Source organism: Ranitomeya imitator, chromosome 1 (assembly GCF_032444005.1).
Source record: "Ranitomeya imitator isolate aRanImi1 chromosome 1, aRanImi1.pri, whole genome shotgun sequence".
NCBI classification, from domain to species: domain Eukaryota; kingdom Metazoa; phylum Chordata; class Amphibia; order Anura; family Dendrobatidae; genus Ranitomeya; species Ranitomeya imitator.
In genome coordinates, this window is record NC_091282.1 from 225651354 (window position 1) to 225723442 (window position 72089).

Here is a 72089-nt window from a genome sequence, read left to right on the forward strand (position 1 = left end):
TATAATCTGGGCCCTGGCTAGCACTCTTTGCCAGAGCAGCTCATGCTGCATGTTTAGGAGATGGTGGTTTGTGGTTGTTGTTTGAGAAGGCGTTTGGTGGATTTATCTGAGACTGCTGCTAGGTTTTGAGTGTGTGATAATTTCCCTCCTCCTACTTTGGTTTTACTCCGTCCTCCACTACCCAGTGTTTACCTCTGTTGTTTATGTGAGTATAGTTGTAGTGCAATATACTACGTGGACATGCATATTCTAGAATACCCGATGCATTAGAATCGGGCCACCATCTAGTCATACCAATAAGAATCAACAAAACTGCCCCCCACAATACGATACCCAAACAGTGAATTCCTACACGGCACCCTCCAGATGCACAGTATGATGACCAAAGTATGTTGAACCCAACACAGCCCTCCACAGAATATGATGGCCCCCCCACCTCCACACTGTATAATGGCTCCCTCTTAGCCCTCCAAACAGTATAATGGCCCCGACACAGCCCTCCAAACAGAATAATGGTCCCCACATATCCTTCCAAATAGTATAGTGGCCCCACATAGCCTTCCATATAATAGCCCTCCATATATATTACCCCACATTGCCTTCCATATAATTAAATGACCCCACATTGCCTTCAATATAATGTAATTACCCTACATTGACTTCCATATAATATAATGGCCCCACGTAGCCTTCCATATAAAATAATGGCCCCACATAGCCTTCTATATGATGTAATGGCCCCGCATTGCCTTCCATATAATATAATGGCCCCATATTAGTTTCTTAGTACACTGCCATCTATGTATACTGTAGGACAATTGGAAAAAAAACTGTACAGATGTCCAAATAAAAAGGTTCCTGCATTTCCACTGTTTAGACATTCCTTGCTAGCTCAATGACTTATGAACAGCATTCTGGGAAGAGGTGTACGCGTTACACCCAGCACTACAGATACATCCCAGTGGTTTACAGAAGTTCAGCCGAGTTTGATGGCAAAGACTCTGTATGATGCTCTGGACTATAATTTATGCTGTAACTCAGGGTCAGTACATAATATGTCTTCGCAACGTCATTCATTTTCTTTATGTAGACGTACTAGTGTAATGTGCAGGTACGTAATGTAATGTGTACTAAATAAGTATATGGCAGTCCTGGTTAGTAGTTGAGGTGCTCAAGTAGGGTTCCAACCCGCAGTTAAGCAAGTAAGGAACTTGACACTCAAAATCGGTAACACTTTTCGGAACAAGAGAATACAGCATATGGCAATCAGATCTGATGAAGGTCCGACCCAAGAACCGAAACGTTAACACCTATTTGGATTGCCAATAAAATATTGTTTCAATGATTGTAATTTTGAGCTCCAAGTTCCTTACTTGTTTCAGAGATCACAGTCAGAACATAGAACACAGGGATTTCTTACGCATTACAGTATTTTCCAAACATGACATTATTTATTTAAAATTAGTTTGTAAGTATCTTGTTACATTAATTACAGTCGTATAAATAAAACTAACATGAGTAAACCCATGGCACTGCTATTTGGACACCATGCTGGGTGATGAGTATAACTAGACACTGCTATGTATGGCTTTTAGTGCACTACATGACAGTACATTATATGGTGGGAGGTGAGGCACTAACAGAAGGTAACACACAGAAACCATGCAGCGTAAGATCAGCCCTGTACAGAACTTGGATTGTGCAATGCTGTCATACAATCAGAGACACTGGTATGTGAAAGTAGAAAAGATTCCGACTTATGAGCCATAATGGAAATGCATTCACAATCTCCAGTTTGGCACTGACCAGGTAAATGTGTTGTAGAAAGATTTTTTTTTAATAAAGGCAACTTAAAATTGTTAAATCCATCAGTGATCGTTGCATTGTAAGGCTGCAATTATGATTTTGTGCTTCTGTGTGTATCATGTTCAACACTATATTCAAGAGATCCATTCTTAAACCCTCCAAACATTTTACAGCCATTTATGATCGTAGCAAAATGATTCAAATTCACAAAAAATCTGTTTTATAAAGCCTAGAAACCCTGAGTATTGTATCTGTGAAGAACAGTTCACCAAAGTGAACCTTCATTTGATATGTATTCCAAAAAATATGAGTTTAGGAATATTGATTTTAGGGTTATTTAGTGAAATCATTTAACACATAAAGAAAAAATCCCGAATATGCGAGAAATCTTGAGAAAAATAATAAATCAGTAGGTTTTTCTCGTGGTCTTCAATTTTTGAACTTTATGGTTCTGTAGCTTCAGAGTCGCAGGATGATTGTCTCGCCGTCCTCTGGCCTGTAATCAGCAATACCTAAAAAACAACACAGTTTGTAAGACTCAAAGGCCTCATTCACACGACTGAAAAATGGATCAAATCTTTATCAGTATTTGATCAGAGTGTCCGTTTTTATCATTAGTGTTTTTCTCCTATGCAAAAAAGGAGATTCCTTAAACCTCTGCTGGCACTAGTTAATGAAAATTGGAACCAGTAAGCCATGAATGTGCTGTCCGAAGTTTCAGCAGACCTGTAGAGTTACATTAGAGTTTGATCAGTGACACTAATCAAAAACGGACAATCTCCCATTGTTTTTGTGGACACTCAGATTGCAAAAAAACATGGACGTGAGAACAAACTTATGAAAAAATGTTCTTTTTAATGAAGAAATAAAAATAGGATTTTTTAATCTTTACTGTCACCTATATGCCATCCATATGACATCCGTTTTTCTACACCAATAATTAAAAAATGATAATCTCAATTTATCTGTTAAAAATGAATGCATACTGTTGGTGTCCATATTGTATCCGATTTTGCCGCGCACCCACTGAAATCTATAGGCGAGTCTCAGCCAAAAAATGAATTAGACAGGTGCATACAGTGAATTTTTTTTCCATTGTCCATTGGTCTGTGTTGGAAAACATTCATGTGAACTAATGTATTGATTAACAACGGTCTGTGTACTGTCTATTTGGGGTCCATTTTCCATCTGGGCAGCACTTGAACTGATAATACGTTTATGTGAATGTACCTACGTGAACAGCCACATAGACTAGAATCGGTTCCTCTTCTATCCATGAGAAATGAACATCTGGAACTCACCTCATTCATATGTCAGAATTTTGACATACGAGAAAAACGGATCAAGTATCATCAGTGATTTTCATCAGCGTGTCATCAGAGTTTGGTCAGAGTTTCATCAGTTTTTCACTGAGGAGAACATTTTTTTTCTCCAGCTTCTCCTATAAGGCTACGGTCACACTATGAGTATTGGGTCAGTATTTCACATCAGTATTTGTAAGCCAAAACCAGGAGAGGGTGATAAATGCAGAAGTGGTGACGTTTTTCTATTACTTTCCTCTGACTGTGCCACTCCTGGTTTTGGCTTACAAAAACTGATGTGGAATACTGACCAAATACTGCTAGTGTGACCATTGCCCAAGTCAGTGAAAAATGGGCGGAACATGAATAGCATAGAAGCTGCGGCAAAAACGCATGTTTTAGTGCATTTTTGTTGCGTTTTTTTTCAGAGTTTTTGGGGCTAACTTGGGTCTCTTTGTGCATGCTAAGGCTGAATTCACATTTGCGTTCAGGAGGGCTGCGGATGGCTGCGTACTTCCTCCCTTCTGCTTCCCTGAAGCTCCGCCTACTTCTATATGCGTCCTGCATTTCCCTGCGTACCTATCTTTAACATTGGGTACGCAGGGACATGTGTCATGATTCCAATGCAGGGAATCACAAAAGGACAAGCACCAACGAACTCTAGGGTGATGGAACCTGAGCTGACCGCGACCCTAAACCTGAACACACAAATAACAATAGCCGGGGAACGTGCCTACGTTGATCCTAGACGTCTCGCACCACCCAAAGATCTAACTTCCCCTATTAGAAGAAACACAGACCTCTCTTGCCTCCAGAGAAATACCCCACAGAAATAGCAGCCCCCCACATATAATGACGGTGAAATGAGAGGAAGGCACATACACAGTATGAAATCAGATTCAGCAAAATGAGGCCCGCTAAAACTAGATAGCAGAGGATACAAAAGTAAACTGCGCGGTCAGCAAAAAACCCTTCAAAAAACCATCCTGTAATTACTTGAACTCATGTTCCAACTCATGGAACATGAGGAGCAATTACAGCCCGCTAGAGCAACCAGCAGCAAAGAAACAATTATATGCAAGCTGGACAAGACAAAAATAAATCAAAACGTGGAACAAGAAAATCAAAAACTTAGCTTGTCCTGAAGATTACTGAAGCCAGAAGCTGAGGTAACAAAACACTCTGATAACCTTGATAGCCGGCGGGGAAATGACAAGAAAGCCCGGTTAAATAGGAAACTCCCAAATCCTAATAGAACAGGTGGACACCAGAGACAGCAGAACACAAATCACCCAGTACCATCAGTAACCACCAGAGGGAGCCCAAAAACAGAACTCACAACAGTACCCCCCCCTTGAGGAGGGGTCACCGAACCCTCACGAGAACCACCAGGGCGACCAGGATGAACCTTATGAAAAGCGCGGACCAAATCATCAGCATGAACATCAGAGGCAACCACCCAAGAATTATCCTCCTGACCATAACCCTTCCACTTGACCAAATATTGGAGTTTCCGTCTGGAAACACGAGAATCCAAGATCTTCTCCACAACATACTCCAATTCTCCCTCCACCAGCACCGGAGCAGGAGGCTCAGGCGAAGGAACAACAGGTACCTCATACCTCCGCAACAACGACCGATGGAACACATTATGAATAGCAAACGATGCCGGGAGATCCAAACGAAACGACACAGGGTTAAGAATTTCCAAGATCCTATAAGGACCGATGAACCGAGGCTTGAACTTAGGAGAAGAGACCTTCATAGGAACAAAACGAGAAGACAACCACACCAAGTCCCCAACACGAAGTCGAGGACCCACGCGGCGACGGCGATTAGCAAACTGCTGAGCCCTCTCCTGGGACAACTTCAAATTGTCCACCACATGACTCCAAATCCGATGCAACCTATCCACCACCATGTCCACTCCAGGACAATCAGAAGGCTCCACCTGACCAGAGGAAAAACGAGGATGAAACCCCGAATTACAAAAGAAAGGAGAAACCAAGGTAGCAGAACTAGCCCGATTATTAAGGGCAAACTCGGCCAGCGGCAAAAAGGTAACCCAGTCATCCTGATCAGCAGAAACAAAACACCTCAAATAAGTTTCCAAGGTCTGATTAGTTCGCTCCGTCTGGCCATTCGTCTGAGGGTGGAATGCAGACGAAAAGGACAAATCAATGCCCATCTTAGCACAGAACGTCCGCCAAAATCTAGACACAAACTGGGATCCCCTGTCAGAAACGATGTTCTCCGGAATCCCATGCAAACGAACCACGTTCTGGAAAAACAGAGGGACCAACTCAGAGGAGGAAGGCAACTTAGGCAAGGGTACAAGATGAACCATTTTAGAAAAGCGGTCACACACAACCCAGATGACGGACATTTTTTGAGAGACAGGGAGATCCGAAATAAAGTCCATGGAAATGTGCGTCCAAGGCCTCTTCGGGATAGGCAAAGGTGACAACAATCCACTGGCTCGAGAACAGCAAGGCTTAGCCCGAGCACAAACCTCACAAGACTGTACAAAAGAACGCACATCCCTAGACAAGGAAGGCCACCAAAAAGACCTGGCCACCAAGTCTCTAGTACCAAATATTCCAGGATGACCTGCCAACGCAGAAGAATGGACCTCAGAGATGACTCTACTGGTCCAGCTATCCGGAACAAACAGTCTCTCAGGCGGACAACGATCAGGTTTACCCGCCTGAAACTCCTGCAAAGCACGTCGCAAGTCTGGGAAGACGGCCGACAAAATCACCCCATCCCTAAGGATACCAGTGGGCTCAGAATTTCCAGGGGAGTCAGGCACAAAACTCCTAGAAAGAGCATCCGCCTTCACATTCTTTGAACCTGGCAGGTATGAAACCACAAAATTGAAACGAGAGAAAAACAGTGACCAACGAGCCTGTCTAGGATTCAGACGCCTGGCAGACTCAAGGTAAATCAGATTTTTGTGATCAGTCAAGACCACCACACGATGTCTAGCACCCTCCAGCCAATGACGCCACTCCTCAAATGCCCACTTCATGGCCAAAAGTTCCCGATTACCCACATCATAATTCCGCTCAGCGGGCGAAAATTTTCTAGAAAAGAACGCACATGGCTTCATCACCGAGCAATCGGAACTTCTCTGTGACAAAACCGCCCCCGCTCCAATCTCGGAAGCATCAACCTCAACTTGGAAAGGAAGCGAAACATCAGGCTGACGCAACACAGGAGCAGAAGAAAACCGGCGTTTAAGTTCCTGAAAGGCCTCCACAGCCGCAGGAGACCAATCAGCAACATCAGCACCCTTCTTAGTCAAATCCGTCAAAGGCTTAACAACACTAGAAAAATTAGTTATAAAACGACGATAGAAATTAGCAAAGCCCAAGAACTTCTGCAAACTCTTAAGAGATGCAGGCTGCGTCCAGTCACAAATAGCCCGAACCTTGACGGGATCCATCTCAATAGTAGAAGGGGAAAAAATATACCCCAAGAAAGAAATCTTCTGGACTCCAAAGAGACACTTTGAGCCCTTTACAAACAAGGAATTAGCCCGCAGGACCTGAAACACCTTCCTGACCTGCTGAACATGAGACTCCCAGTCATCAGAAAAAACCAAAATATCATCCAAATACACAATCATAAATTTATCCAGATATTCACGGAAAATATCGTGCATAAAGGACTGGAAGACTGAAGGAGCATTAGAAAGTCCAAAAGGCATTACCAAATACTCAAAATGGCCCTCAGGCGTATTAAATGCGGTTTTCCACTCATCACCTTGCTTTATTCGTATAAGATTATACGCACCCCGGAGATCAATCTTAGTGAACCATTTAGCCCCCTTAATGCGAGCAAACAAATCAGTCAACAAAGGCAAAGGATACTGATATTTTACGGTAATCTTATTCAAAAGACGATAATCTATACAAGGTCTCAAGGACCCATCTTTCTTGGCCACGAAAAAAAAACCTGCTCCCAAAGGGGACGAAGATGGACGGATATGTCCCTTTTCCAAGGACTCTTTAACATAATCCCGCATAGCAGTATGCTCTGGCACTGACAGATTGAACAAACGACCTTTAGGAAATTTACTACCAGGAATCAAATCTATAGCACAATCGCAATCCCTGTGAGGAGGAAGCGAACTGAGCTTAGGCTCCTCAAAAACATCCCGATAATCCGACAAAAATACAGGAACCTCAGAAGGAGTAGATGAAGCGATAGAAATCGGAGGTGCATCATCATGAACCCCCTGACATCCCCAGCTTAACACAGACATTGTTTTCCAGTCAAGGACTGGATTATGAGTTTGTAACCATGGCAGACCAAGTACTAGAACATCATGTAAATTATACAACACCAGGAAGCGAATCACCTCCTGATGAACGGGAGTCATACGCATGGTCACTTGTGTCCAGTACTGAGGTTTATTCATAGCTAAAGGTGTAGAGTCAATTCCCTTCAAAGGAATAGGGACTTCCAGAGGCTCAAGACTAAACCCACATCGCTTGGCAAATGACCAATCCATAAGACTCAGGGCAGCGCCTGAATCTACATAGGCATCGACGGAAATGGATGATAATGAGCAAATCAGAGTCACAGACAGAATGAACTTAGACTGCAATGTACTAATGGCAACAGACTTATCAACCTTTTTTGTGCGTTTAGAGCATGCTGATATAACATGAGCTGAATCACCACAATAAAAGCACAACCCATTTTTCCGCCTATAGTTTTGCCGTTCACTTCTAGACTGAACTCTATCACATTGCATTGTCTCAAGTGCCTGTTCAGAAGACACCGCCAAATGGTGCACAGGTTTGCGCTCCCGTAAACGCCGATCAATCTGAATAGCCATAGTCATAGACTCTTTCAGACCCGTAGGCGCAGGGAACCCCACCATAACATCTTTAATGGCCTCAGAAAGGCCATCTCTGAACTTTGCAGCCAGGGCGCACTCATTCCACTGAGTAAGCACTGACCATTTCCGAAATTTTTGACAATATATTTCTGCTTCATCTTGCCCCTGAGAGAGAGCTAATAAAGCTTTTTCAGCCTGAATCTCTTGGTTAGGTTCCTCATAGAGCAAACCCAATGCCAGAAAAAACGCATCCACATTAAGCAACGCAGGATCCCCTGGTGCCAATGCAAATGCCCAATTTTGAGGGTCACCCCGCAGGAAAGATATAATAATCTTAACCTGCTGAGCAGGGTCTCCAGAAGAGCGAGATTTCAAAGAAAGGAACAGCTTGCAATTGTTCCTAAAATTCAGAAAACTAGATCTATCTCCAGAAAAGAACTCTGGAATAGGAATTCTAGGTTCAGACATAGGAGCATGTACAACAAAATCTTGTATATTTTGAACCTTAGCAGCAAGATTATTCAAGCTGGAAGCTAAACTCTGGACGTCCATGATAAACAGCTAAGGTCAGAGCCATTCAAGGATTAAGAGGAGGAAAAAAAAAAAATCAGCCAGGCAGCAATTAGGGCTAGGCAGCAACCTCAGAGGAGAAAAAAAAAAAACTTCCTCAGACTACTTTTCCTCCTACTTCAGCCCAAACATTTTGGGCCGGCTATACTGTCATGATTCCAATGGCAGGGAATCACAAAAGGACAAGCACCAACGAACTCTAGGGTGATGGAACCTGAGCTGACCGCGACCCTAAACTTGAACACACAAATAACAATAGCCGGGGAACGTGCCTACGTTGATCCTAGACGTCTCGCACCAGCCGAAGATCTAACTTCCCCTATTAGAAGAAACACAGACCTCTCTTGCCTCCAGAGAAATACCCCACAGAAATAGCAGCCCCCCACATATAATGACGGTGAAATGAGAGGAAGGCACATACACAGTATGAAATCAGATTCAGCAAAATGAGGCCCGCTAAAACTAGATAGCAGAGGATACAAAAGTAAACTGCACGGTCAGCAAAAAACCCTTAAAAAAACCATCCTGTAATTACTTGAACTCATGTTCCAACTCATGGAACATGAGGAGCAATTACAGCCCGCTAGAGCAACCAGCAGCAAAGAAACAATTATATGCAAGCTGGACAAGACAAAAATAAATCAAAACGTGGAACAAGAAAATCAAAAACTTAGCTTGTCCTGAAGATTACTGAAGCCAGAAGCTGAGGTAACAAAACACTCTGATAACCTTGATAGCCGGCGGGGAAATGACAAGAAAGCCCGGTTAAATAGGAAACTCCCAAATCCTAATAGAACAGGTGGACACCAGAGACAGCAGAACACAAATCACCCAGTACCATCAGTAACCACCAGAGGGAGCCCAAAAACAGAACTCACAACAGACATGCCTTGTATGCGGATGCATCCGCATGCGGCAATTTGACGTGTACGGCAACCGCACGGAATGCGGATTACTGCGTGGGACACAATGACGGACAGGTATGGGTATATTGTTGGTTTGTTATTTTACTTTTAGTACAGGAAATCGAGGGCTTCGCTGGGATTTTGCATTTAAATAAAAATGGAAAACTGTGTTTAGTCTTCTTTCAAATAAAGGACTTTATTCTTGATGGTGTCTTTATTTACAAACATTACAACTATAGGATTAGTAATGGATAGGTGTCTTATAGACGCCTCTCCATTACTAATCTGTGGGCTTGATGTCACCTGCAAGGTGACATCAACCCCACAAATATTACCCCACTTGCCACCGCTACAGGGCAAGTGGGAAGAGCCGGGCAAAGCGCATCTAAGAGATATGCCTTTTCTGGGCAGATGCGGGCTGCTATTTTTAGGCTGGGGGGCCAATATCCATGGCCCCTTACCAGCCTGAGAATACCAGCCCCCAGCTGTGAGTTTTAGCAAGGCTAGATGTAAAAAATGGGGGGGAACCCACAACTTTTTTTTTAAATTATTTAGTTAAATAATTATAAAAAAGCGTGAGGACCCCTCTATTCTTGATAACTAACCTTGCTGAATCTGACAGCTGAGGGTTGCAGCCCCCAACTGTGAGTTTTGTCTAGCTGGTTGTAAAAAATAGGGGGGAACCCACACCGTTTTTAATTATTCATAGCGTGGGAGCGGCAGATGAATACTCCCATCCGCCGCTCCTGCTTTCACTGTAATTGGCGGTAGCAGGTGTCAGATGATGGGATCAGTAGTCCCATCAAGCTGACACCAGTGACCAGAGGTAAACTTTATACCTCCGATAACAGCTGAGCAGAAGTCGAGCACCTACTGTTTGTGTCATTTGTTTGTAAGGAGTCTAAATTACCGGAAAGTATTTCACATTTTCTAAGATTTTTTTTTGTAATATAAAGCACTTTTATTAATTTGTAAGTAAATATGATTATCAATTCAACAGAGCATTCATCAGGAGACTTACCTTCTAACAAGGAAATATTTGGTTCCTTCAGAAGTTGCCAGTAACCTGCCACATTATTCACTGTGGTTAGGAATAGTCCATACAATGTGTTTTTGGTTTCAAACCTAAGAGGAAAAATTTGGAATGATTGTTACAAGTGGTGGGAGAGAGGAGCTAAACATCTAAAACACAACAGGGAAACGTACTGCCGGATTTCTTTCTAAAATGGCCAATATGGACCGATGAAAAAACCTGATTTGGACCATTGTCTGCTAACTAATTTTTATTATCAGAAGCAGCAAGACAGAGGCCAAATACTGAGAAAGTAGCCCAAATACATACGCTGTACTGTATAATGGCTCTTATAGAGAAAAATCTGCATTCTGAATTTCAGACAGTGTTAGATAGGTTTCACATGTCCGATATTTACGGTCAGAGTATAGAATTCGATCTACGGACCGGCCATGGATTTCCTTACCAAAACTCAATAATCTCATACATCTGTACTCAGACATTGAATGTCAGACACTTCTCATGTTTACATTAATTAATGATTGATATAGTGTGAGACCCATTTAATTGTCCCTCAAGGGCCTGCTGCAGCTTTCAAATGAATGACCTTCACACTGTATCAATATCTACCATAAATTCCCTTTTACCGCCTTCTCGGTGGCCTTCGTTGTCATTCCTAACCTTGTTTATTTCTCTATGTTGTAAAAAAAAATATATATCACAGAAAAGGAAACAGCATTACCAACACTAGGTCAGAATACCAATACCCTGTCAGGATGCACGAGACCCTCATGATGAAGACTGGGCAGCACAGGTACAAAATACTGATGAAGCAACCACTCCCAAACCAACCAATTCATGGAGAGGGTGGCTGCCTAGTGTTCAAAATGCACACATATGAGACTTACATAGGGCCCCAGTCACACCGGTATGCATTTTGCATCAGTAATCTGACCTGGCGTTGGAAAGGTTTTTTATTTCTCTGTGAGATTTGTCTTGAATCCATGCCCTATGTGAGCCAATTTTCAATGTAGTGTAGGATGTCCCATGTATGAGGACCCTTGGCGTGGGTTGCGAGCTTGCGAATCTGGGGTAAAATTAGTTACCAATACCTCAAGTGGATGCAGCCAGGCCCTTTAGTATTGGGTGAATTGGGATATTTTTCCTTGTGGGTTGCACTTATATGGTGCTGGGAGGCCCATCTGATCTAATATTATGGACGCTGCCAATAGGCTGTAAGCCAGACACGGTGCATCACACGTATCTGTGTGACTGGCGTCCTATGCAGGCCTCATCTGTGTGCATTTGTAATGCTAGGCAACCTCCCCCTCCATGAATTGGTAGGTTTGCGAGTGGTTGCTCCATCAGTATTTTGCACCTGTGCTGTCACCACCTTTATCATGGGGTCTCCTGCACCTTGCTAGTGCTTTGGTAATCTGACACAGTGTTGGTAAGGCTGCTGCTTTTTTGTGAGATTTCTCTTGAATGTATGTCCTATGTGAACGCTACTATCTTGCACCACATACCTATGAGATGACAATAGAGTCTATACCAAAGTAACTGAGATAGGGTTAATATTCACTGGAACTTACGAAAACATAGAATTTTGGTCTTGAGCAGCCTTCAGAATATCTAGAAGGGAGGAATGTGATGGGACTTTAATCAGCTCATTGAAATTCTGGCCTTCTACCATCAGCCGGACGTGGATAAATTCATTACCAACAACGACATCATCGGTGGGTGACATGGGGATTAGCAAGGGATCGTCTAAACAGGAAAATAAGTAACACTGGTTAATAGCATCTGACTTCAGAAAATGGCTTTTTGAAGGTGTTCATGTATCTTCAATAGCTGTTGGCTGAGCGCTTGGTCACCAGACAGCCATTTCTCCCAACAATCCCCATACATAGGCATGCTCAGTTTCGTTGAGCATGCATGTGTTTTCAATGAGATGCGGGAACCAAGCTGCTGCCAAACACATCTGGAATATGCTTATCTCTAATGAGAACAGAAGAATCAGGCTTGAAATTCAACTTGCATTATCCTTATCTCCCCAACATCATCTTTCAAAAGAAGAGTTGGGAGGCCCCCATCCATTATAGTTGGCCAATTCCACTGAAGTTGGAGGGGTTTGCTAACTTTGCACTAATGTGTATTTGATCCTTAAAGGAGTTGTCAGAAGTTTCATAATTCTCATCTCCATTATTCCTCCCAATCCCCCTCTTCAACTTTGTAATGCACTTATGTTTATGTAAGTGTGTCCGCCTTGGTCATCTGGAGTGATCTGTGACCTAAACACCCATGTCATGATCTGGCTGTGATTACACCACATCACATGGGTCTCTAGCTTTCTTCAGCTTACAGGTCTATCCTGTCAGTGGAACATCATCAGATTCAGGGCTGGGGGATGGGCATACAGTCAATGTCTACATCACATGCAAAGACCAAGCAGTAGCTGCTTCTTCTAAGCATGCAGTCTGATGGATGAAACAGGAGATGGGAGGATGGCTCAATACTTCAATTAGTGCAGCCACACCTCTACCATACATTAAATAGTGAATCCACCTAGAGCAAAGGTATGATAAGTAAGTATTGTGTCTGGTTCAGCAGAGCTGACTGTGTTGTGTCTGGTGTAGTAAAGCTCACTATGTTGTATTGGGTCCGTTGTAGCAGAGCTTATCGTGTTGTGTCTGGTGTAGCAGTGATGAGTTTGTTGGGACTGGTATAGCAGCGCTTACTGGGTTAGGCCACGTTCACACGTTCAGTATTTGGTCAGTATTTTATCTCAGTATTTGTAAGCCAAAACCAGGAGTGGGTGATAAATACAGAAGTGGTGATTCTATTATGCTTTTCTTTCAAATGCTGAGGTAATATACTGACCAAATACTGAATGTGTGAATGCGGCCTTATGCTGTGTTTGGACTGGTGTGACAGGGCTGACTGTACTATGTCCTATGTAGCAGATCTGACTGTGTTGTGTCTGGTGTAGCAGATCTGACTGTGTTGTGTCTGGTGTAGCAGATCTGACTGTGTTGTGTCTGGTGTAGCAGATCTGACTGTGTTGTGTCTGGTGTAGCAGATCTGACTGTGTTGTGTCTGGTGTAGCAGATCTGACTGTGTTGTGTCTGGTGTAGCAGATCTGACTGTGTTGAGTTGGGTTTGGTGAAGCAGACTGTGCATGTAGATCTATCACACAACAGTAATCATTGCTAGAGTAGTAGTTCTAGCTAGGAGGAGAAAGAACAAACACCTAACAAGGAGAATCCTACTTGAATGAAGGGTGGGATAGAATATAAAATAGCATGTTACACATCATTTTGATACAAAAACGGAAAGAAAAAGATGATAAACCAGGAAGAAATGAGGGCGGAGAGGGAAGGGTTTGGGAGATGGAGGTGTGGATACTTAGTGCAGCCTGTAACTATTGTCACGCCCTGTCCCTGCTGCATTAGGATGTAAACAGGCACAGCTTGTTTATGGTTTGCAGACACTAAGTAACATAGGTGTCACGCTCACGCCCTGACTGATGGGCGTGAGCCAAGGGGGTTTGTGGCCCCACTGTGCCACAAACCAGACTACCCTGGATGGGGCGTGACTATGACAGCTGCCTTGATCTTCTTTGAAGCCTCTGATGGTGAGGTCAGACTTGTGCGGCAGGCAGCTGCCAGGTGCTACTCCAGGGTGGTGTCTGGCTGTGCCTGCTGATCCCACTTGGAGACCAGAACACTAGGACTGGTGCGGGCATCAGGCAGGACTAGCAGATGAGCACAGATGAAACTCAGACGAGTAGGCTGGCAGAGACACAGGGCTGGCAGGCATGGCAGAGACACAGGGCAGACAGGCACAGCTGAGACACAGGGCAGGTTGGTGTGGTGTATGAAGGAACAGGTTCACACAGGAGGTTCAGGTATGGATATGAAGTATGAAGCAACAGGTTGGGACCTGTTCACACAGGAGTTGCGGGTAAGGAAACAAGCAGGAAGGAATGAAGTACGAAGGAACAGGTTGGGATCTGCTCACACCGGAAGAGAACCGCAAGGCTGCGGATAGGAGCAGTAGAGCAGCAAGAGATAGAGCAGCAACAGAAGCTAAGCAGAGCAGAACCGCAAGGAATGCGGAGAGGAGCTGCAGCAAGAGATTTCTGGAGCAGAGCAGAGTAGAACGGAGCAGAACCGCAGGAGTGTGGAGCAGAGGTAAAGCTGCAAGAGAGCGGAGCACAGGCAACGCCACAAGAGCCGCAAGAGTGTGGCGCATAAGCAAACAGAGGACACAAGGAAAGACACAGCAAGGAAAGAAGCCACAGACAAGGAGACAGAGGTAGGACAAAGTTCAGACAAGGTAATGGAACAAGACAAGGTACAAGAACAAAAACACAGGGACCAGGTTATTCTGCCTCCTGGAGGGCGGACAACAAGAACAAGGCAAGGCTAGAACAGAAACACTGAGACCAGGATATACAGCCTCCTGGAGGGCAGACAGACAAGATCAAGGCAAAGCTAGGAGTAGAACCTCCAGAGAAGGAGAAACAAAGAGCAATGCTTGGCAGCTCAGAAGCTAAACACTAACTGAGTTTACATATTGCACAGGCCCAGTCCACAGGGTGGAGCTGTCCTAAATACTGGAGGCCTCTTGGTAATTGGTCAGGAACAGATTAGACAGGTGCACCCGATTCCTGTAAGAACCAGAGAGTTCTGACGCCGTCCCCTTATGCACACAGCCAGGAAGCATGCAGAGAGGAGAGGCACAGAATATGGAGCTGGCAACAGACAGAACACAACATGACATGGGGCAGTGAGTAAGATGGTGTGTGAGGGATGGGAGGCCATGTAGTGATGCCAGCAGAGTTGTTACAATAGGCAATAAAAAAATACTATTTTTCAACATTTTTACTGGAATGAAAAATCCCTTTAAGTTTTAAAACATCAAACAATACCCTGTTTACACTTGTCAGTCATATCGAGCACGTAGTGACTTACTTATGATGCTGTCACAATCCACATTAGCCACATCCAGATATGATTTCTGGAACAACACAGGCATCAGCTGGGAAATCATCATGGGGTTTGAGAACTTTCCTTTTTCCATTCCCTTCATCAGGGCTTTTATTGCTTTAGAGCAGGTATCTTTGTCTTTTCTTCCACCCAATGCTGAGAAAAACTAATGAAGAAGAGGCAGAGGAACATTTGTTTAATAGTGCACTGTAGTGTACTGCAGAGAGCGCAGCATCATTCACTAGCGGTGACATCGTCACCGGCTTTTTCCCACGGTCCAGAGGTCATCTCAGTTCAGGCCGGCCATGAAGATGTCACCGCTGGTGAATGATGCCGCGCTCTCTGCAGCTCATTCACCAGTGGTTTTCAGCCGGGACCGTCGCATATTGGCACCGTCCTGGTTGAAATCTATTTAGCCCCCAGACTTGGATTACAGCGTGGGACAGAACGACGAACAGGTATGGTATATTGTCGGTTTATTATTTTATTTTTATTACAGGAGATCAAGGGTGTCGCATTGATTAGGAAAAATAATAAAATGGCCAAACTGTGTTGTGTTTTATTTCATTAAAAGACTTTATTCTGGCCGTGTCTTTATTTAACATTACAGCTATAGGATTAGTAATGGATAGGTGTCTTATAGACGCCTCTCCATTACTAAGTGTCACGCACGCGCCCAGACTGGTTGGCACGGGCGTGCGGCCCCACTGGACCACAGACCAAACGTCCCTGGAAGGGGCATAGCTAAGTAGCTTCCTAGGTGTTCGCTGGAGCCTCTGATGGTGAGGTCAGACTTGTGCAATAGGAAGCTACCAGGTACCACTCCAGGGTGGTGTCTGGCTGTGGCTGCTGATCCCACCGGGGAACGGAACATAGACAGGCAAGCGGGCACGGCTGGCACTCTGGTAGCCAGGCGGGCACGGCTGGGACACAGACAGACAGGTACAACAGAGACACTTGCAGGCGGGCACGGCTGGCTCTCTGGTAGGCAGGCAGGTACGGCTGGCTCTCTGGCAGGACAGGCGGACAAGGCTGGTACACTGGAAGAACCGGTAGGGACCGGTCTGCAGACAGGTATGTAAAACAGGTAAGAACCTGTTCAGACAGGAGGACTTAAGAAAAGTTAGAGGAAGACCGCAAGAGCGGATGCAGAGCGAAAGCACAGGAGCTAGAACCAATAACAGAGATGCCGGAGGCGGAGCCAAAAGCAGGAGGCGGAGCCAAGCGCAGAAACGCAGGAGGCGGAGCCAAGAGCTGGAGGCAGAGCCAAGTGCAGAAACGCAGGAGGCAGAGCCAAGAGCTGGAGGCAGAGCCAAGTGCAGAAACGCAGGAGGTGGAGCCAAGAGCAGGAGAAGTAGAACCGCAAAGAGCAGAGCCAGGTAGAACCGCAAGGAGCGGAGCGAAGTAGAACCACAAGGAGCTGAGCCACAGAGCAAGAGCTGAGCCGCAAAGCAGAGCCGCAGAGCAAAGTGCAGAGCAAAGCTACAGAGAGCTGAGAGCAAAGCCACAGAGTGCAGAGCAAGGAGCAAAGCAAAACACAGAGAATGCACAGCAGGGAAAGGAAATCAAAACAGGGATATAAACGAACACAGGAACAGAACTAGACTAAGACAGAGTCAGGAACGAGACAAGGCACAGAGACATGGACACAAGCCAGGGTGCGACGCCCCTCTCAGTGGCGGACATAGGCCAGGGTACGAAGCCCCGCTGGGTGGCTACACAAGGACATAGGCCAGGGTACTATGCCTCACTGGGTGGCTACACAGGACACAGACCAGGGTACAACGCACCCCTGGGTGGCAGAACACAAGAGTCACAGAGACATGGCCTGGCACTTCAGCAGCTAAGAACTGACTGAAGGAGTAAGTTGCACAGGCCCCCACCAATGGGTGGGGATGTCTTAAATATAGGAAGCCTCATGGCGATTGGCCAGGGACACCTTAGCAAGGTGCACACAGTCTCTATAAGAAACAGGAGTTGCTGGCGCCACCCCCCTATGCACACAGACAGAGCATGCACAGAGCAGACAGCAGACATGAGGCACACAGCATGGAGCTGGCAGCAGAGAGAAGTCACCACAAGGCCCAGAGAAGTAAGTGAGTTTGAGTGTAATGCAGGTGGGGGATGGGAGGCCATGCAGTGATGCCAGCAGGGTTGTTACACTAAGCCGTGGGCTTGATGTCACCTGAAAGGTGACTTCAACCCCACAACTATTACCCCACTTGCCACTGCTACATGCGCCATTTCTGGGCAGCTGTAGGCTGCTGTTTTTAGGCTGGGGGGGGGGGCCTATATCAATGGCCCCTTACAAGTCTGAGAATACCAGCCCCCAGCTGTGAGCTTTAGCAAGGTTGGTTGTCAAAAATAGGGGAGACCCCACGCCTTTTTTTAAATTATTTAGTTAAATAATTTAAAAAAAACAGTGTGGGGACTCTATTCTTGATAACCAATTTGCTGAAGCTGACAGCTGGGGGTTGCAGCCGCCCCCAGCTGTGAGTTTTGTCCGGTTGATTAATAAAATAGGGGGGAACCCACGTCGGGTTTTTCATTCATTTTTTCCAAACCCCCATCCTCCGCACCTACTGTCACTGTTAATAGTGACAGCAGGTGTCAGATGATGGGGGTAACAGTCCCAAAAGCCACCACACCACCTGCTGGCATTCAGACTATAATTTTAAGCTCATCCTTGTCCTCTGCTCGCTGGCAGAGCAGGGGAGAATGATGACAGCCGACTTCAGCACAAACTGCCGGGGAACAGCGCTTACTGTAGCGCTTCTTCCCTGGCAGCTGTTCGTGTGGTACTGATGCGGAACACGGGTGGCACACGGTTGCCACACGTAGTACACACACTGACACGGATATCTCCGGTACCGTTTTTTCCAGTACCATCAGGACGTGTGAAACTGGCCTACTGCAGAGCTGTGGAGTTGGTAAGCCAAACCTCCAACTCTTCAATATCCCTGACTCCCGACTCCGACTCCACAGCACTGCCTCACTACTGAGCATGAGCATAAAGTGCAGCACAGATTCATCTCAACTAAAAGCCAAGGTCTTTAGATTATTAGACATTTATAGGACATTTCACACCTTTCCCAAACTCTTATGAAAAAATTTACAGCACATACTATATTGAACTACAGTACCCAATTTACTATTTATTTTAGAAGTTGGAGTAGGTTAATTTTATACCAATTCCACCAAAATGGACACTGACTTTGACACTATTTTGGCCAATACATACTCCCCTCCCACTCAGTATGATGGCCCCAACATAACCATGCGCTGCAGCCATTTTGATGGAGAAAATAAAAATGTTATGCAGTAAAATAGCGGCGGCGCATGCGCAGTAGCATCTATTGCTTGCCGATAGATGCTGCTGCGCAAGCGCCACCACTATTTTGCTGCAGCCAATTTTTTTTTCCTTCAACAAAATGCCACCGCCAGTGGCGCTTGCGCAGTAGTATCTATCGGTAAGAGATAGATGCAACTCTGGGAGCGCTGGCCCCATTTTTCAAAATGTAATTTTTTTTTTCTAAGCCTCACAATGGCCACAACATTATAGGTATTATCAACAATATTACATGTAAAGAATATTATCAATAGTAATATCAAAAATATTATATGCATTATCTAAAACAAGAGCCATACAGATGAATATGTAAGCGGAGCAGCACAAGAAGACCCCCCACAGGCCACTCCGGAGCACAAGAAGCTCAATATCTGAAAACTACAAATGAAGATTAAGCAACAACCACAAGACGGATTTCATCAACCCAGGTTTCATTGTAATCAGTATAATGATGCCCACCTGACACCATGTGTAGGTTACTGTGTACGATCCTGATGACAGGTTCCCTTTAAAAATAAATAAATATTCACCTCAACCCGTTCCCTCATTGCTCCGGTCTCTGCAGTGCGTCATCTGACCCTCTGCACTGCTTGGCACAGATTGCTCTGATGGCATCACCGCGCCCTCTGCGTGAGACATCATAGAGCTCAGATGCAGAGAGGAATGATGGGAGCGTCAGCTGTCGGCTCCCTCTCTCAATCATTGTTTTCAACTGTATCAGCATCCAGATACAGGATGCCGATATAGCAGACAGTACGATGTTGGGCGGGGGCACCCAAGGCCTGCGTTGGCACTGGGCCACCCCGTCTCACTGACCCCATAGGCGGTACCCCACTGGTCTCAATTGCTCTACTGTCTCAATAAAACTCAGATATCTATAAACTCACCTGCACAGCAAGGGGGGTGCTGTAAAGATTTCCTAGTTCCCCATCTTTGTTTTCTGATTCAACAATTTTGTCTTTTATGCTTTTAACAGAATTTTTTATATGCAGGACCAGCTCACGGGGATAGTTATTGAGTCTCTTTACACATAGCAATGCAATGCCAGCCATGGCTTCTGTGTCTGTAACAGCAAACATAGATTACACAGTATAGACACTATTCACATAAACTGTAAGGCCTACTTAAAGACATTAAATAAGCAATTCCACCATAAAATGAACAATAAGTTTTCCAACAGTGGAAAAAGCCATATTATTTTATTACTTTACAACTTTTCAGGCCTTACAAGGGACAGTTTATTTTTGACAACCCTGTGGGCAATACTAAATCGTGCCTGTGTTGGATTACCAGTACACCAAGTACATACAGGTGTTTCTCACAAAGTTAGAATATCAACATAAAGGTATGGTAATTTATTTCAGTTCTTGAATACAAAAAGTGAAACCCATATATAATATAGTCATTACAAAGTGATCTACTTCAAGTGTTTACTTCTGTTAATGTTGATGGTTATGGCTTAAAGCCAACAAAAACCCAAAAGTCATTATCTCAGTAAAACAGAATAATTAACAAAAAACACCTGCAAAGGTTTCATAAGCATTTAAAAAGGTCCCTTAGTCTGTTTCAGTAGGCTCCACAATCATGGGGAAGACTGCTGACGTGACAGATGTCCAGAAGGCAGTCATTGACACACTCCACAAGGACGGTAAGCCACAAAAGGTCATTGATAAAGAAGCTGGCTGTTCACAGAGTGCTGTATCCAAGCACATTAACGGAAAGTTGAGTGGAAGGAAAAAGTGTGGTAGAAAAAGTTGCACAAGCAACTGTATATCTGTATATGGGAAATGTCCTGCCCAGAATGCAGCTTCTGAATTTTTGCACTTTATAGAACTGAACAAATAATGCTATATATACGGTATATCTCTATTTGATAAGTTCATCCTCTCTACCTATTGATATTGTGTCTCCATATCCAAGTTTCTTTTGTTCTTCTGCAAGAACGAGCTTGTGGACCACATGCCTGTCGACTAACTTGCCATTGACGCACATCGCCAGAATACCAAGGCTGTACTGGAAGTAGTTAGAAAGTGGTTTGCCATTAAGTGCTATATAAAAAGAAAAACATCATAAAATTAGGCGTACAAATAGGTTGTTAAAAAATGTCACTATCTTAAAATCATTTGTAGTCATAATTACTATTAACCCTTCCCATTGGAGCCAATATTAATTGTTGAGCTTTTGAAAGCTTCTTTCCTCCCATTCTTCCAAGAACCATGACTTTTTCTTATTTTTTCCTTGACATAGTAGTATCAGGGCTTGTTTTTTTTGCAGGGCTCATATTGCCCATCAGGAGTCACCGTGTGCTCTGTCGGACATAGGACATAATTTTTGGTCTTATCCGCCTTTTTGAGGCAGACTCCAAGACAACAGTTGATTACCGTAATTAGGGTCTGAAAATTATGTTTGCCAGAGCACACACAGTGACCCTGCTGACATCATTACTGTCAGTGGCCCAGTAAACGCATGCAGTCCATTAACTTTACCATAAAATGTACTGAAAAACGAAAACAAGTGGGGTGAAATGATGTAAAACACACAATTCAGCCATTGTTTTTTAAATTTTGTTTTTATGTCAATCAATATGCTGTGAAAATTACCTGGCAACACGATTCTGCAGGTGAGTATACTTACGGCAATTCCTAACTCATTTTACTGGTTTTAAGTAATTCAGAACTTTTTGGAAAATTCTGACACATAACTTTTTTTCATTTTTCCATTGATTGAGCAGTATGGGGCTTGCTTTTATCGGTAACATTTTGGAATACATATGAATTTTTGCTTTTTATTGCATTTTTTCGGGATGTTTGGTGACTGAAAATTGCAATCCTGGCATTAAAGGGCAGCATTAATCAAAGTACAGAGCCCATCCACTGCACTTACATATCTCCTGCCACGCTCTACTCTCCACCCTCTGCCTTCCTTCTGTCTCCAGGTCACTCATGTTTCAGTGACCTATCAGTCAGAGACAGGAGGCAGGCGGCGGGTGGAGAATAGAGCGAGGCCGGAGATATGTAAGTACAGAGCTCACCCACTGCACTTACATATCTCCTGCCACGCTCTACTCTCCATCCTCTGCCTTTCTTCTGTCTCCAGGTCACTCATGTTTCAGTGACCTATCAGTCAGAGACAGGAGGCAGGCGGCGGGTGGAGAATAGAGCGAGGCCGGAGATATGTAAGTACAGAGCTCATCCATTGCACTTACATATCTCCTGCCACGCTCTACTCTCCACCCTCTGCCTTCCTTCTGTCTCCAGGTCACTCATGTTTCAGTGACCTATCAGTCAGAGACAGGAGGCAGGCGGCGGGTGGAGAATAGAGCGAGGCCAGAGATATGTAAGTACAGAGCTCACCCACTGCACTTACATATCTCCCTCCTCTCTCTCCATTCTCCAACCACTGCCTTCCTCCTGTTTCCAGGTGACTCATGTTTCAGTGACCCATCAGTCAGAGATAGGAGGCAGGCGGTGGGTGGAGAATAGAGCGAGGCCGGAGATATGTAAGTACAGAGCTCATCCATTGCACTTACATATCTCCTGCCACGCTCTACTCTCCACCCTCTGCCTTCCTTCTGTCTCCAGGTCACTCATGTTTCAGTGACCTATCAGTCAGAGACAGGAGGCAGGCGGCGGGTGGAGAATAGAGCGAGGCCAGAGATATGTAAGTACAGAGCTCACCCACTGCACTTACATATCTCCCTCCTCTCTCTCCATTCTCCAACCACTGCCTTCCTCCTGTTTCCAGGTGACTCATGTTTCAGTGACCCATCAATCAGAGATAGGAGGCAGGCGGTGGGTGGAGAATAGAGCGAGGCCGGAGATATGTAAGTACAGAGCTCATCCATTGTACTTACATATCTCCTGCCATGCTCTACTCTCCATCCTCTGCCTTCCTCCTGTTTCCAGGTGACTCATGTTTCAGTGACCTATCAGTCAGAGACAGGAGGCAGGCAGCGGGTGGAGAATAGAGCGAGGCCGGAGATATGTAAGTACAGAGCCCACCCACTGCACTTACATATCTCCCTCCTCTCTCTCCATTCTCCAACCACTGCCTTCCTCCTGTTTCCAGGTGACTCATGTTTCAGTGACCCATCAGTCAGAGATAGGAGGCAGGCGGTGGGTGGAGAATAGAGCGAGGCCGGAGATATGTAAGTACAGAGCTCATCCATTGCACTTACATATCTCCTGCCATGCTCTACTCTCCATCCTCTGCCTTCCTCCTGTTTCCAGGTGACTCATGTTTCAGTGACCTATCAGTCAAAGGCAGGAGGCAGGTGGAGAATAGAGCGAGGCCGGAGATATGTAAGTACAGGGCCCACCCACTGCACTTACATATCTCCCGCTTCTTTCTCCATTCTCCAAACACTGCCTTCCTTCTGTCTCCAGGTAACTCACGTTTCAGTGACCTATCAGTCAGAGATAGGAGGCAGGCGGCGGGTGGAGAATAGAGCGAGGCCGGAGATATGTAAGTACAGAGCTCATCCATTGCACTTACATATCTCCTGCCACGCTCTACTCTCCATCCTCTGCCTTTCTTCTGTCTCCAGGTAACTCACGTTTCAGTGACCTATCAGTCAGAGACAGGAGGCAGGTGGCGGGTGGAGGACAGAGTGAGGCTGGAGATATGTAAGTACAGAGCCCACCCACTGCACTTACATATCTCCCGCTTCTTTCTCCATTCTCCAAACATTGCCTTCCTTCTGTCTCTAGGTAACTCACGTTTCAGTGACCTATCAGTCAGAGACAGGAGGCAGGCGGCTGGTGGAGAATAGAGCGAGGCCGGAGATATGTAAGTGCATAGCTCAATCATTGCACTTGTGGCCTATAAGCAAACAATTTCAACTACGGTATGTATGTCTCTAAACCAGCAGCAAAACAGATTTCTACAAGAAATATAAGGATTTATTCAGCACTAATACCCCTTAAAATACATGCCTTTATTTTTAATATGGTGACAGGATCTCTTTAAAAAAATGTTAAATGTCTAACGGCTAATACTAACATATAGTATGAGTACAAATTTGTTGCTTTGCTCCTAACTGTAGTATGATTGATTGCTACATTTAGTGGGGCAGTTACTTTTTCACATTGCTGATCAGACTATAGGAAATGCATTTGTTCCTTTAAATAAATGCAGTAATCATGTGGGAAATTGTGATGTATCAACTCCTTTTCCCTTTGTGTTATTTTCATTTGTAATTGTTTTTGAACAATTAGATGCGATTAGTGTGACACATAAAAAATAACAGGGGTCATCGCACTCTATAATCGGCAATACCGAATGCTGCATTTATTGGTCACTCACTACTAATGATGACCGAGTATACTTGTTGCTCGGGTGATCTCCGAGTATTTTGTAGTGCTCGGACATTTAGTTTCATCGCCTAAGCTGCATGATTTACGGCTGCTGGACAGACTGAATACATGTGGGAATTCCCTAACAAACAGGCAACCCCCACATGTATTCAGCCTGGCTAGCAGCTGTAAATCATGCAGCTGAGGCAACGAAAACTAAATGTCCGAGCACTACAAAATACTCGGGAGGTCACCCGAGCGTGCTCAGGAAAACCCGAGCAACGAGTACACTCGCTCATCACTAGTCACTACCAGATATACAGGACTCAACCACGTCAGATAATTACCTATGTTTTCTTTTTCTTTGTGAAGGTGATATTTCAAATGTGTAAATAATCTGTTTCTTACAGATGAGTCTATGTTGTCACAAGACACCTTCTGTGCCATCAGCTGAAGGGCTAGCAGTCCTGTCTTGGGCTCACCTTCTTTGATTCCCAATCTACTATATTTGTGAATGACAAGATGTTTAGTGAGAAGAAAATCAACAGAACAATTCACAAGTCATGCAGAAGCAAAATATTGAGAGAAAATCTGGTTTCCTTTTGGTACTGAAGTGGTGACTCTTGCTAGTCCTCTATAAGGTCTGCCTACTGACATATTTCCTTTATTTTCCGTGTAACAATGCTCTGAATGGCATTAGTGTAACTCTTGTGTGGTTAATGGGGCTCCACACACGGAGATTAATTTTAAGGAAAAGGTAGAAGTAAAAGAGCTTTACATTCAAGAGGTATTGTCACTTCTCAGAAATATGTTATTTTTCACCTGATGTAAAAGCTGCTTCTTCAGAGTCTGGTGTTGTTTTTCTTTTGTGTCTGAGCCTCTCCATTTTTGGGATATGATTCTCTCTTCTTTTCATATTTTTATCCACGTGGGCATGATCCTCAATTCTCCTCTATGAGCGTATTCTTGATGATTAGGCCCAGTTGACTAAAAAGATTAGATTTATATACAAAGAAGAGGGGCCCATATCTCAGGAACAAAAAAGAAACCATGCCAGAATTAGGAGAACATCAGCTCAGGTAAAAATGTTAAATTACCAGTAAGTGACAGATCCTCTTTAAATACCAAATAATCTGTGATGATTAAATATAATGCAATTGCTGATATTACTTTGCATGAATACATTCTCATAGCCTTATTCTCCATTCACACCTCTGTTAGAGTCCCTATTGTCACACCAGGGTCTCTCACAACTTCTTAGCGCCTCCCTACTCACTGCGTTCGCCGCTCTGCTCCTCCCTGTGTCAAACCGCTGTGCTGAGTCCTTATCCAGCACTTCCATACTTTGCATATCTGCATATCCCTGCTGTCTGCACCTGGCTATAGGGAGGGACAGCCAGATCCTGCAGCAATTTAACCCTGTTGTGTCCTGCAGGGTCTTCCCCATCCAATCCCCTGCCAGGCAAGGTATACAGTTGTGCTCAAAAGTTTACATACCCTGGCAGAATTTTTGCCTTCTTGGCCTTTTTTAGAGAATATGATAACACCAAAAATTTTTCTCCACTTATGGTTAGTGGTTGGGTGAAGCCATTTATTGACAAACTAGTGTTTTCTGATCAAAAGTTTACATACCCTGGAGATTTTGGCCTGAGAACATGCACAGAAGTTGACACAAATGGGTTTGACTGGCTACTAAAGGTAACATCCTCACCTGTGACCTGTTTGATTGTAATCAGTGTGTGTGCATAAAATCTGAGTGAGTTTATGGGATCCAGACAGACTCTTGCATCTTTCCTCCAGCCACTGAAGTTTCTGGAATGTGAGTTATGGGAAAGCAAGAGAATGGTCAATGGATCTATGGGAAAAGGTAGTTGAACTGTATAAAACAGGAAAGGGATGCAAAAAGATATCCAAGGAATTAATAATGCCAGTCAGCAGCGTTCAAACTGTGATTAACAAATGGAAAATCAGGGGCTCTGTAGAAACAAAACCACGGTCAGGTAGACCAACAAAAATGTCATCCACAACTGCCAGGAAAATTGTTCGGGATGCAAAGAAAAACCCACGAATAACATCAGCTTAAGTACCAAACTCTCTGAAAACTAGTGTTGTGGATGTTTCAAGATGCACAATAAGGAGGCACTTGAAGAAAAATGTGCTGCATGGTCGAGTCGTAAGAAAGCCATTACTGTGCAAATGCCACAAAGTATCTTGCCTACAATACGCAAAACAACACAGAGACCAGCCTCAAAACTTATGGAACAAGGTAATTTGGAGTGATGAGACCAAAATTGAACTTTTTGGCCACAACCATAAACCTTACATTTGAGAGAGGTCAACAAGGTCTATGATGAAAGGAACAGCATTCCTACTGTAAAGCATGGAGGTGGATCGCTGATGTTTTCGGGATGTGTGAGATAGAAAGGCACAGGAAACTTAGTAAAAGTTGAAGGAAAGAGCAGCATGTTATCAGCTAATACTGGTGGCAAATTTGCACTCATCAGCCCGGAAGCTGTGCATGCGACGTGTTGGACGTTCCAACATGACAACAATCCAAAACACAAGGCCAAGTCGACCTGTCTTTGCCTACAGCAGAACAAAATGAAGGTTCTGGAGTGGCCATCTCAGTCTACTGACCTCAAAATCATTAAGCCACTTTGGGGAGATCTCGAGTGGGCAGCTTTACCATTTGAGAAAATAAAGAACTGCCACAAAAGACTTTAAGCTGTCAATGATGTTAGAGGGGGCAATACATGGTATTAAGAAATGCGGTATGTAAACTTTTGATCAGGGTCATTCGGATGTTTTGGGTTGTCAATAGGATTTAAAAAAAAGAAAACACAGTAGTTTGACAATAAATGGCTTCACCCAACCACTAACCATGAGTGGAGAAAAAGTTTTGATGTTATCATTCATATTCTCTGGAAAAAGGCCAAAAAAGCAAAAATTTTGCAGGGGTATGTAAACTTTGGAGCACAACTGTATATTAGTCAGCTACTCCCTCTTTACCTTTGCCTAAGTTTAGGTTTTATCTGCATTTGTCTCTAGCTTCCTGCCAAAGTGTACCTCAGTTTAGTCTCCTCTGAGATCGACCCGGCTCAGCTAGTCATATATTCTGATCTTTCCTCTCCTTACCCCACCTTGTATAGTGAACCCATGTTTCCTGTCCCGACCCTGGATCGTCTGACTATGCCTCTGTCTTGCCCTCCTGTACTCTGTATACCTGCACTGACCCGTGGGTCAGCTGCTGCAGATACAGAGACTGCCCTGGAGTGACACCTGGCGACTTCCTGCAGCCAAGCCTATCCTCACCACCAGAGGCTCTAGCGAAAACAAGGTAGTTGCTTAGTTTCGCCCCTTCAGGATAAGCCCAGCCTGTGGAGCAGTGGGTCCACACCCATCTGCATCACCCCTGTTAGGAGGCTCGGTCGTAGTTTCCATCATTATCATTAGGAGGGAAAAAAAGAGCAAACTGCTCAATATTTCCAATGAAATGATGGACCCTCTTAACAGAAACTGAACATTCTCCATTATAATAAATTGGGCCCATGGGGCATCGTTTGTGTCTGTGACAGATCCTGCATGAATTCTCATTCTCTATTCCTATAACAGGACATAAAATCCAGAATAAATGCATGTGTGAACTGAGCATTAAAATATAAAGTTCCAATCAGCCATGATTTAGTTTAACCATACCCCGCTTCATTAAAGGAAACCTGCCACATGGATCTGCCAATCTAAACTGCCAACGCCAACTCGTTATTCACAGGAACAGCCCGCCAAGATGACTACTCGCGGCTAATTAGCATACCGAGCATGGCAGATTTATAAAAGTTTCTTCCACTGTGCCTTATATAAAAGCAGGCCTGTAATCTTGTAAAAGACAGAAATAAACTGACAATTTACAGTGGAAAATCCTTGCGCCTGGTTTCCTGGCTGTACAGCAAAAATAATAATCATATATGGAGTCATGGTGGTCTTCTAACCATTACAGGAATAAATATGTTCCCAAACGCCAATGAACAAGCACATATGTGCTACCTGCTAGAAATGGTCTCCATTGAAGTTTTAAGCCTCTGGAAGTATTCATCTTCTTTTTTCAGATTATGATTTTCAGAAAGACGAAGTCCAATATAGACGCTGGGATTGGCATCACTGGAAGCATCGAATGTTGCACTCAATAGCTCACCATTCAACGACTTTATTAAATCAATTTTTCCTTCAGGAATTTCTTGGAAACAAAAATGGGTCACACATGTATCAGTAATCTATACAGCACAGCCTACCCTAATGAATATATATATACACAGTATATATGTTTGTCTTTTCTACAATCAACAGTTAGCAAATGTTCAATCATTGGGGGCTTCAATAATCACTGGTGAAGGGTTCACTGCTCACAGCACCGTCATTGAGGACGTATGACGCAGCGATACGTGCTGACTCTGTTGTATGAGTGGCGTCACTGTTTTTCTCTGACAACACAGACAAATGATATTTTTTGTGGGCCTTTTCAAATGGCAGTTTTGTTTTTGTTTGCTGATTTATGTTCTGTTTAAAAAAACAGAACCGTGTCCTACTCTTGTGCTGACCACACTCGGCCATTCAAGTGAATGGGTCCGCTAATAAAAAATGGAGAGCACAAGGATACCCTCCAAGTTGCATTTGTGTACAGTCCATTTTCCACTGAATTGTTGCTAATGATACCTCCATCATTTTTCTTTTTGCACATGAGAAGAATTAACGAAACATGGATGAAAATCGGGTCAAGCACACTGGAAAACAAAAATCAATCTAATTTTTTGCGTACAATAAAAAAAAATTGCATGTGAATCCAACCTTAAAGGGAACCTATGAGCAGGATTATGCTAAGTAAGGTACATACATGGCCATATTGGCGCTGTGATACTGATTAAAACGATACCTGCGGTGAAGGAATCCTTTCTGTGGATTGTGTGTGATGAGTGTTTGAAGTTTTCTTATAATCAGATCAGGGGCAGGACTGTGAGGCGAGACTGTGGGGAGGGTCTTCGGCTCTGCCCCTCCGCTGTCTCTGTATTCTTTACAGGAAAGAAATATATCTTCGTACCGTGTTAGCTAGTGGATAGAAAAATATTTAGAATTGAGAGTCCTCAGTGGTCTCGAAAGCTTGCAATTTGTTACCATCTTTTCAGTTAGCCATTAAAAGGTATCAACCACTGAGGACTCTCAATTCTAAATATTTTTCTGTATTCTTTATCATTCTCCTGATGTAAACTTCAGATTGGCGCCATACTAACTGTGGGCACTAATCTCCTGGCAGTCTCCAGGAAAACGGCACTAGTGGCAGCCATTGGCCATGTCGGCACTTTACTTAGCCAAATCCTGCTGATGGGTTCTCTTTGCTGTTAATTGGCGTGCTAACGTACGCGTTGAACGGCGTTAATTTCGCCGTGCAACGCTGTCCGTTAGCGCGGTCCCATTAACGCAATGGGAACCTAGCCTAAGTAAGTGATAATTGAAAGGACGTCCACCTGTGTGCAATCTAAATGACACCTGGTCTGTCAGTATATACACACCTTTTCTGAAAGGCCACAGAAGCTGCAACACTATTTACCCTCCCCAACGTGTGCCGTCCATATACAGCTCTACGAGAGCTGCGTTCCCACAAAGGGAACGGCGCTGCGATCGTGGGGGCTGACGCTGAACACTACCATGATTGGGAGCAGATGACAGCTCTATGTGAGAGCTGACACCCTGCAGCAATGCCCGCGATCAGTGCTAGCACCAATCGTGGACATTTAACCCCTCTGATGCTGCTGACAATAGTGACAGCGACATGGAGGAGCATCGCACAGGCAGTAGGCTCCCAGTGTGCTTCCATTCTAGATTGTGAGCCCCATCGGGGACAGCGATGATAATGTGTGCAAAACTGTAAAGCGCTGCGGAATATGTTAGCACTATATAAAAATAAAGATTATTATTATTATTATAGTCTCCATGGTGACCCCCGGCCGCAAGATGGCAGCAGGGTCCCTTCAGGGAAGTTGGCTTGTGAGCGCCAGCAGGACCCTGTCAGCAATCTGTTACTATACAGTGATGTCCAATTCTGTGACAATGTAGAAAAGTAATAAAAAAGTTATTACAAAGTGTAAAAACATTTTCTAAAAAATACCCAAATAATGAACTAAAAAAGAAAAAATATTAATCCAATAAATACTGTACATTTATTTATGTAAAAGGAAATTACAAAAAAAACCATATATTTGGTATTGCTGCGTCCAGAACGACTCGCTCTATAAAACTGTCCCACTAGTTAACCCCTTCAGTGAACACCATAAAAAAATTAAAAAACAAGGCAAAAAACACTGCTTTATCATGATATCGCCAAACAAAAGTGCAATAAAACGTGATCAAAAAGATAAATGTAAATAAAAAAGGTATGCTGAAAATGTCTTCTTGTCCCGCAGAAAACAAGCAGTCATGCAGCTCTATCAGCAGAAAAATTAAAATGTTATAGCTCTCAGAATAAAGCAATGCAAAAATAATTATTTTTTTCTACAAAATAGTTGTTAGGCTACGGTCACACTATTAGTATTGGGTCAGTATTTCACATCAGTATTTGTAAGCCAAAACCAGGAGTGGGTCAAAAATACAGACTTGGTGACGTGTTTCTATTATAGCTTTCCCATCTGATTGTTCCACTCCTGGTTTTGGCTTACAAATACTGATGTAAAATACTGACCAAATACTGATAATGTGACCGTAGCCCTATTGTGTAAAAGCGCCAACACATAAAAAAAATATATATAAATGGGGTATCGTTGTAATTGGGGCTTCAGAGTTCCCAAGCAGAGTCTGGAGTATCTGTCCATACGACCACAATGAGCCGTACACTCCATAGAGGTGGCTTTTATGGAAGAGTGGGCAAAAAAAAGCCTTTTCTTTCACACAAAGATTGTAAGGCTCGTTTTGAATTTGCTAAAAGATATTCAGGAGACTCCCGAAATGTATGGAGGAAGGTGCTGTGGTCAGATGAGACCAAAATTGAAGTTTTTGGCCACCAAGGTAAACGCTATGTCTGTTGACACTGAAACAGGGTGGTTGGAACATCCTGCTATGGGGATGTTTTTCGGCAGCAGGGACATGAAAAATGGTCCGAGTCTAGGAGAAGATGGATGGTGCGAAATACATGGCTGTTCTTGAGCAAAACCTGTTTCAGTCTGTCAGTGATTTGAGGTAGTAAAACACAAAAGATTCCAAGGGGGGGGGGGGGGGGAGTGAGAACTTTCACAAGCCACTAAGCCACTGCACCTCACAGTTTAACTTTTTTTGTTCACTGGTGTCACATGGTTTACTACATTGTTAAATTGGATAAAAGTGAGGTCCCACGTGGATGAGTCTGTATGTTTCATTTTTGATGTACCCATTAGTATTCAGTTGGGTATGTGAGTATGCTTTTTCATATCCTATACTGTACTTTCCTTAAAAACTGTTGTCAATGCTTGATTAATAAAAAAATAAAAGTAGGAGCACAGTGCAAACTGCATATAAGGGGTCTCAGAATGAATAATGAATGAATAACATTTTGATGACCCTGCGACTTCTGCTTCAGTCGCCAGGCGCTGCCGTATTCACTCTGCAGGTGATATAAATGTCGGAAACAGAAGCTCTGGACTTTGGGCTCTGACCAGCCACTCAGATTAGAGTACCTGGAACCTGTAGTGCCGTCCAGTCTGCAGTGTGGGGGGTGGGCTGTCCAGCTGGAGTGATCAGCTCCCTGCTCCAGCCAGTTGGAGAGCACTATACCTTACTAAGGCTTCTTTCACACTTCCGGGGCCGTCGCAATGCGTCGTTCTGTGCAAAAAACGCATCCTGCAAAGTTGCCCGCAGGATGCGTTTTTTGCACATAGACTTGTTTTACCGACGCATCGCGACGTACGGACGCACGTTCCATACGTCGTGCACTGGATGCGTCGGTATTTGGCGGACCGTCGTAGCGAAAAAACGTTCAAGGGAACGTTTATTCATATGTTGGGTCCTGCAATTCCTACCGCGCATGCGCGGCCGGAACTCCGCCCCCTCCTCACTGGGACCATACAGTGGGCAGCGGACGCGTTGAAACACTGCGTGCGCTGCCAACATTGCACAGAGTTTTCGCAATGTCCGTCGGTACGTCGCGCAGATGCTTAGTGACGGCCCCGTTCCGACGGAAGTGTGAAAGAAGCCTAAGTCATCCAGCTTGCTGCTGGAAGCTGTCAGATATAGTTGAGTGTTTCCTTGGCTAGGTGTGCGTCTTCTGCTCCCATTTTTGGTTTAGTGCTTTCCTGTTTTGACTACGGCTTCTTTCTGACTATTCTTACAGATCCTGATTTTGTCCTTGACATGACCTCTTGGTTCTGACCCTACTTGGCGACCATTCGTACCTCTGGATAGAAGCCCTTTCATAGTAGCATTCTACTGGGTCCTTCTGTAAGACCAGATCCTTGTATGTAGGATAAATGGTACTGTGATTTCTCTGGAGTCTGCCAGACGGAGTGGCTTGTGCCAAGTCTTTCCGAGGCAGCCATTTGAGCCTGCGGCCTCAGGCGGTCATTACACATATTAATGCTTCCAGAAGTGGGTTTTGTTATTTTACTCACCACATAACTTCACTGATACAATAATGGCTTGCACCAAAATTATCAGGACTCGCCAGTTTAAAGCCATTATTTATCTGTAAGAGAAAACAATCTTGTATCAACAGAAACATTTGTATTGTGAATAAATCTATGACAGATATCCAAAAGTGTCCACAGAATTTCTGGGTCCATGACACAAGAGCAGATCTACCACATACAAAGTCTGAGCTAACTGCACATGGGGCCGTAAAAGCAGCTGATCCACTATTACCTTAAAAAATAGCATTTCTTCTACTTATGGGACTGTGTTAGGTCCGGTCTTCTCTTCCGGTGGCCAACCCAACTCAGAAGAGAACACGCAGCCACATCATAACACTTGCGCTGGCTTGGCAATGTGAAGCTGTGTCTTTTCTCCACAGTGCCTTATTAGACATCTTACAGAGAAGGAAGACAGACTGTGGCAGCTGATAATGGCTGACCGAGTCCTCTAAAGTCATGGGTTGGCATCCTTAGCCTGGGAATCTAAGAAGGACCTATGATGGAAAGTGGCAATTTGATGCAATGCACTGTAGAAGGCAATGTCAAGAGATGGATTGTATATGAATGTAGTTACAGCGAGGGCACAGTAACAGTGATACATGTATGATTGGTCTTTGTGATGACACCTGTGTTGAACTGCTCCGTTTAGTCTACTGACCTGATAAAGTCCTATACTTGGCTACTTAAAAGTTTACGCTGAACTAAATATTTGCATCAGCACTGATTAAAGGATCACCTTGCAACTTGTCAAACGCTTTGACAGTTTCACATAGCTTGTGGTCACCACTAATATGTGCAATTGATCCATGGAACATCCGTATTCCCATTATTAGGTTTCTACTAAGAGGCAGAAAGACCACTACATAATCATAACTCCAGGGTCATTCTCCCTGTGGTGCATTTACTTTGTCAAAAACTTATTTCAAAATGATTTCATTAGTTGACTATTTGGGGCGCAGAGTTAGATGGTTTTGAACTATCTTCTGTAATAGTGCATGACATTTGTTTCTTACATTTTGAAAAAAAAAATGTCACTTCCTTATGACAAAACATTTCAAAATTTAATTTCAAAATTGTTTTAGAAACAGGACCTCCTTGTTGCCAGATTATCAGGCATTGTGAATTAACAGGCAGTCACAGAAAATCTTCAAACTGTATTTGTAAAGGGGTAGGAACATAAACTGCTGATAACATGAATTGTATGGTTTTATTTAATTAATCATTACTGGTTTTGGTCTATTGGCATGCTACATAACGCTAAGGCCATGTGCACACGTCAGGATTTCTTGCAGAAATTTCCTGAAGAAAACCGGAAATTTTCTGCAAGAAATCCGCATTTTTTTTTGCGGTTTTTTTCGTGTTTTTTTTTTAGCATTTTGCAAGCGAAATTAGCATCGTTTGGAAAACTGACTGACAGGTTGGTCACACTTGTCAAACATAGTGTTTGATAAGTGTGACCAACTTTTTTATATAGATGCTGCCTAAGTAGCATCTATAGTAAAAGATAGAATGTTTAAAAATAATAAAAAAAAATAAAAAAAATGGTTATACTTACCTGCAGACAGCCGATCTCCTCAGCGGCGTCCGTTCCTATAGATGGTGTGTGTGTGCGGGACCTTCGATGATGTCGCGGTCACGTGAGCGGTCACATGAGTGGTCACGCGACCAATCACAAGACGGCAACGTCATCATAGGTCCTTCACACAGAGCATCTATAGGAACGGAAGCGGCAGCGTGCACCGATGAGAGGCGGGAGGACTCCGGGGCCATCAGAGGGTGAGTATATCACTATTTTTTATTTTAATTCTTTTTTTTTACCAATTATATGGTGCCCAGTCCGTGGAGGAGAGTCTCCTCTCCTCCACCCTGGGTACCAACCGCACATAATCTGCTTACTTCCCGCATGGTGTGCACAGCCCCATGCGGAAAGTAAGCAGATCAATGCATTCCTAGGTGTGCGGAATCCCCGCAATTCCGCAAATTTAATGAACATGTTGCTTTTTTTTCCGCAATGCGATTTTTTTGGGGAAAAAAATGCAACATTTGCACTAGAAATGCGGAATACACTGTAAGTAATAGGAAAAAACGCAAAAAAAACGTGAAAAATACTGAACGTGTGCACATGGCCTAACGCTAAAGCAGAATTCTTATCTATATTATCTGATGCTCTCTGACAGGAACCTGTCAAGTTATTTGGCCTTAATACACTGTTCTTAAAGAAACATTCCGAAATTCTTATCCTATTAATATATTGCAGTCATAAAATTATATTACACTGTGCACTTTGCACTTACAATTGCTTTTTTTGCCTTTCTACCCACATAATTCATCTGTTTCCCATTAGGTCTACGAGAGCATGTGATTAACCCTTTCCCATCATGCGCCCTTTCCCATCTGCGAGAGCTGCGTTCCCAGAAACAGCAGTACTAGTACGGCGGCACGATCGCGCAGCCTCACGCTGAGCGAGCATTTAACCCCTCTGATGCCGCTGTCAGCAGTGACAATGACATTGCGGGGCATCTCGCAGGGAGCAGACTCCCTGCGTGGTTCCATCAGGACAACGCAATGTGAGCTGTCTTTAGTGCAGGTGACAAGTTGATTAGGAACGTCTAACTGGTCTGTAGGAGCCAGAACTCTTAATGGTTGGTAGGGGATCAAATATTTATTTCTCACTGCAAAATGCAAATACATTTATATAATTTATAAAATGTGATTTTCTGGATTTTATTTTTGCTATTCTATCTCTCAATGTTAAACTTAACCTACCCTTAAAATTATAGACTGTGCATGTCTTTGTCAGTGGACTAACTTACAAAATCAGCAAGGGATCAAATAATTATTTCCTTCACTGTATATCCCGTATCCTGGTATACTTTGTCTCACCTTCCATCCGCTCCCTCACTATGCAGTGTCCTCTCCTGAAGTCGGCAACTGACTTCAGTGTGAAAGCGACGGGAGTGCATGACATGACTTCCATGAACCCCTAGTCACATGTGCGCCGACGTCAGCTGCTGGCCTCTAATTGGCCGGCAGCGTGTATTGTTGTGCAAGGATCCGACGGGTCTATGCACTGCAATACTTTTTCACTGAATGTGTGTCCGAGGATACACATCCAGTTGTAGTTTGTGCTGGCATTGTGGGCTCCTTGCCTGCATGGGCCAAGCCGCTATGATCACGGTTTCTATACCCCTGTTTATAAGCCAAAATCAGGAGTGGACCATTCAGAGGAAAAGTTTAATAGAAAAACGTGACCACTTCTGCATTTTTCACCCACTTCTTGCTTTGGCTTAAAAATACCGAGGTAAAAACTCACCAAATACTCAATGTGTGAATATGGCCTAACATGTTTTACTAGTTTGATCTACAATGTATTGTTCATAACTAACCCCCTATTCTCCCGCGCATCCTCCGTACTCTGGAACTCATACCCTAACATATCACATTCTCGTCTACCTTAGAAAACTTCAAAAGGAACCCGAAGACCTACCTCTTCCGACAAGCCTAAAACCTGCCATAACCACCGATCCACTAAACTGCTGCACGACCAGCTCTACCCTCACCTATTGTATCCTCACCCATCCCTTGAAGATTGTGAGCCCTCGTGGGCAGGGTGCTCTCTCCACCTGAACCAGTCGTAACTTTTATTGTTTAAGATTACTGTTCACGTTTTTATTATGTATACCCCTCCTCACATGTAAAGTGTCATGAAATAAATAGCGCTACAATAATAAATAATAATTATTATAATTCATGCTATGCAAAAAGAAAAGATGGGAAGGCAACTAGACATTCATAAGGCACTTCTCAGCTTCTTAAGCCATAAGATTTAATATGGGATCACTACGGCATATAATCCAAGATCGCAGCTTAGTGGGTGGTGCTCAACTATAAGAAATATCGTCTTGATTCCAACAAAGAGAAAATGAAAGTGGCACTCACCCCGATGCTGCTGTCAAATGAAGTCCTTTATTCAAATATATACATGAACAGACAAGAGTTGAGAAGGCGGCTGGTAGTGAGCAGGGTGCGGGAGGGAGACAGGGGGACGACGGCCGTTTCGCGCGTGTGCGCTTCTACGGGTCCATGTGTGGGAATTAGTAACGTCATTTCCTATATAGGACGCTGGACGACTAACAGTGATCAGGTGAGTGATAAAAATAATTACTTAAAAGCAACCACAAAACATTAATATGCACTTTTTACAAGTTCAATTGAACATTACTTACTGCGGGATAATGCAGGATAAATCCTTATAGAATCACAAGTCTTTATAAGATTAAACATTACTATAGAAAAATAGTCATGTCCAATTTATCGTTTAACCCAATTGGTCCCTGTGCGTTGGTTTCAATGATCCATCTGGCCTCGCGTTGTAGAAGGAGTTTTTTACGATCTCCGCCATTAGGTGGGTTATCTACTAATTCTATGCCTGCGAATCGCAGGACGTTTGGATCCGCATTATGCGTTTCTTTCATATGCTTTATAAAGCGTGGACAGCCTTTTTCTGAGGACATTGAGTTATAATGTTCCCTAAATCTATGGAACATTGGGCGTATGGTTTTGCCGATATAGAAAAATTGGCAAGGACAGGTAATTATATAGACTACATATTGGGATTTACATGTGATAAATTGGCAGACTGTATGATGTATAGGACCTATGTGGATGGGATTTTTAAGGAATCTTAGGTGGCAGAATTTACAGTTGCCACATTTATAATTTCCAGTAGGTTGTGATTTTTTTAACCAATTACTGTTATTTTTCACAGTGAGACGATTTTTTACAAGGAGATCACCTAGGTTTTTTGTACGTTTGTAGGCAAAGATGGGATGGTGTGTTAATAAAGTAGATAGATCTCTGTCTTTTTGTAAAATATGCCAGTTTTTATTAATGGCCGCGTGGATTTCTTTATCCATGGGACTATGTGTGAATGTAAATGCAAATTTTCCTGATTTTTCTTTTGGGGGACATTCCGACTTTCTGCGTTTTTTTAATAAATTCTGTTGTGTGAGTTTTGTTACTCTATTTTCTGCATTTGTGAGAATCTTAGAGGGGTAATTTCTATTTTGAAAGTTGGTTTTTAGCTTTGATATTTGTTCTTTAAATAATGCTTCATTGTTGGTGATTTTTCTATAACGAACCATTTGGCTATATGGTATAGCATTTTTCGTATGGTATGGGTGGGCGCTATTATAGTGAAGCAAATTATTTGTTGCATTTGATTTTTTATGCACGCATGTGTTAATTTTACCCTCAATTATATCTATTTTAACGTCTAGAAAGTCGAGTGTATTACCCCCAAAACAGGCTGTAAATTTCATATTCTCCTTATTAGTGGTGTTGAGATAATACACAAAATTATCAAAATCCGTTTTTGATCCGTCCCATACCATAAAGATATCGTCAGCAAATCTTAGATATGTTCGTATATGCTGTAAGTATTGATTGGAAACAGAGGTAATATATTTTTCCTCGAACACCGCAAGGAACAAATTGGCAAATACACATGCGACGGGCGTCCCCATCGCGGTTCCTGTGTGTTGAATGAACCATTTGTCGAGAAATCTAAAGGCATTATGTGATAATACGAACTCTAAACTTTCAGTAATGAAATCAATAAAGTCTTGATCTTTGTTCGTGTTAGATAGAATTGCTTGAATAGCTTGAATTGCTCAACTATAAGAAATATCGTCTTGATTCCAACAAAGAGAAAATGAAAGTGGCACTCACCCCGATGCTGCTGTCAAATGAAGTTCTTTATTCAAATATATACATGAACAGACAAGAGTTGAGAAGGCGGCTGGTAGTGAGCAGGGTGCGGGAGGGAGACAGGGGGACGACGGCCGTTTCGCGCGTGTGCGCTTCTACGGGACCCCTGTCCAAATTTCTCGACTGGTTACTCAAACCATTACTATCAAAAATTCCATCCTTTATAAAAGACTCCGGAGACTTTCTTTTGGCCCTACAATCTATTGACTGGCAACCAACTTTCTCCCTCGTCTCAATAGATATCGTCAGTTTGTATACGAGAATTCCTCAAAATAAGGGCATTGAAGCTATTCAAGCAATTCTATCTAACACGAACAAAGATCAAGACTTTATTGATTTCATTACTGAAAGTTTAGAGTTCGTATTATCACATAATGCCTTTAGATTTCTCGACAAATGGTTCATTCAACACACAGGAACCGCGATGGGGACGCCCGTCGCATGTGTATTTGCCAATTTGTTCCTTGCGGTGTTCGAGGAAAAATATATTACCTCTGTTTCCAATCAATACTTACAGCATATACGAACATATCTAAGATTTGCTGACGATATCTTTATGGTATGGGACGGATCAAAAACGGATTTTGATAATTTTGTGTATTATCTCAACACCACTAATAAGGAGAATATGAAATTTACAGCCTGTTTTGGGGGTAATACACTCGACTTTCTAGACGTTAAAATAGATATAATTGAGGGTAAAATTAACACATGCGTGCATAAAAAATCAAATGCAACAAATAATTTGCTTCACTATAATAGCGCCCACCCATACCATACGAAAAATGCTATACCATATAGCCAAATGGTTCGTTATAGAAAAATCACCAACAATGAAGCATTATTTAAAGAACAAATATCAAAGCTAAAAACCAACTTTCAAAATAGAAATTACCCCTCTAAGATTCTCACAAATGCAGAGAAAATAGAGTAACAAAACTCACACAACAGAATTTATTAAAAAAACGCAGAAAGTCGAAATGTCCCCCAAAAGAAAAATCAGGAAAATTTGCATTTACATTCACACATAGTCCCATGGATAAAGAAATCCACGCGGCCATTAATAAAAACTGGCATATTTTACAAAAAGACAGAGATCTATCTACTTTATTAACACACCATCCCATCTTTGCCTACAAACGTACAAAAAACCTAGGTGATCTCCTTGTAAAAAATCGTCTCACTGTGAAAAATAACAGTAATTGGTTAAAAAAATCACAACCTACTGGAAATTATAAATGTGGCAACTGTAAATTCTGCCACCTAAGATTCCTTAAAAATCCCATCCACATAGGTCCTATACATCATACAGTCCGCCAATTTATCACATGTAAATCCCAATATGTAGTCTATATAATTACCTGTCCTTGCCAATTTTTCTATATCGGCAAAACCATACGCCCAATGTTCCATAGATTTAGGGAACATTATAACTCAATGTCCTCAGAAAAAGGCTGTCCACGCTTTATAAAGCATATGAAAGAAACGCATAATGCGGATCCAAACGTCCTGCGATTCGCAGGCTTAGAATTAGTAGATAACCCACCTAATGGCGGAGATCGTAAAAAACTCCTTCTACAACGCGAGGCCAGATGGATCATTGAAACCAACGCACAGGGACCAATTGGGTTAAACGATAAATTGGACATGACTATTTTTCTATAGTAATGTTTAAACTTATAAAGACTTGTGATTCTATAAGGATTTATCCCGCATTATCCCGCAGTAAGTAATGTTCAATTGAACTTGTAAAAAGTGCATATTAATGTTTTGTGGTTGCTTTTAAGTAATTATTTTTATCACTCACCTGATCACTGTTAGTCGTCCAGCGTCCTATATAGGAAATGACGTTACTAATTCCCACACATGGACCCGTAGAAGCGCAAACGCGCGAAACGGCCGTCGTCCCCCTGTCTCCCTCCCGCACCCTGCTCAATACCAGCCGCCTTCTCAACTCTTGTCTGTTCATGTATATATTTGAATAAAGGACTTCATTTGACAGCAGCATCGGGGTGAGTGCCACTTTCATTTTCTCTTTGTTGGAATAATTATTATAATCCTGTACTGTTGTATGAAATTGCTCAAGAACTGATCTCAGTGCAGGGTACAGAGATTATGACAATAATAGGATGACTTGTGCATCTTATTTTGAGACTGTATATTTTATGCACTGTGACTGTATATGATCTACTGCCCCTCTATAGGATACAACTATTATATTTTGTACTTGGAACATACATCTCTTTGTATGTATTAGTTAAAGATCTATTCTAGAATGCAAGAGAAATCCAGAACCTAAGGGTAGTCAGGTAGCTGAGTTCAAATGGGGAACTATGGCCATAAGTACAAGTGATTCTTCTCTAGAGATGAAGGCTTTAATACTTAGATAATAATTACAATTGCACAAGCAGTCAGCAGATCACAGAAACACACAGTCAGCAATTGTGAGGGGGAAGCAGAAGACCTGCACTATGTGCAATAAATGACTTCCAATTATCTTGTAAGAGACCTTTGACATCCTGCAGTGAGCTGATCTGTGAAGGTTCATGAAATTGGCTACAAATAAAATGTCTACATGATATTACAAAAGACCCAAATCCTCTCAAAGATACAATTGTAATTGTCTGCAAACACAAATGTAGGGACCACCAGGGGTGTAATAATGCTGGGTGCAGGGGCGGCAGTCAACCCGAGCCCTGGAGCTTATGGGAAAACCAGCTCTATTAGGCCGGGGTCACACTAGCGTAGAATACGGCCGAGTGCTACGCGATAAAACATCACATAGCACTCGGCCCGGTGTTACTGTATGGGGCAGATCACATCTACGAATATTTTCTCATGCCGAATCGACATTCGAGAACAATCGACAATCAGCCGAGTCTCAGCTCACTCGCACCCATATAAGTCTATGGGTGCGAGTGACACTATGCACATCACTCGGATATTATCCGAGTGCGGTGCGATATGCGCCGACGCCAGCAGCGGAGGAGATGGAGAAATTAATTTCCCAGCCTCTTCCTCACCTGTGCTGCGATTCTCTGATGCCAGAGGCTCAGAGCGCAGTAGCATGACACTCGGTTCCCGGTTGCAGCAGAGCAGGTGCCGAGTGTCATTAGCATATCGCATCCAATGCCATACGCTGGTGTGACTCCAGCCTTAAAGACCTGAAATAGTTGGGGGCACTGTTAGATATTTTATTGGTGGGCAAATCTAGAATGTGAGCACTTGGCAGATTTGTAGGAGAGATCTCTGTAACAGAAGGATGTTCCACAACTGGGACTATTTTTGTGTGTCCCTGTGATTTATACAAACTTCTTTATGATATACGGGACATACTTTTGCAATAAAATTTGCTGATTATTAAATTACCATGAATATACTATTTATGAAATGAGTCCTAAAACAGTTATGTGCATGAACGTCTACCATGCAAAATGAATGTAATAAGGCATTACCAACACAATCAAGGGAGGAATATGAAGTTCCTGTGGCTCAGAAAAACTCTATGGTGTAGCATGCAGTACCTTGTAGAGTAAGGGTGCCTTCACATTATGTCTTATGTGTGAACCCCCCCATAAGATCGGATTCGGACGTATGCGCCGACAGAGCGAACATGTGCTCTGTCGTGTATCATTTTCGGGCTTGTACGCCCACACGCAGGTGCAGTCTACTACATCTTGGTCTCCGCCTCAAGTGGGCATATAAGCCGAAGAATGATGCAGCATGGCAAAGCACACGTACATAGGCACATATGACCGAATCCCATCTTGTGAGAAGGAATTCCAACATATGCAGGGGGGTCCGGACGTAGGCCCCGATGGAGCTACCAAGCGTGTCCTACACGCTTCTTCCCAAGAAGCAACACTTCTTGAGGAGAATTTGCCCCATAATGTTGTCTGATTAGATGAGGTAAGTCATACAGATGTCACTAGAAAAAAAACACCATATATGAAATTGGAAGCACTTAGATATAGTAGAGCTAGAAACCTGTAGATGTCTTATTACGGCTATGTACAACTCGGATGTAGCACTGAGCAGTAATGCGGCCTTCGTGTGTCCATAAAGAACAACCATCAGGATAATTGTTGCTTCCATAGTATGCGTAAAAAAAAAAAAGATACAATAATTTTGACAATCATGTTTCAAAACGTGAAAAGCATAAGCCTTGTGGTTTGGGCACACTAAAATTTTCTTTTGAAAATGCTGAAACATTTTTTGAAATGTTTAAGTGTTTTTTTCTCTTTTTGATTGAGCAGTGCCCAGTTTTAAGAGGTTTCCTGCTATTTCAGCTTTTTTTCTGCTCGCTTTACAAAACTGAACATGGGCAAAACAGAATTCATCATCTTTCCCCTATCTCACTCTGCCAGACCACGAAACCTATCCATCTATGTCAATGGCTGCTCACTTTCCCCAGTCCCGCATGCTCGGTGCCTCGGGGTGATCCTCGACTCTGCCCTCTCTTTCAAGCCTCATATCCCTTGCCTCCTCCTGCCGACTCAAACTCAAAAATATTTCCCTGATCAGTGCATTCCTTGACTATGAAACCACAAAAACGCTAGTGCACGCCCTTATCATCATCCACCTTGACTACTGCAACATCCTAATCTCTGGCCTCCCCTCTAGCACTCTGGCACCTCTCCAATCCATCCTACACCCTGCTGCCTGACTAATTCACCTGTCTCCCCATTATTCCCCAGCCTCCCCTCTCCGCCAAGCCCTTCACTGGCTTCCTATTGTCCAGAGGCTCCAGTTCAAAACCCTAACAATGACATACAAAGCCATTCACAATCTGACTCCTCCATACATCTGTGACATGGTCTCCCGGTACTTACCCACACGCAACCTCCGATCCTCTCAAGATCTCCTTCTCTACTCCCCTCTCATCTCTTCTTCCTACAACCGCATCCAAGACTTCTCCTGTGCCTCCCCCATACTCTAGAACTCTCTACCCCAACACATCAGACTCTCGCCTATCACAGAAACGTTCAAAAAGCACCTGAAGACCCACCTCTTCCGGCAAGCCTATAACCTGCAGTGATCCTTAGTCTGCTGAACCTCCGTACAACTAGCTCTACCCACTCGTAGTGTATCCTCACCCATCCCCTGTAGACTGTGAGCCCTCGTGGGCAGGGTCATCTCTCCCTCTGTGCTTGTGTGTGCCTTGTTTTGCTCATGCTTATTGTGCTTTTCTATATTTGCCCCTTTCACATGTAAAGTGCCATGGAATAAATGGCGCTATAAAAATGTATAATAATACTAATACAGGAGGCTGGAGCCACTTCTTAGTGGCATGCACTTTCTTTTTTTCCACCCCAAAGTTTTTCAAAACCTGAAGCGGAAAAATATGCTGAAAACACTAAACCTATGAGCAGCAAAATGAAATCTTAGAAGTGATTGTTTTTTCCATGTATTTTTTTAAGCAGACCACCTCCAAAAATTCCACTAAAAAATGTGTGCATCTGTCATGATATATAACTAGCAGGTATGGATGGCAGTTCACATCAGGGTGAACTGGTCATCGATCCCTCATCAACCCTGTTAACATTTTTTCCCATTTTTATCGTGAATTTCTTTGCTGACGGGGCGTTATGATCCAATACAAAAACCCGCTGGTACTGTGACGCTAAGTGACACCACTGTGTACGCTCTTAAGAACTGATTCATACCAAAACTTAGAATTATTGCTACTTGCTATTCCCATTTCCAATCCCATGTATGTGTGTTTGCAAAATTCTGAAATTATACAAAAAAACCCGTTAACTATGACAAAGTAATTTCGTACAATCTGCAGAATGCTCCTATGATCCAGTTTACTGGCATTCACAGTATTCTCAGCACTGTTTATTCTGCCATATGCCAGAAATGAACATATAGGCAGTTATATTTATATGGCTCTGTCTATTGATCAATATTATGTGTAAATAATCTGTCAATGATCATAGCCTAAAGAGAGAAGACACATACAAAGGAAAAATACGTGACAATCAATAGTAAATGGCTTAGAACACTACTACTTTAGGAAACAAAAGCCTGATGAGCTCCCATGCACTAACCTGCGGTACCAGGAGATATCAGCTCACACTTACTGATCACCACAGCATGGATCACACTGCAGGCCCTCTGGGTCCTCACACTGCAGAATGCTGTTCCCTGCTTGTTCTCCAGCCTTGCTGATCACATGACTTCCCCCTTCCAGCCTCCCACTGAGAAGAGGAAGAGTTTTAAGGTGGAACTGTAAATGCAGCACAATGCACAAGATGTCCTCTGCTGTCACCTAGTAGAAATTATCAGTGTGCAAGGCTCTAACCTCAAAGGCGGGATGCATAAACAACACAGAAATTAGGGGTGGACATATAATCCTGGGCAGACCCACAATAGAGGGGCCCAATTTCAACCTCCAAAGCAGGTTGAACTGTGCCTCCTCATAAGCTATTGGACTGCAAAGGGCCCATGTTATTGTTATTGCTCAGGGCCTCTTCTCTCTGTGTCCACCAGTGATAGAAATAAATGATCAGTGACATAAAATGTGTTAAAATTTGAGGGCACAAAAACAATGTTTTTAATAACACGCTAATGATTTGGATGAGCCGAATGAACTTGATTCTTTAGGAAAACAAATGAGTAAGTGTAGGTCCCCAGTCAAAAAAGACAGCACTGGGCCATCGGCCCCTTTAAGGGAGGCCGACATGACAAGGAGACGTGGGAATACAGGAGCGGACATTGTTGGAAAGAAATTAAGGGGTTAATGGCATTTTGAGATAGGTTGGAGTGATGAGGTCACGAGTGAGGAGGGGGCAGAGGCAGGTTTAAGGGGAAAATATAAAAAGGGGAAGCCATATTAGTGGGGCAACCAGTTTAGGTACCCACCGGTTAGGTTACAAAGCTTAGCGGTAACAGGTTTGGAGATGGAGGCCTTGCTCCAACACTTGAGGGATGCGGCAGGCACTCAAGGAACAGAATGTCTGCAGGCATCGATCAGCAGCCTGCTGCAGGGGTCGGTGGCAGGAGCTTCTCAGGCTCCATTAGATGGCAGACAGCCGCGGAGATCCAGGCCTCCGGCGTGCCTGAGTCCAGATGCCACCCCCCGAGTCCGGCGTCAAGTAAGGAGCCCCTTCGGGGACCCTCCGGTTTCTTACGCAGACCGCAGACCTGTGGCACCTCGTCAGAGGGCCGGGAGGAATCCAACAAGACGGCGGGGCCTGCAGCAGCAGGTGGAGTCGGCATCCCTCGCATCTGTGAGTGCACAGCAGAGGATGTCAGGACCCGGGTCGGAGGGCGCCTGTTGTGAATTCCGCTCTTTGGCTCCCTCCTGTGGTTTTTAGTGGTATGGCTGCTTCTTGGATTTAGCTTCAGCAGCTGTTTTCACTGATCGTCTTTCTGGCTCGGCTATATCAGTCTGGCCTTATCCCTCATTCTATGCCAGTTGCCTATTGTTCCTGCCTGGAGTCATTGCTCTTAGGACTTTCCTGACACTCTGACCAGTTCATCAAAGCTAAGTCCTTGCTTGTCCTTTTGCGGTTCTCGTGTTGTGGACTTTGTTGTTCAGCACTTTCTTTGTTTTTGTTCATTTGTCCAGCTTTTCAGTATGGATCTATTCAGTTAAGCTGGAAGCTCTGGGCAGCAGAGTTTGCCCTCCACACCTTTAGTCAGGTGTGGAGATTTTTGCATTTCTCTGCGGTGGACTTTTTCTAGTTTTTATTACTGACCACACAGCGTTCTGTTCTGTACTATTTCTATTTAGCTAGAAGTGGCCTCCTGTGCTAAATCTTGTTTCATACTACGTATGTCATTTCCTTCTCCTCTCACAGTCATTATTTGTGGGGGGCTAATCTATCCTTTGGGGATTTTCTCTGATGCAAGATAGTTTTCCTGCTTCTATCTTTAAGGGTAGTTAGCTCTTAGGCTGTGACGAGATGCCTAGGCAGAGTTAGGAGCACTCCACGGCTACTTCTAGTGTTGTGTTGAGCTTAGGGACTGCTGTCAGTATAGTTGCCACCTGCTCAGAGCTAGACGCATGTCGCTCCTTAATCACCAGATCATAACAGGCGCCTGCGTGGCAGCAGGGCCTGCTCTGCGGAGAGGCGAGCGGGAATCACGGAGGCGGGGGCCTTATCGGGCAGCCCCTCGGCGTAGGGAAAACAGTGGGCGGCAGCTGGCCGGCTCATGTTACAGCGTGTTGCCAGCGGCATTGCTGGATGGAATACAGCAGCGGAGCTCAGACCCAAGGGGGGGGGGGGTGTCGACTCATATGTTGTACGTGGGATGCGGGCAGCAATCGGCTGCCTCGGTCAGCAATTCCGCACACCCGACACAGGAGCCACGGGGATCATCCCAGGGAGAACACAGTGTGACTGGAGTCACAGCCAGCGCAGCAACGGCTTCATGGGTCCCTGGTCAGGCAGCCACAGCATCAGCTGAAGGGATTCGTCAGCCTGGCATACAGGGAGACCCTGAAGCCATGGAAAGAGCCGAGGATTGATCCAGGATTGGAGCAGGACAACTTCACCAGGAGTCGGGATCTACGGCTGGTGGGTTCACAGCACCCAGGGAGCCCGGTGAGAACGAGCCTGTTTTTCCTTTTAATCCCTGGTCAGCTTCTTCTGAGGGTATAGGTCGGGAGGCACTTTCTGGGGGAGTGAGCAGGGGCATGGGTTTAATATTGGTCTTAGAGATTTAGCTATGTTGTTGGGGTCTGGAGGTGTTCAAGGGGGGGCGTCTCCGTCAGCACCAAGGTTTAGGGATTCAAGTTTATGGGTATCGGGGGCCCTGTTGGAACTGGGAGAACTTCGAGTAATTTCGTAATACTAGTGGTACTCCCTCTTTAGCGGGTGGGGTAGGGCATCTGGGGCTACTACCGTTGTGGATGATTCTGCTAGTACTAGCCAGAATGTGGGGACGGGTGGCAAAAAAGAGAAAGAAGATGCGGTACATTTAGATGACACAGCAAAGAAGGAAGTTTATGCATGCTTTGAGGGTCCGTTGGGGGCTCATTTAAAGCAAGAGGTGAGAGAAAATATTGAAAGGGGACTATATAGAGATATTTTCTTTGTTGCCATTAGAGCGTTTTAATCTTGATAGGGTTAGGAGGGAGGATTCTAAGAAGGAAGACGAGGAGAGGAGGAGGTATCGATTAATCCCTAGACCTTTCTCTAATTGGCTGCAAGCGTTCGCCATTCTGGCTAGCATAATTGGGGAGAAGGCACCTTAAAATTGTTCAGGTTTTTTTTGTTATACGGATGCCATAGGCGAGGCTTACCGGGTTTATGGGGGTCAGGGCTGGTTGAGATATGATGAACAGTTTCATCAGTGGAAGGCGGTTCGGCCCAGTATTAGGTGGGATCACAAGGATATAGCCTTGTGGATGAGGGTGATGATTCAGTCTAGAGTAGGTCAAGGTGGTCAGCCTTTTCAAGGGGGCACTGGGGGTTCAGGACAGTCAGGACACTCAGTAGCTATGCATAAAAGACTGTGTTTTGCATTCAATGAGTGAAACTGTAGATTTGGGGGAAAATGTAAATTCAAACATGAATGTTCAGTTTGTGGGGGTACACACGGGGCCGCAAAATGTTTTATTGGGGGCAGGCAGAAGGGAGGAGATGCGATTGAAAAAAGGGGAGACCCCAATGCGACTGGGTGAGATGGAGGTGTATCTAAATAGGTATCCACACGTGGTAGCGGCGTTTTTATTGAAGGTCGGGTTTAAGGAAGATTTTCGAATTACGTTTGTTGAACAAGAAGTTAGGTTGTCGAAAAAGAATTTAAAGTCGGCATTGCAGTTTCCGGATGTGGTTTCAGAAAAGTTACAAAAGGAGGTCACCTTGGGTAGGATGGCTGGTTTGTTCGCAGTGGCTCCCCTCAGTAATTTGAGGGTATCAACACTTGGTGTAGTTCCAAAAAAAGAGCCCAATAAGTTCAGACTTATCCATCATTTATCGTTTCCAAAGGGGTTTTCTGTAAACTATGGGATCGACCCCCAATTGTGTTCAGTCTTGTATATGTCGTTTGATGCAGCCATACACTGGGTCAGGTTACGCGGAAAAGGGGCATTTTTAGGAAAAATGGACATTGAAGCTGCATTTCGTTTGTTGCCAGTGCATCCGGAGAGCATGCATTTGTTGGGATGTTTTTTTTTTGTGGATCGTTGTCTCCCTATGGGATGTTCTCTTTCGTGTGCTTATTTCGAAACCTTTAGTACATTTTTGGAGTGGGTGGTTAAGGACGTATCTAGTTTTAATTCTTGTATTCATTATCTTGATGACATCTTATTTATTGGTCCGGCTCAGGCAGCTGATTGTTCAATTTTACTGCATACAATGGTGAGAATAGCAAAAAAGTTTGGGATTCCATTAGTGGCTGATAAGACAGTTGGGTCGGTTGTTTCACTGAGTTTTTTAGGAATCGAGATTGACACATTGGCGATAGAGTGTAGATTGCCTGAGGAAAAGGTGACGGCTTTGAAGGAAGAGGTGGGAAAAGCAGCGAGTTCCCGTAAATTAACTCTGAGGGAGTTACAGTCTTTGTTAGGCAAGCTGAATTTTGCTTGCAGGATCTTGCCGATGGGACTTGCTTTTTGTCGGCGACTATCTTTGGCAACGACGGGGGTGAAATCCCCTATGCATTTTGCCAGACTTTAAGGGAACCTGTCACCCCCAAAATCGAAGATGAGCTAAACCCACCAGCATCAGGGGCTTATCTTATATTTTAGGATATATCGGGGGCTTATCTACAGCATTCCAGAATGCTGTAGATAAGCCCCCGATATATCCTAAAATATGAGAAAAAGAGGTTAGATTATACTCACCCAGGGGTGGTTCTGGTTCGGCTAGGGTCCGATGGGCGTCGCGGTCCGATCCGGGGCAGAGCAAAGTACTACAGTGCACAGGCGCCGGGCCTCTCTGACCTTTCCCGGCGCCTGCGCACTGCAGTACTTTGCTCTGCCCTCAACAGGGAGCCGCAGCGTGAATACAAGAAGAGGACGTCATCGTAAGAAGATGGGAGGCCCTGGACCGCGACACCCATCGGACCCGAACAGAACCAGGACCGCCCTGGATGAGTATAATCTAACCTCTTTTTCTCATATTTTAGGATACATCAGGGGCTTATCTACAGTATTCCAGAATGCTGTAGATAAGCCCCTGATGCTGGTGGGCTTAGCTCACCTTCGATTTTGGGGGTGACAGGTTTCCTTTAAAAAAAAGATCAAGGAAGATTTAAAGGTGTAGGCACTCTTTCTGGAAGAGTATAACGGCCATTCCATTTGGATTCGGCCAGTCGTGGATGCCGATGTTCTGGGTTTTTTCATTATTGTGGATGAAACGCGCGGTTTTGGTCTTTACTTTCAAGGTAATTGGATGGTGGCGAATTGGCCTCGGCATGGCTTGATTTAGGTTTATTTATTGGCAAACCGCATTTTACTTCAGTTGTTTCCCAGAGTCGTAGCATTGTCACAGTGGGGGGAAATGGTACTGAACAGGAAGATTTGTTTTCTTTGCGAGCATACGGGTGCGGTGACGGCCATAAATACGTTATCCGCTGCGACGCCAGCAGTTGTAAAAATTCCGCAGCACTTGGTGTTTTTGTGTTTAAAATTTAATTTATGGATTTTGGCGGATGTTGGGGTTGGTACGTTTAATCCTGTTGCTGATGCTCTTTTTCATTCAGAGTGGGATCGGCCTTCGGAATCGGACTCGTGGGGCATCGAGTGTCCAGCGGAATAATGGAAACAGCCCTGCAGGCCATAAGGGAACTGTTTTCTAGGTCACTGTCGGACAGGTCTTAGAAGCAGTATGGCCAAGCATGGAGCGTGTGGGAGGTTTGGAGGGCGTCATTAAGTTCGGATCTTGAGGATGAGAGCAAATTGTTGTTGTTAATGGGTCATGGCTGGGAATCAGGTTGGTCTGTGTCAAAGCTGGATAAGTTTTCAGTGGGTTTATCATTTGGTTTTAAGGTTAGAGGTGCTAGAGATGAAACCAAATCATTTTTAGTGCGGCAAGTGGTTAGGGGCATGAGAAGAGGGCGTAAGGCAGCGGATGGTAGGTGGCCAGTTTCTTATGAAATATTATTAGTGATTGGTAGGCAATTATCAGGATTACTAGATGGTGGCCCGATTCTAATGCATCGGGTATTCTAGAATATGCATGTCCACGTAGTATATTGCACAGCCCATGTAGTATATTGCCCAGCCACGTAGTATATTGCCCAGCCACGTAGTATATTGCCCAGCCACATAGCATATTGTCCAGTTACGTAGTATATTGCCCAGTGACATAATATACAGCACAGAGCCATGTAGTATATTGCCCAGCCACGTAGTATATTGCCCAGTTACGTAGTATATTGCCCAGTGACGTAGTATATTGCCCAGTGACGTAGTATACAGCACAGAGCCACGTAGTATATTGCCCAGCCACGTATGTCACAGGTTAAAAAATAAACATATATTCACCTTCCGAGGGAGCCCTTGTAGTTGTTATGTCGCCTGTGTGCGGTGCACTCGGCAGCTTCCGGTCCCAGGGTTGGTAGCGCAGGACCCGTGATGACGTCGCGGTCACATGACCGTAACGTCATGGCAGGTCCTTCTCGCGCAGGACCTGTGATGAGGTCGTGGTCACATGACCGTGACGTCATGGCAGGTCCTTGTCGCATACCACCCTTGCCACCGGAACCTGCCACTGGCATGGAGCGATTACCGAAGCGTCGCGAGGAGCGGGAAAGGCGGCGGAAGGTGAGTATATAATGATTTTTAATTTTTTAATTATTTTTAACATAGTAGTAGTACATTGCCCAGCCTGCGTAGTATATTGCCCAGCCCGCGTAGTGTATAGCAATGTGGGCATCATATCCCTGTTAAAAAAAAGAATTAAAATAAAAAATAGTTATATACGGTACTCCCCTTCCGTTGGCTCCTGGATCAGGAAGCATTTACCGACACTCCTCGCACGCTCCGGTCTCCAGAGTGCATTGCGGTCTCGCGAGGAGCGGGAAAGGCGGCGGAAGGTGAGTATATAATGATTTTTAATTTTTTTTATTATTTTTAACATTAGATCCTTTTACTATTGACGCTGCATAGGCAGCATCAATAGTAAAAAGTTGGGGACACACAGGTTTAATAGCGGCGGTAACGGAGTGAGTTACCCGCAGCATAACGCGGTCCGTTACCGCTAGCATTAACCCTGTGTGAGCGGTGACTGCAGGAAGTATGGAGCGGGCGCCGGGCACTGACTGCAGGGGAGTAGGGAGGGACTAATTGGACTGTGGCCGTTGCTGATTGGTCGCGTCAGCCATGACAGGCAGCTGGCGAGACCAATCAGCGACTTGGATTCCATGACAGACAGAGGCCGCGACCAATGAATATCCGTGACAGACAGAAAGACGGAAGTGACCCTTAGACAATTAAATAGATGTTCTACCGCATGGGAAATGGATTTGTTTAGCACAGCTTTTGCTTTGGTGTTCTTCGGGGCCTTTCGTTTAGGGGAGCTAATTAGTTCATCAAGTTCTAAAAGAGGAGGCCTGTTGAGGGAAGATGTGGACGTTTATGTCGATAAGGTTGTGATGTTCCTTCCCTCCTCTAAAAGAGATGTGAATGGTAAAGGTTGTAGAGTGGTATTGTTTGGGGTTCGTGGTTCTCTTTTGTGTCCGGTGATTTGCGTGAGTAACTTTATGAAGCATGGTGGGGCATTAAGGGAATCCTTACTGGTACATGAGGATGGCTCTTTTCTGTCTCGATTCCAATTTATAGCTGTACTAGATGGTGGCCCAATTCTAACGCATCAGGTATTCTAGAACAGAGGTCCCCAACTCCAGTCCTCAAGGCCCACCAACATGTCATGTTTTCAGGATTTCCTTAGTCTTGCCCAGGTAATAATTGCATCACCTGTGCAATGCAAAGGAAATCCTGAAAACATGACCTGTTGGTGGGCCTTGAGGACTGGAGTTGGGGACCTCTGTTCTAGAATATGCATGTCCACATAGTATATTGCACAGCCCACGTAGTATATTGCCCAACCCCGTAGTATATTGCCCAGTCACGTAGTACATTGCCCAGTCACGTAGTATATTGCCCAGTCCACGTAGTATATTGCCCAGCACGCGTAGTATATTGCCCAGCCCGCGTAGTATATTGCCCAGCCCGCATAGTATATTGCCCAGCCACGTAGTATATTGCCCAGCCCATGTCGTATATAACACAGCCCGCGTAGTATATAGCAATGTGGGCATCATATCCCTGTTAAAAAAAAGAATTAAAATAAAAAATAGTTATATACGGTACTCCCCTTCCGTTGGCTCCTGGATCAGGAAGCATTTACCGACACTCCTCGCACGCTCCGGTCTCCAGAGTGCATTGCGGTCTCGCGAGGAGCGGGAAAGGCGGCGGAAGGTGAGTATATAATGATTTTTAATTTTTTTTATTATTTTTAACATTAGATCCTTTTACTATTGACGCTGCATAGGCAGCATCAATAGTAAAAAGTTGGGGACACACAGGTTTAATAGCGGCGGTAACGGAGTGAGTTACCCGCAGCATAACGCGGTCCGTTACCGCTAGCATTAACCCTGTGTGAGCGGTGACTGCAGGAAGTATGGAGCGGGCGCCGGGCACTGACTGCAGGGGAGTAGGGAGGGACTAATTGGACTGTGGCCGTTGCTGATTGGTCGCGTCAGCCATGACAGGCAGCTGGCGAGACCAATCAGCGACTTGGATTCCATGACAGACAGAGGCCGCGACCAATGAATATCCGTGACAGACAGAAAGACGGAAGTGACCCTTAGACAATTAAATAGATGTTCTACCGCATGGGAAATGGATTTGTTTAGCACAGCTTTTGCTTTGGTGTTCTTCGGGGCCTTTCGTTTAGGGGAGCTAATTAGTTCATCAAGTTCTAAAAGAGGAGGCCTGTTGAGGGAAGATGTGGACGTTTATGTCGATAAGGTTGTGATGTTCCTTCCCTCCTCTAAAAGAGATGTGAATGGTAAAGGTTGTAGAGTGGTATTGTTTGGGGTTCGTGGTTCTCTTTTGTGTCCGGTGATTTGCGTGAGTAACTTTATGAAGCATGGTGGGGCATTAAGGGAATCCTTACTGGTACATGAGGATGGCTCTTTTCTGTCTCGATTCCAATTTATAGCTGTACTAGATGGTGGCCCAATTCTAACGCATCAGGTATTCTAGAACAGAGGTCCCCAACTCCAGTCCTCAAGGCCCACCAACATGTCATGTTTTCAGGATTTCCTTAGTCTTGCCCAGGTAATAATTGCATCACCTGTGCAATGCAAAGGAAATCCTGAAAACATGACCTGTTGGTGGGCCTTGAGGACTGGAGTTGGGGACCTCTGTTCTAGAATATGCATGTCCACATAGTATATTGCACAGCCCACGTAGTATATTGCCCAACCCCGTAGTATATTGCCCAGTCACGTAGTACATTGCCCAGTCACGTAGTATATTGCCCAGTCCACGTAGTATATTGCCCAGCACGCGTAGTATATTGCCCAGCCCGCGTAGTATATTGCCCAGCCCGCATAGTATATTGCCCAGCCACGTAGTATATTGCCCAGCCCATGTCGTATATAACACAGCCCGCGTAGTATATAGCAATGTGGGCATCATATCCCTGTTAAAAAAAAGAATTAAAATAAAAAATAGTTATATACTCACCTTCCGTTGGCCCCTGGATCCAGGAAGCATTTACAGACGCTCCTCGCGCGCTCCGGTCTCCAGAGTGCATTGCGGTCTCACGAGATGATGATGTAGCGGTCTCGCGAGACCGCTATGTCATCATCTCGCGAGATCACAATGCATGGACCGGTCACCAGAGCGTCGCGAGGAGCGGGAAAGGTGCCGGAAGGTGAGTATATGATGATTTTTTATTTTTTTTATTATTTTTAACATTAGATCTTTTTACTTTTGAGGCTGCATAGGCAGCATCAATATTAAAAAAAGTTGGTCACACAGGGTTAATAGCAGCGTTAATGGAGTGCGTTACACCGCGGCATAACGCGGTCCATTAGCGCTGCCACTAACCCTGTGTGAGCGCTGACTGGAGGGGAGTATGGAGCAGGCACTGACTGCGGGGAGGAAGGAGCGGCCATGTTGCCGCCGGAGTGCGCCCGTCGCTGATTGGTCGTGGCAATGGTCGTGGGCGTTTTGCCACGACCAATCAGCGACTTGGATTCCATGACAGACAGAGGCCGCGACCAATGAATATCCGTGACAGAAAGACAGACAGAAGGACAGACAGAAAGACGGAAGTGACCCTTAGACAATTATATAGTAGATTCAGACGTTGTTTGGAATCAGGGGGCATCCCAGCTGCAGATTATAGCGGTGATTCGTTCAGGATTGGGCAGCGACAGAAGCTGCTAAATTGGCTGAGGAGGTTGTGAAAAGGATTGGGCATTGGGAATCAGAGAGATTTTGGTCATATGTTCGTCCAAATCTGGTTTGAGATTTAGCGGTTATATTTTTCTAATTTGCAGTCTTAAATAGGGTTTTGTTTTTTCTTTTTTTCTATTACAGAGCATCATCAACGGTTAATTTGGATAATGGGACACTCATTCGTCTTCTGGGCGGTGTTGAGGGCAGCAGTGCGCCCGGCTGGGCAACAATTGGGTTTTCCTCAGGAATCCGCAACCCTGCGGTGGATTAGTAAAAGAGGGATGGTTTGGGGACAATTCTTACCTGAATTTCATCGTTTTGTTCGATTGGATCGGGTTCCTGATATAGTTGTTATACATTTAGGAGGAAATGATCTAAGTAAGAGGCCCTGTAGAGAGTTAATAAAAGATATTAAGTTTGATATGTTGAGGCTATGGGCGATGTTTCCGAAAGTTGTGGTGATTTGTTCTGATATTGTTCCACGGAAGGTCTGGTGAGGAGCGAGATCGGTGATGGGGGTTAATAAAACAAGGATTAAAGTGAATAAGGCGGTTTCTCGATTCATGGGGAGGAATGGGGCAGGGTTTGTACGACGTGTGGATTTGGAGGGTGGGTTTTGGACAGCGGATGGCGTTCATTTAAACGCGGTAGGCAAGGATATGTGGTGCTTGGCCATACAAGAAGGCATCGAGACAGCTTTAAAAGTATGGAGGAACATAAATGTTTGAGGGGTCAGAACATTTATGTTGGTGGCGTGGGGGGGAGGTCCTCGAAGTTGGTGGAAATGAAAACCGTGGATTGGTGGGGGGGGGGGGGATTTCACGAGGTCTTGGACTCCCCTGGGTGAATTTCGGATGGACGGGGTCTGTACAATCCTATGGAAGGATTAATCAAGGGACCCGTGAATGGGTCAGTGGTGCGGCCAGGTTGGTTGTTATCTTCCCCCGAGCTGGTGTATGGCGGCTGGGGGTAAGACTTACGCCATGGCCCCAGGTTTTTTTTTAAATATTTTGGCTTATGTGTTTTGGGGGCTTCGAGGACCATCCCTTTCTGGACTTTATTGTTAAACTGTTTTATTAAAAGGTGCTGTGGCCATTTAATCCAATTTACATTGTAATGTTTTATTTGGGGATGGTCACTGTAACAAGTATTTTGGGGGTCGTCTGCGGGGAAGGGTTAAGAAAAAAATTAAGTAGCATCTGAAGCTACTATGAGTCAGGGATACCCTTCTGTCATGATTTCTCCACTCTTAACAGCTATACATTTTTTACCCAGATTTCCATTGTACTCTAAAACACAGTAGACCCTGGAAGTGATATAGCATAGGTCACCAGGATTAAGGCAAGTATTATACCCCTCATCCAGTAATAATGTACCCCGAGTGCACCTTAAAACAAATAATGCCCCTGAAACCTCCCTGTAGAAAGTATTATTGCCATCCCCCCCCCCCCCCCTCAAAAAAATAAAGGTTATATTTTCCTAATCTGAGTGACCAATTTCTCTACTGTCTTGTGCACAGAGCTGGTCGGAACAAGCGGTGATGGAAGGACATTGATATCTTATTGGTCATAGGCTACATGCACTAACTACCAGGGGATCCAACTGTGATTTAACACGTATATCATTCACAGTGGAGCACGTCCAAAGAGTCGGGATGCACAAGTTAGGGACATATGAACTGCTCGAGATTTTCGCCACCAGCGATACCACTGCTTTTTTTTCCTTTCACGTATTTACACCCCTAAGAATTTTGCACTTTAGGCATTTTGTACTCAGCTGTGGCCCTTCCATACTACACCATTGCACCCAGTGATGGACCAAGATTTGTCTGGTACTGAAGACCAATTATCAAAACTTGAAATAATATTGATCCCAATGATGCATATATTACAGAAACTCAAATGACTCACAAAAAAGCCCATATTCATGAAGCAGTTTATATAAAGTTACAAATGATAACATGCATCAAATCTGCACAAAAAAATAGCAAATTTTATTTTCAAATTCTAAACTTATGAGAAAAGCGGCCAAAGCCTCCAACAAGACATAAGGTTGAATTTATCATTCCCTCTACGCTAATTCTCTGGCGTGAGAAATTAGGTTGGCTACCCCTACTGCAGGTATCCCTGATTTGGGATCTTCGGGCTCTGCGCTCGGAATACCAGTTATCCTGGGAGGGTTACCCTGGTCTCCCACAGGGACCAGAACAGGGCTAATTCTCTTCCCAATACAGTCCTGTTGTGAATTCTGTGGCCAAGCTCCCTCCTGTGGTCGTGAGTGGTACTTCGGCTGGTTCTGTCTATGAGCTTCCTTTGGTGGATGAGAGTGGTACTGCGGCTTCTGAGTTTCCTTCCTCAGGTGATGAGGTTAAGTCGTTAGGTGCTGCTCTATTTAACTCCACCTGGTGCTTTGATCCTGGCCTCCAGACAATGTTCTAGTATTGGCCTTGCTTCCTCCTGGATCGTTCCTGTGGCCTGTCTATCCTGCATAAGCTAAGTTTTGCTTGTGTTACTTTGTTTGCTATTTTTTCTGTCCAGCTTGCTATATTGGTTTTTCTTGCTTGCTGGAAGCTCTGAGACGCAGAGGGAGCACCTCCGTACCGTTAGTCGGTGCGGAGGGTCTTTTTGCCCCTCTGCGTGGTTGTTTGTAGGTTTTTGTGTTGACCGCAAAGCTATCTTTCCTATCCTCGGTCTATTCAGTAAGTCGGGCCTCACTTTGCTAAATCTATTTCTTCTCTGTGTTTGTATTTCATCTTTACTCACAGTCATTATATGTGGGGGGCTGCCTTTTCCTTTGGGGAATTTCTCTGAGGCAAGGTAGGCTTATTTTTCTATCTTCAGGGCTAGTTAGTTTCTCAGGCTGTGCCGAGTTGCATAGGGAGCGTTAGGCGCAATCCACGGCTACCTCTAGTGTGGTGTGATAGGATTAGGGATTGCGGTCAGCAGAGTTCCCACGTCTCAGAGCTCGTCCTATGTTTTTGGTAATTGTCAGGTCACTTTGTGTGCTCTGAACTTCAAGGTCCATTGTGGTTCTGAATTACCTGTTCATAACACAGTCCCATACAGAAGAGTCTTTACCACTCCCACCACATGTTTTATCTCTCCACACAGGGTGGAAAACGTAACCTCTGCGGTCGGGTACTCTCAAAGGTCCCCATGTATGAACCCCACCTTACGTCCATTGGAATTGACCCCAGCAACCAGGGACCCATGTACCAGAGTCACCAGGCTCCCTGAGTCCAAAAGAGCATCCATCTGGTACCCATTAACGTGCACCTTGCATAGCTGGGGTTCGGTATCGGCAGGCCTATAGTGGCAAGTGCAAACTGGCTGGGCAAACATAGACACACGGCACGTATACCCGCAGTCCATGGGTTCTACTGTTAGGGGGCAGTTGGCAATCACGTGTCCAGGCCCTTGGCATCACCAACATTTAATAACTGTGTCATGAGGGTACCTTGGGATCAACTTAGGGGACACAGGTCTATGGTCACTCTCTTTTCGAGATATGAGGAAGGCGCAATAGCCCTGCGGTGTGGGGAAAGAGTCATTGGACCTGTGGAAGCAATCTATATATATAATTGTCTAAGGGTTTTTCCGTCTGTCTGTCTGTCTGTCTGTCTGTCTGTCCTGGAAATCCCGGCTCTCTGATTGGTCGAGGCCGCCAGGCCTCGACCAATCAGAGACCGGCACAGCATCGACGTAGAAATCCCGCGTCTCTGATTGGTCGAGGCCGCCAGGCCTCGACCAATCAGCAACGGGCACAGCGACGATGATGTCATAAAGGACGTAGAAATCCCGCGTCTGATTGGTCGAGGCCGCCAGGCCTCGACCAATCAGCAACGGGCACAGCGACGATGATGTCATAATGGTTGCCATGGCGACGATGTCATAAAGGTTGCCTCGACCAATCAGCGACGGGCACAGTCTGCCGCGAATTCTGGAATCATCATTGTCCATATACTACGGGGATATGCATATTCTAGAATACCCGATGCGTTAGAATCGGGCCACAATCTAGTAGTTTATAAAGGGCCACATGAATCCATATTATATGCTAGTAAACAGAGTGACATGGCCAAAGGTACCTATTATAAAGACTGGATGAATGAGAACTCACCTAGTGAAAAGAGTTGTCAACGTGTCTGAAAGATATAGAGCAAGGTTAGTGACATCATAGTAGCCAATTAATTTCCCTATTGAGACCCTTGGGAGCCAAAGTGTCAAGTTTATGTATCCAATAGGTTTCTCGTGTCTTTAGTGGTCTGATATGATTGCCTCCCCTTCTAGGTCTGGGTACGTGCTCAATTACCTGATATTTTAGTTGAGCCACCGTATATTTGAATTTAACTAAATGGTCTGGTAGGGGTAGCCCTGTGTTGCCACAGCGTATGGTGGATTTGTGGCTGGCGATCCGATCCCTAACATGTTGGGTCATTTCCCCAATGTAGAGGAGGCCACACAGACATTTTATAAGGTAGACCACAAAGTTCGAGTCACGGGTATGGTAACCACGGATGGGATAGGATTTACCTGTTCTTGGATGGGTGACATTGTCTGATTTTATAACACTGGAGCATGAGGCACGGAAACGTGCCTTGACGACGTGTGGTCAGGAAACTTTGGGTTGTTGTGGGATGTGAAATGCCAATGTCAGCCCGTACTAGTTTGTCCCTGATATTGGGGGCTCTCCTGTTACAAATTAGAACAGGTGAGGTGAAACAGTCAATTCTTGGGTATGCTCTGGAGAGTAACAGCCAATGTTTTCTAATGATTGAATTAACTTTGGGCATCAAGGGATGGTAAGTGTGTACAAAAGGAACGCGGTCTTTGGGAGGTAATTGTGGACGGGGAGATTGTGGACTAAGGACACGAGTTCTTTCTTGTTCCAGTAATCGTGATGGATAGTTTCTATCTCTAAATTTTTGGGACATGTCCAGATGGGCTGGGATTAGATCAGGAGCAGACACAATTTTGGCTACCCTTGTGAATTGGGATCGGGAAGGCTATTCTTAATGGCCTTTGGGTGACTACTGGAATAATGTAAAAGGCTATTACTGTCTGTGGATTTGGTGAATAGATCAGTTGTAAGGTTCCGAAGTTGATCCTTATGTACCATTTTGTCTAAATACGCAATGTGATTACTGTCATAGTGGATGGTGAATTGGAGCTCGGGGTAGACCGAATTAAGGAGTTGATGGAATGTTAGAAGTAGTTCAGGTGACCCTGTCCAGACAAAGATGTCATCAATGTAACGATGATAGCATCTGACATGCTGGTTCAAAAGTTCTCCTGGGTAGATATGATTATCCTCAAAGTGGCTCATGAATGCATTGGCGTAAGTCGGTGCGACGTTTGAGCCCATTGTGGTCCCACGGGACTGTATGTAGTACACATCCTCATATAAAAAGAAGTTTTCATATAGGACAAGTTTGAGGAGGTCCAGACAAAATTGAGTGGAATTGCCGGACATGTTGGAGGCCTGGGGAAGCGTTTTGTTGGCCAAAATACCTTTTTCATGAGAAATGGATGTATACAAACTGTTTACTTCTAACGTAAGGCTAGGTTCACACTTGCGTTGTGCAGTCCGTTCAACAAATCCGTTAAACGGACTGCACTAACGCAAGTGCCGACTTTGGCACTGCGCTAGCGCAGAAGGAGCATGTGCCAGCTCCATCTGCGCTAGCAGTGCGCTAGCAGTGACGGACCCGGAAACGCTGCAGCCCGCGTCTCGGGTCTGTCACTCAATGACGGCACATCAAGTAATGGCGGCGTTAACGGACTGGGCTACACCGCGTTATGCCACGGTGTAATGTAGTCCGTTAAACGGGTTTACACAATGCAGTGTGAACCCAGCCTAAGAGGCTGTTCATATGTCCCAGAAGGGATAAACGGCCACTAGCACTAAGGATTAATTATGTGCTCCAAGGGTATTGAACATATACCTACCTGATTAACCTCTTATATGCTGTCATTAACACCTCCATCATTCATTGCAGCACATGGATGCTATACATCAGGGGTCTCTTCTCACACCCCCTTCCTTCCATCTCTTGCTATCTTTGCATCTGAAACCAAGGTAATACAGACTAGTCCTATTTTTTCTGTATATTATGTGTAACTATATTAATTCTTCGATATACTGACTATGCGAATTTACAGTATACAATGACTGATAATCACTATAACTGGTTGCTCTCTCTCTTTACTGTGTTTTGCTTTGGGTGACGATCATTATGTCATTTTCTTACTTGGATATTCGATATTCATTTTATATATATTGTAAATTTTTGTACATACTGCTGTTCCAATATTTGACACTTTGTTTTCTGATTTCCCTAGTAACCCCATGAATAAGACCTGGGAGGGTCAAAATGTTGGGTTTCAATCAGATTGTGTTTTTCGGATTATAAGACACTCTGGGTTATAAGATGCACCCCAAATTTTGAGAAGAAAAATAAAATATATATATATTTTAATAAAATGGTGGTGCTTCTTATAATTCTTGCATCTTCTTGCTTACCAGGGATGGTGGCTGCGGTGAAGCGGGGTCCCAGGGTCACTGCTGGAGGAGGCAGGAGTGGGGTGATGCTGCAGGCCACAGGCTGGAATGAGGGGGTGTTCTGATGTGCGGCATGCTGCTGCAGGGGTGTCCGATGCTGCTACAGGGGTGTCACCGGGTGCCCGGCGGTTGCTGGCCTGTGCTGCGGGGGGCCTCTGGTGCCCAGCGGTGCTGCATGGGTGTCCGGCGCTACCCGGGGTTCTGCCGACATTTTGCGGCAGGCCACAGCCCCGGCACTTCCAGGGTTCCACGTGCGCTGGTCTCCGGGAATATGGCCGCCGCAGGGGGCGGCACATGTGCAGATGGTGATCTCAGGATCAAGATCTCGAGAGATGAGATTTCAGCACTGAAATCAAACCTATATATACAGTATTGGTATCTATATGAACAGCATTTCAAGAACCCAAAGAGCTAGATATCAAGTACCCTAGAGGGTTAAAATACTAAAAAAATAGCCATTTGCATGTAAATATACACTGTGTTTATCCTCAACAGCTCTAGACAAAAACAGTGGGCGCAGTGTTGAATAGCTCAAACTGTTCCACACAAGATATAAAGACAAAATAGAGGAGGGTCTACAGATTTGCAAGCTTGCACAGGGCCCCCTCCCTAGATATGCTCCATTCAAGAGCTGTATACACTAATAAGCATAAACGGCTAAATAGCCAACCACAGATGCATACAAATGGTTTACAAAAGGCTGTGAGCACCAACCATACCCAATAGTAAAGGGCGGTGCTATAGTTCAATGAGTCCCCGCAGGTAGTGGTGGTGTCGAGGTAGCCAGGTGGTGTCGAGACCCGACGCGTGTCGCCACCCTAAGTGGCTTTGTCAGGGGTGCCTCCTGCATGTTTCCTGTGTCCTTTTATACAACACAATCTTAAATAAAACGCAGCTGTGCTGCTTACCGAAGAAGCGTGGAGTACATCATGCCAGAGGTCCCCATGAGCAACGTCTAGCAAGTGCCAATGACGCACGCATGGACGGTAGCTCCACCCATCGTGCGTCATGGAGCCCGCCCCCCCACAGTCATGGAAACCCATATACAATTAAGCGGCACTTGGGCATCCATTGCAGCGATGTAGCCAGTCAAGGAAGCATAGAAACCATCACCACGAAGGTCCACAGATTCAACATGTGATAAATGTTGGCGATGCAAACGGGAACGGTGACTACGCTCATCGCGTGTCATCGCACCCGCCCCAGAGAGCTATGGAAACATATAAACAAATAGGCAGAATGTCCGTGCTTATACTAAGATGCAACATCTGTCATGGCCCGACAGGTTTACAGATGTGGCATCACGCCACTAATTGAGAAAATACTATACAGAGGAGGTTATGCTTAGGCCGTTAGATGACATGTAGTCCATAGAGGAATCATATTTTTGAAAGACAAAATCATAACCATCGATTGTTTATCACACTTTAAATAACAGTGATTCAGACGCATGCGCTCTATTGCAAGGTAACGGCAGATACATTTACCACTTTTACACTCATAGCCCATTCAGCCTATAGCCTCTTTACACACCCATTTACCTCTAAATAGCAAAGGAGGCCATGCCTAGGCCATTAGATGGCATGAAATCCATGGGAAAGTGATATTTTTAAGATACTTAATCATAACCATCAATTGTTTATTGCACATTAAGTAACAGCCATTCAGACGCATGCACTGCAGAATGCTGCAGCCAGGATCATATTCCTCACCAACCGTTACACCGATGCCTCTACCCTGTGCCAGTCATTACACTGGCTACCCATCCACTCCAGAATCCAGTACAAAACTACTACCCTCATCCACAAAGCACTCCATGGCTCAGCACCACCCTACATCTCCTCCCTGGTATCAGTCTACCACCCTACCCGTGCCCTCCGCTCCGCTAATGACCTCAGGTTAGCATCCTCAATAATCAGAACCTCCCACTCCCGTCTCCAAGACTTTACACGTGCTGCGCCGATTCTTTGGAATGCACTACCTAGGTTAATACGATTAATCCCCAATCCCCACAGTTTTAAGCGTGCCCTAAAAACTCATTTGTTCAGACTGGCCTACCGCCTCAATGCATTAACCTAACGATCCCTGTGTGGCCTATTTATAATAAAAAAAAAAAAAAAAAAAAGGTTCCTCGCATCATGTTCTCATACACTTTATGCAGTATTAGCCCTCTGTGTCTGTACTGCTACATACTTAGGCAGGTAACTGGTTCATGCAGCTTTACATGAACACCTGAGCCTTACACTATAGCTGGTCCGAATAACTAAAGCAATTGTTACCATCCACCTCTCGTGTCTCCCCTTTTCCCCATAGTTTGTAAGCTTGCGAGCAGGGCCCTCACTCCTCCTGGTATCTGTTTTGAACTGTATTTCTGTTATGCTGTAATGTCTATTGTCTGTACAAGTCCCCTCTATAATTTGTAAAGCGCTGCGGAATATGTTGGCGCTATATAAATAAAATTATTATTATTATTATTATTATGCACTGTATTGCAAAATAACGGCGAATACATTTACCACTTTTTAGCTCATTGGAACCCATTCGGCCTAAGGCCTCTTTACACAACCCTTTATCCGCTAGATAGCAGAGAACACTAAGCATAAAGAGCCCACAACAGAATGAGGCATAATAAGCCTCTAACCATAGTGACAACCCCACAGAGATGTCAAATCCGTATTATGTAGAATATACGTATATACTGTAACTGTCTTCATGGTGAGAAAAGGAGACAGATGCCACAGGTCAATATCACAGGGAAGATTAATTCCATATGCAGCAATCACCCCAAACGGGTCTATGCCACATGTCACACCTAACTCAATGTGTTCAGCTACGATTCATAATAGGCACACAGACAATAAGTGCTTTTACATGTATTTTAGATATTTGCCCAACTCTCCATATCGCACCAATGGCCCAATAAAACGTGCACAGTTCTTATAGACGTTAACAAATGCCAACCATGTTCAAATTCAATGTAAAAGATGCATAAGCCATAATCTTCCAATGTAGTATATTTAATATGGATGACATAAGTAGTGCAACATTCCCCCCTCGGCCAACAGATTCCTAAATATGGAGATGCACCCATTGAGTGGATCAATCTGATATTGGACCAGATAGATTTTTTGATATATTTATTGACCCAATATGAATCAGAAATATAGATTTAGAAGTTTATAAACCCGTAAACCAATATCCTAAAAGGCACAAAAACTTTATAATATGCTGTTCACATAGATACCAAATGTAGACAAAACGCTGGCAAAAAGTGTGCAATATAAACAAGGAAAAGGCGGAGGGAAAGAAACCCTCAAAAAAAACCCTACCCTAGAAAATACCCTAATGTTTTATAACGGAAAGAAATCAGGATTGTTTATAGAACCCTGTAAACAATAGATCTTCATTCAGTCCAAGCGGAACCTGACAGTTCAAATTGAAAATCCATTTGGATTTGCGTATGAGCAGTTCCAGGGTAATGTCACCACCTCTGATATCCGGTTGAACGGACTCTAGTACCAGGATCCTAGTTCCTCCATTGTGAATTATGTGTAGTCAAATAATGCGAAGCAACAGATGTAAACGTTTTGCCCTTCTCCAGGTCCTTCTTTGCCGTCATTATATTTGAAAAGTGCTGTGTATCCTCCTTCTCAGCTCCTGCGTCGTTTGGCCCACGTAAATCTTCGGACATGGGCATATTAGGGCATAGACCAAATTGCGAGACTATTGTGACGCCCAGGAGACCGGGATACCCAGCACCGGACCAATGGAGTCTGTCTCTTGAGGGGGATGTCACGGGTGGCTTGACCCGGTGCCGTGGCCTCAGGCAATGCACAGTGTAAGGGGTATCATGAGGGGACAGGCACTTACTTGATCAGCAGCAGGTTCTCCCAGCGGTGACGATCCCGATCCTGGATAGATGGCTATTGTCCAAATGAAAGACTGAGGCACTGAAACGTTTAACCAGTTTACTTTAACATAAAAGGATTTACAATCAGTCCTGTCACCGGAGTCTGTATGGGAACTCTGAGTTACTTTGACCCTGCCGGGGTCTTCGCCTCTTATTGTGCGCAATTTCTGTGTGGCCCTGCTGCTGTATGTGAACTGGCTGCCAGCCCAATCTGTCCCCTCCGGGTCCTGGTTCGACGGGCAACCCGAGTCCTTTTATCGGTTTACCCCCTCTGGGAGTACCGCTGAACTCTGTGTCTGTTGCTGCGTCCGGCCCTAGTGAAGCTGATATCACCTCACGTTTTTCCGGTTGCTGTATTATATATAATGAATACAGCCACGGATCCGGTATCCGTCTTTGCGCCTGTTCTGGGTAGTGATTAATGCTACCCGGTTCTCACAATGTCCTTTTTCTCTATCCCTCTTCTCCTCAGGCCGGTGATTTAGGCCTGGTAACAGTCACAGGGCTGTTAGAGATTCAACTGTATGACCTCTCACTTTCAGCTCCTTAGCCCAACTGCCATTTCTTCTCTCAGACCAGAATGGATCAAGGGGAGTCTCTGGAGCTCCCCCTTCTGGCCGGAGGTGGTAGTGCAGTCTTGCTATTTTAGTATTTGTACTTACTGTCAGTAACTATCTTTGTGGCAAATACCCCTAGGGGTGCCACATTCCCCCTTAGTTAAGAACAGTACTCCGGGACTGTGGGACAATAACATTTTGAAATAACAATTAATATGTACAGAGTCTTAAAAATGAAAAGTTACAAAAACCACTCAAGGAAACAAAAATAGAGTTCTGTAAAAAGTCACTTCAAATAGCGTCCATTAATACAGTTCTATCCTTGAAGGTATTAGGAAAGGCACTGTACTTAGTGTCCAGGAATTTAGTTCCATTTTTCCAACGGAGTTATCAATATAAAGTCTAAAGAAAGTTCAAAAAGAGCAAAAAGCAAAGTTCAAAAAGCAGTCTTTCCGGAGCTTTGATTTAGTGCCTCCGGGCTGATAAAAAGTTCAAGAATATGCAATAAGTTCATACAGACAAGTCTCTGTAGGCACTGGGCTTAAACGTTGCAGACTGATAACAATGACTATACTACATTTTCTGTTTAACTATATATGGCATAACATATATACAATTCACATTATGAGCTTTATAGTTGGTAATCTGCATACCTGGCCGGTAATTGGCCCTGGGTACTACGCTGTGATCTACGTAATAGCGGTATCTCTTCATGTGGTGTACTACTGTCTACTGCGGATGTAGTATCTGCCCGCTCTGCTAAAGATAATTCCATGACTATGGAGTTGGCAAGTCCACCGTGAATGAGATTAGTCTGATCAGGAATCTGTTCTTCCTGGCCTGGAACCTCCTGTAGTACGGGGTCAGCCTCTTCCTGTCTTGGGACTTCTGGTATTGGGTTCGGTGTTGGGTAAAAGGCCACCATGGGAACCACTACTGCACCATGGTATGTTAGTAGGGTTTTGGGAAAGTCTCCTATACAGGTGTGATACATTTCCTCTTCTTTTTCCTTTACTGGTTGAACCTGTATGGGTTGAATAACTTCTGGTTCTGGCTGGACAACTTCTGGCTCTTTCAATGCTTCCGGACACAATTTAAGATTGTCTCTTGACACTAGTACAGATGTTAAGCCTCCGTTTTTGCTAATGAGACACATTTTAGGATTATCCATTCTTGTTGGTAAAACTGTGTAGGGTACGGCTTCCCACTGATTGTCTAGTTTATTGGTTCGACGATTTCTCTTGAGCACTTGGTCACCCGGTCTTAATGGGGTCGCTAGAGCATTCTGGTTGAAAGTTCGCTCTTGTCTTTCTCTAGTTTGCTGAAGGCTTCTTTCCACACTCTCTTGCACTTGGCGATACTGCTTTTGCCGTATGATATCCCAATTGGAGTCTTGAACTTCTGCGTCTGGTTTCAGAATTCCCATTTCTAGATCGATTGGTAATTGGCCGGGTCTTGCACGCATAAGGTAAGCTGGGGTGCAGTTGGTGGAGCTCACCGGGACATGATTATACAGATCCACCAAGTCAGGCAATTTCTCTGGCCATTGATTCCTATCTGTCTCAGGTAAAGTCTTTAGTAGGTCTATTACAATATGGTTCATCTTCTCGCATAAGCCGTTTGTTTGTGGATGATAGGCCGTCGTCCGGATCTTTTTGCAACCATACATATTACAGAATTCTCTGAAGATCTCTGATTCAAAGGCTGTACCTTGGTCGGTGAGAACCTGTTCCGGATATCCATGGGGTCTACAAAAGTACGTTTGGAACGCTTTGGCTGCTGTTTTTGCTGTCAGATCTTTTACGGGTACTACTACCAAGAAACGTGAATAATGGTCCACGATGGTCAAGGCATAGACATAGCCGGACCGGCTTGGTGTCAACTTCACGTGGTCCATGGCTACAAGTTCAAGTAGTTGTTTGGTGATTATGGGCTGCAGTGGTGCTCTTTGGTTCTTTTGATCGTTTCTTCTGAGGTTGCACGGGCCACAATTTCTGCACCACTGTTCGATTGATTTTCTCATCCCGACCCAATAAAATCTTTCTCTTAGAAGTACTTCTAACTTTTTCCAACCGAAGTGACCAGCACCATTATAGTAAGCTTCGAGGACCATCTTCACATCTTGTTTAGGCACAATAATCTGCCAAACCAATTCATGTGTTTTCGGATTGGTGTATCTTCTACAGAGCTTCCCTTGATACAGGAACATTTTGCCTCTCTCTTTCCAGAGTTGATGCGTCTCTTCTGGGGCATCCTCATCGGGATATGCACTTTGCTCAGTCAACAGTTCCTTCACCAACTTCACAGCCGGATTGCTGTCTTGGGTGTCAGCCCATCTATGGTGTGCTAACGGATTAAAATTCACCTCTTGTTGTTTCTGATAGGTACTTGACTGATGATGTTTTGCCTTGGGACGATGGAAGGCTGGTAGTTCAATTTCTTCAAGCTCCCCCGTTTCCTCTTCTACATCTCTCAAGTGTGGCATCCGGGATAGGGCATCGGCATTTCCATTCTTGCGACCTGCTCGATACTTGATTATGAAGTTGTAATTAGATAACCGGGCTATCCATCGCTGTTCTAACGCACCTAATTTGGCTGTGTCCAGGTGGGTCAACGGATTGTTGTCAGTATAGACAATAAATTCTGCAGCGGCCAGATAGTGCTTGAAACGCTCCGTCACAGCCCAAACTACTGCCAGTAGTTCCAATTTGAAGGAGCTGTAATTTTCTGAATTTCTTTCAGTAGGCCGGAGCTTTCTACTTGCAAAGGCGATGACTTTCTCCCGACCTTCTTGCTTTTGTGACAGCACCGCTCCTAGCCCCACATTACTGGCATCGGTGTAGAGGATGAAAGGTTGATGGTAATCTGGGTATGCCAGAACCTCTTCTCCGGTTAGTGCCTTCTTTAGTTGTTCAAAGGAGTCTTCCCTTTCGTCGTTCCACTGAAAAGGAGGGTTTCGGTTTGAAGGTTTCTTCGTCTGCCCTACCAAGGTGTCTTGCAAGGGTGCTGCCAACTTGGTAAATCCTTTTATAAATCTGCGATAGTAACCCACCAATCCCAGGAATTGTCTCACTTCTTTTGCGCTGGTAGGTCTTGGCCAATCCCTTATGGCGCTTATTTTCTCGGGATCTGGTGCTACTCCCTCCGAACTCACGATGTGTCCCAGGTACTGTACCTTTGGCTTGAGAAGGTGACATTTGGATGGCTTGACTTTCATGCCATACCTGGATAAGGCTTCGAACACTTCTGCCAGGTCTATTAAGTGTTGTTCGTAAGTCTTCGAGTAGACGATCACATCATCTAGGTACAGGAGGACGGTCTCGAAGTTCTTGTGTCCGAGGCAGCATTCCATCAGCCGCTGGAAGGTACCGGATGCGTTGCAGAGTCCGAACGGCATGCGATTAAATTCACATAGACCCATTGGTGTGGTGAATGCCGTCTTTTCCTTATCTCTCTCAGCCACAGGGACTTGCCAATACCCGCTTGTTAAGTCTAAGGTGGAAAAATAATTAGCAGATTTCAAAGCAGTTAAGGACTCTTCTATCCTAGGCAAGGGGTAGGCGTCTTTATGGGTGATGTTATTAATCTTCCGGTAGTCTACGCACATTCTCATGGTTCCGTCCTTTTTTTTGACAATCACTAGAGGGGCCGCCCAGGGGCTACAGCTGTCTCTTATTACCCCGGCCTGTTTCATTTCCCTCAGCATATCTTTTGCACATTGATAGTGAGCGGGCGGTATGGGTCTATATCTTTCTTTTATTGGGGGATTGTGTGTTCTACCCCTTCTATCCGTCCGAAGTCCAATGGGTGTTTACTGAAGACTTGTTCATATTCCGTCACTAGCCTATACACCCCTTGTTTTTGATGGGTAGGTGTTGAATTTATGCCCACGTGTAGCTGTTGGCACCAATCCTCCATTTCTCCATCTGAGCCATTGCCTTCCACCTGACAGGTTGGTTCTAAGGGCTCAATGGTTGTGATGGCATTGTTGTCAACAGTATATAGCTTTGCCATTGTAGCATACCTTGGCAAAGTGACCTCTTCCTCTCCACAGTTCAAAAGTCGTACCGGCACTCGTCCCCGGTGTACCTCGACTATCCCTCGTGCTGTGAGTATAGTGGGCCTGCTGTCGGTGTACACTGGTTCTATTAAGGCTTGATAATCTCGTCCCTTAGTACCAATGGCTGCTCTACACCATACCAGCATTTCTGTTTTTGGTGGGATTACAATAGACGTTGGATCACTTACCCTCACACTGCCGATTTCTCCACCTGCAACTTCTACCTGTTGCCTTAACATCAATACTTTTATTTCCCTCCGGAGAACTCTCTGCTGGCAGGATTGGGCAGTTTCAGCAATTTGCTGTAAGACAGAAATGACTTCGGAAAAGCAGTTCTCTAACACATTCATTCCTATCAATACAGTTGGTTCACAGTTCCGCCGGTCAACATCAACAACAATTATACCCTGTTTCTTCAGTTCTACTTTACCAATCTTTATGGTCATCTCCCTGAATCCTAGTTTCGGTACCAACTTACCATTACTGGCCCATATATCTAGTTCAACATCAGAGGGCCCTTTATCAATATCTGCATCAGCCCAGTACCTCTTATAAAGGATATACGGTATAGATGAAATCTGGGAACCTGTGTCCAGCAAAGCGTTGAGGGGAATTCCGTCCAGCACGATAGGGATAATGGGTCGTCCTCCGATGTACCTGTCGTGCCAGGGTGTTGGGCCTTGAAAGTTCATTCCTGCGAAGCGGCCCGCATTCCCAGGGGATTCCCGTTTAAATCACAATCTCGTGCAAAGTGGCCCGGCTGCTGGCAACGGCGGCAAATGGGCTGTCCATCCGGTTGGTAGCGGTCGCGGGGTCGTCCTCTCCATGTCGGGTATCTCCGGGGTCTCATCCATGGAACATCCTCTCTACAGTTTGCCAACTCCATCTTGTGTCCTCTCATCTCCTGCATGGTTTTAGCCATTGAAGCAACAACATCAGCTAAAGAGTCAAGCTTTTGTTGAAGAGCCTCATTAGTACTGGGCCCCAGGGGCTTAGCAATGGCCCCAGACATAGCTGATGTCACTGGCACTCCCTGTTGTTGAGGTGCCTCTGCCATGGGTTGCGCAGGATCCTGATCCCGAGGTGCCTCTGCCAGCTGGAGACGTATAGCGCTCTCCTTTAATTGGGCAAATGTCAATTCAGGGTTCTTAAAAACAAGCATGCTCACATGCCCCCGGTGAGAAGGGGTGTAGAGTCCCTCAATAAATTGATCTCTTAGTAGTTTATCCGCTCCGGTGTTAAAAATGGGTTCAGCCAGTGTAAGTGATTTAAGGGCTTCCTGCAGGTTTAAGGCAAAGTCTCTCACGCCCTCATTAGCTTTTTGTTTGCAATTAAAGAATCGTATTTTAGCTTTGCTGCTGGCCGTGGTTTCAAATGTAGCTTTTAATGCAGCAAATATGCGTTCAACAGTGCCTTTTAGATCAGCTGCCCATGCTGTGACTTCTCGCTTAGCATGGCCACTTAACTGCATCATCAGGAGACTAACACGCTGAACTTCACCCACAGGGAACATGTCAAAATGGGCCAGCATCTTTTCTCTGAAATCGTCAAGGGTATTAGGCTCACCTTCATACATTGGAAGCCATGGGCCACCCGGGGTATATGGCATCAGCACCGGCATGATGGGCGCCACTCCTTGCACCGCTGTGCTACCGGACTCTCTATTGACACTCTGTCTTTCAGCTGCATTAGCGTTGCCGGGTGCTGCGGCGTCTCCGTGCTGCGACATACTGTGCCCCCTTAGTTAATCCGGACCCTTCCGGTCCTCCGCTTCCGTCGGGATAGTGTAGATTCGTTCCGCTGTGCAGCAGGATCGATTTTCCCCTTGCTCTGATGTCAGAGCGCTCAGCTTGGTGCTGCCCACAATGACACGCCCCCTGCTGCTCCCGCCCGCCGCGCGCTCAGTAATGGCGGATTCTGAAGTTTTTCAGTTAGACTGGGGCTCAGGTAATGGCGTAGCTCAATTAACAGTCTCGTGCCTAACGGTTATGAAGTGATTACCTCAGGGGATGGCGGCCATCTTTACTCCATTATAATCAATGGGGAAAAGTCACTTTCAATAGTTTTCAATGGGGAATGGATTTTTCTTTAATAAAGTCAATTTTCAAGATTTTTCATCCCAGTTTTCACAGTTTTGG

At 44.5% G+C, this 72089-nt stretch overlaps 1 protein-coding gene across 2 annotated transcripts; it reads right to left on the reverse strand.

Moving 5' to 3' along the window:
* Positions 1–1428: 1428 nt before the first annotated feature.
* On the reverse strand, positions 1429–44807 carry TCN2 (transcobalamin 2). 2 transcript variants are annotated; one of them, XM_069754379.1, is made up of 10 exons: positions 44575–44807; positions 32702–32775; positions 28122–28311; positions 24428–24582; positions 20679–20834; positions 19674–19849; positions 15423–15603; positions 12039–12213; positions 10456–10559; positions 1429–2318 (listed from the first exon to the last, which is right to left on the reverse strand). In XM_069754379.1, the coding sequence occupies exons 2-10, from the start codon at positions 32766–32768 to the stop codon at positions 2266–2268; spliced, it is 1257 nt and encodes a 418-aa protein (XP_069610480.1). In that variant the 5' UTR covers positions 32769–32775; positions 44575–44807; the 3' UTR covers positions 1429–2265. The 2 variants fall into 2 exon arrangements, with proteins under 2 accessions (XP_069610480.1, XP_069610468.1); XM_069754367.1 differs by having other exon boundaries at positions 44542–44784.
* Positions 44808–72089: the final 27282 nt, after the last annotated feature.

Bases quoted from the DNA above. Each gene is read 5' to 3' on its own strand.
- TCN2 (XM_069754379.1), bottom strand. From the start codon at position 32,768: ATGGCTTTAAACTGGCGAGTCCTGATAATTTTGGTGCAAGCCATTATT. The intron at 20,835-24,427 runs GTAATTATCTGA...CTTTTTATATAG, and splicing joins CAAAGAAAAAGAAAACATAG to CACTTAATGGCAAACCACTT. The intron at 10,560-12,038 runs GTAAGTTCCAGT...TTTTCCTCTTAG, and splicing joins GACCAAAATTCTATGTTTTC to GTTTGAAACCAAAAACACAT.